The following is a 60948-nucleotide window of genomic DNA, read 5'->3' on the forward strand; positions in this document are numbered from 1 at the left end:
CTCGCTGTGATAATAAATTATTCACCAGAGCTTTAGTGCACATGTTATTGTAATTTTTGTCTTCTTGGAGAGTGAGGATGTTTTTTTGAAAGTTACGGATATTCTGACGAGTCTTCACTTAGTTTAGGGTTGTGTTTACTAATTGGGTTTTGGGCTGAGGTGAGGTTCATGAGTACAGGAATTAATTATGACAAAGAGCAGAGAAAAAATAAAGAAATATAAAAAAAAAAAAAATCAAACAGACCAGATAAACAATTCTCATCTGCTCTGTTTTTATTTGTTTGCTTCAGTGAACAAAATTCGGACTTGTACAATCTAGACACAGAAACTTAACCAACAACTGTGATCATATCGGTTTATAATCTTCTATGCTTCTTACTCTGAAACTGTTCACAACAATAAGGTGCCGTTTATCCAACAACACGACTCTGGTAGGTGTGAGAGTGGTGACAATTTCACAGCTGCTCCGTTGGTTTTTAACAGAGGAAAGTCATTTGCACCAAAAATCACTGGTGTTAACACAACAACGTAAAGCTCCCGTGTGACGAAACAAACACAGCCTGTTGAGATGGTCAACAGCTCGTCACTGAGGCACAGAGCGCCGTAAAAAACAGGCTGTTTTGAGTGAACAGCACTGTAAACCTGAGTGCAAAGTCAATACAGTGAAGTGTAATATGCATGTTAAGTGGACATCTGTGTGTTCACACCATCCTGCAATCTCAGTGCTCTAACAGCTCAGATGTGTGTCACATAAAGGAACTTAACATTTAAGAAAAAAAACATTGGTTATACAGTTGGAGTTGCAGGAAAAATACCTGGTATCAAAGAATCTGAGCAGCAATGAGGATTTTGTTGCAACGACATTAAATCTTAATCAGAAAGTTCCAAAATAACGTTAGCATGAAGGCATCAGCAGGATAAAAAAGCAGCGGTATGTAGTCTTTTTTTAAGGAAACTCAAGTTCTCAAATTCCCAATGCCAAGTTCTTGTCGACAAGTAGAAAAAGAAAGCATCCTTTAAACTTTATGTTTCCCAAGTTTGGGATGTGCATTGCCGCAGCAAGGTCACTAATCAACATCTGAGCTAACCTCTCCATTAGCGTCTGTAACTCAACATCTTTTCATTTTGAAAAGAGAATAACGCATCTTCTTGAAAAGAAATAACCAGTGCTCGAAGTGATTTTAAACAACTTAACGCATGTTTTTTAACTTTTCAGCACAGGAGTCCTCAACTTTGTGTAACTCTGACTGTTGAAAATACATTTCTGAAGTCCACCTCGTGAAAGAAATAATAAAGAAAAAGAAAATCTGAATTCAATATTTTCAACTGAATGTATTCAAGGTCATATTTCCTCACCTCACACTTGTACTGGCACAGGTGTTGTTTCCATTATCACTATTTCACTTCAAAAGCCGATTTCATTTGATGTCTCTGGATCCAAAACACGTTTGTCTCCTCATGATGATTAGTTTGATTGGCGTGGTGATATTCAAACTGAGCTGATACAGTTTAATCAGATGGGTTTTTAGCAAATTTAGCAGGAGTTTCAATGAGGTTTTGCTGCTTCTGATTTTAGTACAGAGCCTGGATGCTCCACTTTTACTTTATGAATATGACTGGATGTTATTAATGAGCTACTAGCTGGCACCTGGTGAACAAACCACTGACTAATTTACATTTTATGTGCAAATAAGACACTGAAGTTAGTGAGGCTGACCAGACTGTGTTTTGAGAGATGTAAACAATTGAAATACATTTGTTTTAGACACAGAAGTCCAAATTGTGTTTTGCTCAACATATGATAATTGTGCGTAAAAAAACTGCCAGCAGCACAAAAACACTTTGCAGTCGTCAGGCGTCTTTTGGTATTAAAATAACTGTCAGAGAGTTCAGAGCTGGAGCAGGCGCTCATTTTTTATTTTGTATATTTGGACCACAGATTGTGCCTTTTTTAGACAAATACTAGAACTGGAGTGTTTCTTAATCTAACTACTGAAATTAGCAACAATGATAACATTACGTGTTATTACTACAATGATAATAATGACTGATAACAGTAAAATGAAGATTCTATATGTATATTTCGCAGATGCACGTTTGAGATTGTGTCTCAGACTTTTATCTGTCCGTCGTTGCATATATTGTCCCCAGCCTGGAAGATCACAGTGTCAGAGGCAGGACGGAAACACATGCAGACACAGTGTGACAGATCAGGAGGGACGGGATAATACAGGGAGGACGTCTTCACCAGGACACAAAAATGAATCGTTCTCAGCCGTCTCTTCTGCTTTTTATCCACTTAGGATGGCAGTGAAGCCTCTCCACCCTCCAACCGCTGGTTTTGTCCTTCCCTCACCTCCGCCGCTCCCTCCTCCACTCTCTCACACTCCACCTTTTAAAATAATATCTCCTTCATTTGCTGTGTCTTCCTCCCTATACTCTCTTCTCCACCTCCTCCCCTCCACTATTATCTTTTGGTCACCTGGTCGTCTTCTCCTCCTCCTCCTCCTCCGTCTGCCTTCCTTCTTTCATTTGTTCTCCACTCTTTCGTTCCCTCTCCTCACTTTGAGCGAAATAGATTTTCAATTACGTGCTGAGTGCCTGGAAGCTTCTATATTTCCCAACCTGACCCCAATACAGCCGAAGTGACACCCCACGCACCAGCAAAACACACACACACACACACACACACACACACACACACACACACATCTGATACACTTCCGCCTCCACTTACAGCCTAATGGAGTGGAGGAGAGGCTGCAGAATGTCTTCAGTGTCCTGGACACACCCGATTAACTACCTGACACACACACACACACACACACACACACACACACACACACACACACACACACACACACACACACACACACACACACACACACACTTCCAACTCTGCGAGACACACACAAAAAAGACACAACGCAGACATGAAGTCCTTATTGACAAGATGAGATAAAGATACAGTGGAATAAGATTATTATTCTTCCTAAAGGACTTTCTGAGAGGGAAATGTCACAAAAGTGCAGCAGATAAGAAATCTCTGGAAGTCCATAAAGCACTTCTGCAGCAGTAGAAAGTAACTGAGTAGATCTACTTAAGTACTCTACTTTGACTTTACTTGAATGTTTTGAATGTCGTGTCCTCATGTGACAGCTCATGTTAGACAGGATCAAAAATTCCAGCTACAGAATTAAAATGCATCTTTGTTGCTTCTCCAACAATAACAAGCTAAAATGATCATGTTAATAATCTAGCAACTAAAACTAAAATTATTTAAATACTTTTTCAGGTAGTGCGCTGCGGTTGAGGCAGTGGTGGACGAAGAATTCCGATTCTTTAGTGAAAGTACTAATACTACAGTGTAACAATACTTTGTTATTAGTTAAAGTGCACATTGAACATGTGACTTACTGTAACGAGAGTCAGGAGGATATACCGACTATAATACTATTACATCATTAGGTTATTATTACTCATGCCTTATTGTAAAAGCAGGAGTAGCTGGTTAAAGTTAACTTTGAGTCATTTAAAAAATAATAATAATTAATTTGTACATAAACACAGATTATGTCCTTTCTACCACCTGGGGTCTGTCAATTAGAGATGTAATATACAGTATTAAGAATATCACAAGACACCAGAGTAACTCCTTACAGCAGCTAACTGCAGCTGCAGTTAGCTAGTTAGCTCAGTTAGCCGTGCAGATAGTGGACTGGACTGGGAGCCCAGGAACTCAGGGAGTATTAATGTTTATACCATGAGTGCACAAGCATCTGAGAGCAACCAAAAATGTTCATCATCCAGCGTCAGGCACAGGCCACAGGAATAAAGTTTGTTTTCATCAGTGAAAGTTAATTTTCTTTTCTTTTCTTAATCATTTCATCTTGTAATGTTTTGAAACAGTTAAACTGTCATTTTGTGCACATCACACATTGCAACTGATCACTTCCTTTGTTGCCTATCCTGTGCCAAAGATCACAGCTCTGCCTGTAATGATCCTGTAATATTTGAACCAAGTCAACGGAGATCTGTGTTTGTTGTAAAGTCTCTAAAGTAAAAATCCATCAAATACCACAGTATCTATGTCTTATAAAAGAGCCACAGAGCTGCGACTTCTGTGTTTAGTGACACGACTGCTGTCAAGTGGTGACAAAACAGCAAGACAGCTGACATTTTTTTCTGTTGTTAAAAAAAAAAAAAAACTTGATTCAATCATCTTCAAACAGCATATTTATTAAAGCTAATTCTGAATGCGAGACAACACTTTAAATACAGCTGCTTTATAACGCCAGCTCAATTACCACACACACACATATACATGCGCACACACACACACACACACAAACCAACTGATTTCATTAAGCAGTCTCTTAAACATGGCCTCTCCTGGGTGTTAGGGGCCGGTTTTCCGTATTAAACAGAGGTAGAGGTCAAAGGTCAACTGCCTAATGCCTTATCTCTGATGCACCATGGCCAACCTTATTACTGAAGGCTTAGAGAACAAATACACACGCACACACACACACACACGGAGCGAGAGGCATGAATGCATATATTGTCTCGCACACACAGCAAGCACTCCACATTAAGAGTGCCGCAGGTGAAACGATGGCCTCAGGGCATGTTCAGCGCGTGGAGCGGCACACGCCGGCCATGTACTGACTCACACACACACACACACACACACACACACACAGAATTTCCCCTCTGCTTCATGCTACCAGAGTTTCAGTGTAAAAGGAGGCAGGATCCATGGGTTAGCACATAAAAAGCTTCTGTTACAGGAGGTAAGAGTCTATTAAAACAGCTTGTTCCCTTTACAGATCTCTGACCTGACCTTTACAACAAAATGGGAAAAAAAAACAAGAAGAATCGGTTGTAGAAAAAGGCTTTTTCTATTTCACCGTTTGTTTTTCAAACAATTCTCACATGGGAGTTGGCAAAAAAACCCACAAAATTAACTGCAATAGTGACATTTTTATTAGTAAAGGGAGTAAAAACACCTCAGCAGTAACAGCAGAGTTATCCTTAAATGCTTTCACAAAAAGTCAATTGAATGAAAAAAGATTTCTGTAACGTTTTGATTGTCTTTCGTGATTTCTAAGCATAAATAAAGGCAGGACATCTATTGTGACGCTCACGCTCGTTGATTAACAACACTTATATACTTAATATAGAAAAGCAAACAACCTCTTTCAAATGAGATCACATAAATGTTCCCCTTGATTTTGGAGGCTGTTTTCAAATGATTCTTGCGTGGAGGATTAATCCACGGAGTCAGCATCGACCCGGGCTGCGCCGTTGTGAAAATGTGTGTGCATGTAATTGTGTGTGTGTGTGGGTAGGCGTGGTGCTGCTTTGTTAAGGCCTGAATGAGTTGTTGATGGGTACAGCAGCTTGGGTCTCTCAGGGGATGAAGGAGGAGGAGGAGGAGGAGGAGGAAGAGGGGGGAGGATGGGTAAGTTGATAATTGCAGGGGAACTTGGACTCAGTCTGTCCATGTGCAACCCACCCAGCCTCCCCCCTGCCCAAACACACACACACACACACACACACACACACACACACCAGCCCTCCTTTTGAAGGGGTGGTCCCTTGATTAGGCCACTTAAACAGTGTCCCCCCTCTCTTTGTCTGTCTGGCTCTCAGTGCGTCTGTCACCCACAACTCTCCCTCTCCATGTCCAGCTCTCTGTCCACTTTCATTTATTTTTTTGTTTAGTTTCTCTCTTTTTCACCTCCTATTCCCTCCTTTCCCCTTCAGACTACTATATGTACGTGTGTGTGTGTGTGTGTGTGTGTGTGTGTGTGTGTGTGTGTGTGTGTGTGTGTGTGTGTGTGTTGGGGGGGTTGGGGTTCCTCTCAGGTCTCAGCTGCCGTAGTGTGTGAGGGTGAATTACACGCTGTAGCGGAGTGTTGACAGGAGCAGCTGGACATCAGTGGGCCGTAGCGCACTGCTTTGTATGTGTGTGTGTGTGTGTGTGTGTGTGTGTGTGTCCGTCGTGTGCATGTGTAGCGTGTGTATATGTGTGTGCGTGTGTGTAGATGTGGACCACTACCCAACACAGAGCTGACACCTTCTGGCCAGTGAGGGCAAAAACAGTCTGCAAACAGACGAGGACAAGTCTCGCTTTGTTGTCTTGGTTTGAATGTTTCTGGTTAAAATGTCACAAAGTTAACGATGAACTAACTTTATTGACTTTCTCTTAAAAGTTCGCAGGTATAGTTAGTGAATGGATACGTGGGATATATAAATTAATCTGATAAGGTATACAAGTCTCATTTTCAGGGATGTATATTACAGGTGTATTCATAAGTTTGTTCTGCTGTGATCATGACAGATTTGGCCTGTTTCTCTCCTGCACAGACATTAAAACATATCAAGACATCTAGTGCAGCTGTTGTCTGTGTGTGTATGAAGACTCAATTTTAATTTTGAATGTTTAGAGGACTGTCTTACCTGTCTCTCGGCTTTAAAAATTAGGAATCTTTACCTTTGTATGTCAGACAAGCTATTTGTTGTTGTTGTTGACATAAGTGCTCCTGTTTCCACATGTGTGATTCACATGTGGGAATTTTCAGTCACATGTACCCAAATCAAATCACATATTGTCAAATCACATGTGACAAAATCATCTTTTTCGTACGTTAAAATTTGAGTTCACATATGAAAATATGTGGAAAGTGTGGAGTTCAAAAGATAAGAAGCAAATTCATAGTGATTTCATGTTCCATGTTTAGTTTCCACATGTGCAAATTCTAATCTGGATGTGAAAATCAGCCAATCACATGTAATTCACAGGAGACATTACTTTCTATTTCCATGTTACAATTTTATTTAACATGCGATAATGTGTACAAAAGTAGAATTCACATGTAAAATAGCCAATTTCACATGTCATTGACTATCTTCAAAGGAGAGTCAACACATTTTAAACAGTGAATTTCACATGTGAACAGGAAAATTTCACTTTTTTTGTAATGGGATACTGTTAAACATGATTGTTGGACAAAATTGTGCCAAACGCAAATGAAATGAAATCTACATACAAACTGTATAATAAGTCTGACCTGATGCCTGATCATGAAAAAAATAAAAATACAATGAAATCACAAAAGAGGGTGTGATGAAAATAAAAGGAGCGAGGAGGAACAGAGGGGGAGGAGAGGAGGTATGAAGTAATGAGTGAGGAGAAGCGTGCTGGTCTCTGGCTGGTCGTGAGGCCAGAGACAGAGTTTTGTCACTGCAATCTCACACTCTGCTTCTGTAATGACTCGCCTGGAGGCACAAATGATTTCCTCCACTGGTGTTGCTATTGCTGGAGTCACCACAAATTCAAGAGAAAAGCTTTTTTCAGGAGGGGAGGGAGTGGGCACGGCGGCTTTTCACTTCATGTTCTGTTTGTCCAGCTGGTCTTGCCGTAGTCGTGGTCCAACTGCGGTTAATGTGCCACAGTTTTCCATCCCTGAACCTTTTTTAAAAAAAAAAAAAAAAAAAAACAACACCTCGTTCCACCTCTCTCCCTTTTCTTTCCTCCCACCTTGGCTCGGCTCGGCTCCCGCTCTTCCTCCCCTCCTCCTGCCCGGGGACGTGTCATAAAGACATCATCATCGCTGTTTGAGGGCAGAGGAAGAAAAGCAGGAGTGACATGATGATCTATCTGCCAGTCACTTCTCTGTGGATCTGGCTGGAGGTGAATCGACACAGCAGACGCAGCTGTAGCGGAGGATGATGAAGCGAAAACCAAACAGTGACCTCACCTCTCAGTTGTTTATGCTTACTTACTTTGTGCTAACACGATGTGATAAAAGACATTTTACCACAGATTTAATACTTATGCTCTGTTTTCTTCTGTCATCCAGAAGCTGTCTCATCACTTTCTTTTCTATTTGTTTACTTTTGCAGCCTTCAGGAGGCTTTTTCTTTCATATTACAGCTACACCGACACATCTGCTAGGTTGATATATTGGTTGATGTTATCCAAGCCAAGTGCAAGTGTCTGAAGCCTGAATTCTGTCTAATGGCACTGGTTTCAAGAAAGAGTCTGTCTGTATGTAAGCCTATGAGAAAATTACCCTACTTCTTACTTGATTTATTACCACAATAAACAGTTTCCTCATCAGTTTATGGCCCCAATCTTTAGTTTCAGGTATTCTTTAACCCAGCCTGATGTTCCTGTTGTACATTGTGGTTCCATTTAGAGAGACTGAGAACTAGAAGACACACTGCATCAGATTCGTGACAACGGAAGTATGAAATGCTGGAGACAGTTCCAGGACTTTCTCAACTCAAAGGCTCTGCAGATCCTCTCAAACTCTGCTCCCTCTTCTAAAAATCATTAATAAAAACCAAAGATGATGGCGGCCATAACGCCAGACTTGAGGCTTCAGACTGGTGGACCACATCATGGTGGGTTTAAATCAGCTAGTATTCTTCTGTCTATTTATTATTGTGATGCATTCAGGTGTCAGTGGAAGTGCAAGTTCACATTATTCTCTTGAGTCTGCAGGAATGTTAATCATGTCAAGCGTCCATGTTTGTACAGAACGAGATCCAAAAACAAAGAGGAGCTGCTTATCCTCCATAAAGCTCCACAGCACCACCATGGTGGAACTTTAAAGGATAGGGCTTGTAAATGTCATCATATCAGACAAAAGGACTAAAATAACAAGAAAAATGATAAACTAAGAGTATATACTTTACTATGTGTGTGTTATTTTGTTTATTTACTGTTAGAGTCAATCCAAATTCTCTATACAGTGGAGTGCCAAAATGTGTATTCACAACTGAAACTAGACCTGAACCAACACTATTTACTCCTCTTTGCAAAAAAGAAAAATAAAAGTTTGATTAAATCTGCAGTGCCGGCTGTTTTAGGAAATTATTACACTCTTTTTATAATTTAAACTATAAATCTGGGACTTCTAAAGATTTACATCTTCAGTAGGAATGAAAGGTTGAGATTCACAGTAAAGGGACAATAGAAAGTCTTCAATCAAAAAATAACAAAAACAATAGAAAGTATTTGAGAGTCTGAAATAAATAATAGTAATAATCATAATAATAACACCAGCCTTATCCTTTAAAATTGCCCAAATATGTCCACTCACAGCCTCTGTTGTCGTTTGAGCTCACTAAAAAACGATCCCTCATATTTAGGATGAGAATCACTCTGCTGAAAAATCACTGAAGCATGCTGTAAACACAACGTGTGCTGCCTCCGTCCACACATTTATTCTGGATATTTACTGTCTATAGCTCCAGCATATGATTTGGCAGGTGGGCAGGGGAGGGAGGGGGGAGAGAGAGAGAGAGACAGGGAGGGGGGAGGACGGGGAGGTGGTGGGGGAGAGAAACAGAGAGAGGGAGGGGGAGCATATACATCACTTCATCCTTAATTAGCTGTCATCAGCTTCTCTCCTCAGAGGAACCAGAGACTAATAATTAATGATCAAACTCTAAAGTAGAGTCACTCTCATCCTCTGCCTCCCTCTCTCTCTTCCTCTATCACAGGAAGAAGAATTAACAAAGAAAAAAGATAACAGTTGATTTGGTTAGAGAGTAATGAAAAATGACTGGAGGAGAAGCGGCATTGGTATCGCGGCGTTAAAGCCAGCAAGGGATCTCGTAGATTAAATAAACGACTCGTGGAAAACCAACAGAAATGAGGTAAAAGGCATTTCTCCACCCTCGCCGCCTGCCCTCCAGATTATTATTGCTTGTTTGGTGTAAAAAGAGCCATGAGCGTCCTCTTTATTAGCCCAGCCAGCGACGCACGAGGCCAGGATTAATGAACCCGCCGCATCGTCTGCTGATGTGAGGAGGATTCATTTTTACACGACGAGGAACATGCCAGGGAAAGGCATAGCAATGTTTTAACAAAGCCTGTGCGCCTGTGTAGACAAGAGCAGCTAATTAGAGAGGAACACAGTGTAAGTGGGCATATGTGCACTGGGGGACCAGTCAGCCAACACACGACAGGAAAGCGCTGCGGGGGGACGCAGGCAGGCAGGCGACTGACCAGCTCCGGAGCCAACGCGGAGCCGCCATGGAGGCATGTTATGGTCTCAGCGCCCCAAGCCCCTGGCACGCTCTCCTGAAGCCCTGTTTGTAGTGGCAGGGAGGGGTGGAGGCTGCAGGCGCTACAGACCCCACCACAACCTGTCCTCTCTCCAAGACTGGACCCTCTCTGAGACGTGTGTGTGTGTGTGTGTGTGTGTGTGTGTGTGGGTGTGTGTGTGTGTATGCTTCGTCTTAAGCTGCTCTTAAGTGCTTTAATTGGATTATCCTTAATGAGTAAACAAACAACTACAGCAGCAAAATAATAAGCAAATGAATAAACGTGTCAGGAAGCACTTTGCTGTCTTCCCTTCCCTTTTTTCTCAGTATCAGCTCTCGCTGTCCTGCCCCCCCCCCCCCCCCCCACCCTTTTTTTTTTTTTAACTCGACACTCCGCTCATTTAGTTCCTCTCATGTGTAATTATCCCGATTAAGAATGATTCAAAAAACAGTGGTGCTGGAGAGGCGTGTGTGTCACACTCGAATGAGACAGGCCTTCTTAAGTGGCTGCTTTGAAGTCCACGACGGGCCTGTGATTAGTCCTGTGATTCATTGACAGGAGAAAAGAAAAGGAGGCGAGGAAGCGACGGAGAGCGGCGGGCGAGCTTCGGGGGGAGATGGAGAGCAAAAATAAACAAATGGAGAGTTTTGAAATGACATCTGTGAATATTATTAGAACATTAATCTGCACTGATGACACAGATGCTTAAGCCATCTCCTTCTGTTATTGCAGGGGAAAAGAGGAGAGGAGGAAAAAAAAATCGAGGAGAGGAAAGGAACATAAAGGGGAGGAAATGAGATAAAGGAAAAGAGCAGAAAAGGAGGAGATGAGAGGAGGACTCAGGGTTGGAAGAGGAGAGGACACAAATGTAGGGATGAAAGAGAGAAGAAGAAAAGGGATTAGAGGAAATGGTGTCAGCAAATGAGAAGACGAGAGGAGGACTAGGAAAAATGAGGAGAGGATATGAGGTAAGGAGACAAACGGAGGAGGCACAGCAAAGGAGAGGAAGGAGATAGGAAACAAGTGGTAAGGTAGAGGAGGAGCGAGAGGAGAAAATGAAAAAGGAGAGGAGACAAAAAATTAGGGTGAAGAGAAGATGAGAGGAGGAGAGGGGACAAAAATCTAAAGGAGGAAGGATATAGAGGAGAAGAGGAATGGAAGACTAACAGAGGAGAGGATATGTTGGGAGCAAATGAGGAGATGAGAGGAGGGACTAGGAAAACGAGAGAGGGAGACGAAGAGGAGGGTAAAGAGGTGATAAGAGGAGAAGGAAGAGGAGAGGAGAGGAGGGTGGGCAAAAATAATGTAATGGAAAAGGAGGAAGGAGGAAAGTGGAACATAGAGGAGAGGAAAGTGTGCGAGCAAAGGAACTAGAGAAATGAGGGGAGCAAATGAGGCAAGGAGACAAGTGGAGGAAGGATGGCAAAAGAGGAAAGGAAAGAAAATGAGGAAAGAGCAAAAGAGGAGAGGAGAGGAGAGGAGAGGAGAGGAGAGGAGAGGCTGAAGCACTTTACTCTTTTAGCTTCAATTTATGGCGCTATAAAAAGGGCCATTTCCTAAAAAATCTATACAGAAAAATCTCCGCCAAATCATTTCATCACTCTCTCTGCCCTAATTGCAGCCATATGTAATTTTAAAGGCTATTCTACCTTCTAATGGTTCCCAGAGGAACAAGGGGTTAATTGCTGCAGCTGGTGATGTAGCTCCTCGGTACTAAGGAGGTGAGGTTTCTCTCTCTCTGTCGATCACTCCCTCTTTCTCCTTTTTCTCCCTCCGCTGGGAATAACTGTCTAACACAGTGTTAACGAGACAGGCTGAGACTTTTAAGGACACGTCGTGGTTTATTACAACTTCATCTCATAGTTTTGTTAACGATTTTTCTGTTGGATGTAATAACACGCCGCTCACCGAGGTATTCACTGAGTTGTGGGAATTTGCTGGAGATACATTTTGATCAGACAGATTTTTTTAAACAAAAACTAAGTTTGGAAAAGAAAAGAAAGTATAATCAAGTGAAATTAATACTGGCACCATCAGCTGTAAACATCGATCCCAGCTTCCTGGTTTTAATTTACCGCTCTCCTTCCAGCTGTGTGTGCAGTTTTCCTGCACAACAGCTGGATTCTTGCCAACATTTTCGGTGAATCCACCTGATAATCAGACTGAGCCGCCATTTGTTTTTACTTAAAACAGCAATCAGCAGTGTTAGGGATAACATTTTGTAATCCAGTAATGAAATTCCACTTGCTAATCCTATTTTTCATTACTTAAATGTTGAAAGAGGTTAAGTGGATCGGTTCTGGGTCAGGTGTTTTATAGCACAGTGTTATTGAGAACTTGTTTGTGTTTGTTCCAGTGTTACAGACCGTCCCACAGTGCTACAGAGGAGTCAAGGTGGCTTGTTTGTTTTTGAGTTTAAGCTCTCGCTGCTCCGGTTAAGTGTTCAGTCAATCATCTCTTATAATAAAGGCCAGGTTCGGGAGTAGCAGATTATTATCCAGTCATTATTTTATACCTGTCAACTCTCTTAATTTTCACGGGACTCTCCCTATATTTCACCCTTACCTCCTGTTGTGTTCCCAATTGGTAATCTCTCAATTTCATAGTGATACAAATCAGTTGAGTGTTTCTCAGTTTCTGTCTGAGATGTGTGTAGTCAGAGGAACAAGCTCACGCACGTTAATGATGCTTCTAATTTGCGTCTCGTCACTATGCTCGCTCAATTTGCTGCTGAAAATGGATGAAACAGGTCCAAAGAAGAAATACGCTTCTAAAATTTCACATCACTTCTTCCTGATCATCTTTAGCCCTGCATCATTTTATCCCTCCTCTTCTTCTTTTTGAAGGACTGCCTTGCAATGACGACTTCTCAACACAGGCACACTTTTGCCGACCGGGCTCCACTCAGTTCGACTCGGCTCGGCAGGGATTTACTTTTTCACCACAACTCAGCTACCTGAAGGTGTGTCTTAAATCAATGACTCTCTTGTTCCAATCTTGTGCTATCTAAGAGAATTACCACAAACAAAGTGGCCCCTAATTTAGTTACACTTTAATTTCTGATAACTCCCAAAGCTCCCCATTATTAAGTCATTTAAAAGCTTTTATTATGAAGCAGTATTACAAGAAACATTGTGTTTTCACCATCAGTTACTAATGATGATGTAACCTGATGAAACAGTAAAAACACATCAGGTGTTTAAAAGTACAAGAGACTAAAGAGATTCAGATAGAAGGTACTAAAGTACTGCGAGCTGAACTTTTAAGAATGTCTTCTTCTGTGACAAGTGTCAATTTGCAAATGGCCTGTTTTGACTCGGCACCGGTGGAAAAACTCCATTTCTCACAATGCTTCCACTTGGAGATATTTTCAGGGATGCAAATTTTAGACAGGTGTTGAGCGTTGAGGGTAAACCACAGCCCAGAAAGTCTCCCTTTTTTTAACAGCCCGATTACCTGCAAAGATACGTCAACCGACTAGCTAGAGTTGCTACAACCTAGCAAAGGAGCTACATAAAGAAACACAAAACTATGTGGTGTAGTGTAGGTGGAGGGGGGCAGAGGGCTGATATGTACAGTATATAGTGAGTGACTAATCGGGGAGAGACTGAAAACAAATCAGAGTTCTGGGAGGTTATTCAGGGGTCAGGAACTGAGCTAATCACCTTCAGTTTAACTGCAAATAAAGTGGTATTGATCATCTGCCTACACTGTTGGCTTGTTCACAACCTGAACCATCTAGCTCTTGTGTCTTCCTTTGTCTGACTCTGTTGTAGCTATTTTCACATGTTTTCAGATCTTAGTGAGTATTGTGTCGTTAGAGCTGATATGAAATGTAAAATGAACTCCCACACTGATCGGTGATTTGACAACATGCAGCAGATTTCACATCTTACACCAAATACAAATAATATCAGTCAGTGAGTTTAACAAATGGTGGTCTGAGTTTGGCTTGATTGATCCAGACAGGTGGGAACTACAGAGGGGGGGGCAGTGAAGACGTAGGAAGCAGGAATAGAGCAAACAGGAGGGGGAAGGAAGGCTTGTGAGGTTTGTGAAGGTCAGTGAAAGTCACCGAGCCGAGCCGAAGACAAGATGAGCCGAGAAGGGAGAAGAGTTTCAATGTGCTGGTCCGGCGTGCTACGAGGCCGCCATTCCTGCGACTGATTACAAGACAAACAGAGACAGATGAAGCTGAGGGGGAGCGGTGGAGAGGAGAGACAGCGGTGAAAATAGAGAGGGATTACGTGGAGAGACGGAGGGAGAACAAAGAGCAGGAAGTACAATGTCAGAGAGAAGGGAGAGCGAGACCAAGGGTTGAACCCGACTCAACTGTGAGGGGCACCTGTTCACGGTTGGACCACCTCCTCCCGCCAGCCTTAATCAAATTTACCACAGAGACAGACTGTGACGACGCCCCCCTCTAACATGAAACCCACTGCGTGTTACATCCAAATAATCCCTACCTCTAGCCAGCCTCACACTGCGTGCCACTTCCAAAGGTGTCCCACCTCTAACTACACACCCACGCCAACATGCACCGAAATAATCCTCTCCCCAAATTTTAATTAACTGGCCAATATTCTCAGGTGTTCTTACCTGGGGAGATTTGAACTGTGGGAACAGGTGGGTGTGCATACTGTATTTATTTCATACCTGCATTTGCAACAGATGACGCTTTTGTAGTTTTTTTTTTCCAGAATTACATTTGTTTTTCGTGTATTGGCAGTATGTGTAGCAGGTGAAGCTAACCATGCTGAAGTCCATGTTTTCTATCACTTTAGTTTTAAATATTTGCCCTGTTCTGCCTACAAAGGTTTTCCATTCACCCCGAGAACGCATGTCAAGGTATGGCTGTATAACATTTGTTTAATTCTAGATAAACATTTTAACAAAGCTGTCTATACTTGCAGTTGTAGCTTTTGTGCTCTGGCTGATCAGATAAATGACTTAATATGAATTTGCTCACCAAGCTGTCGCGTTGGAACCAGGTCCTGTGTGAATCCACCGCCGACAAACTGTTATTTAAGAAGTGAGAATAAGGAGTTATGGTTACAAACTACAGTCCTTTCAGAAATATATGTTTTTAAGTCAAATAAACACATCACAGGACAGCAGTGGATTCGCATTAATTTGTTGACATTGGAAAGAAACTATACTTTTGAGTTCTTATGTACAGCTCAAGTGAACATGTAACTTAACAACTTCCCCTTGTGTTGGAGTAATTATCTGACCAGGAGTAACTTTACTCTGACTCAGGTAATGGAGTTGCGCACCTTGTTCACTAGTGGCCTCACCTCTCAAAGGGCTGCAATAAAACACCAAAGCGTCCACTTTCTGTTTTGCTTCTTGTCTCTTCAACAACAATTATCTGCATCTCTGTGTTCACTTTCCTCCTCTTCCTCATTACCTACAGAACAGACTGACTCTACTCACCGCAGCGAACAACATGTATTAATAGTATTTTTCTTGTACATATGATTAAATACATCATCTCTCTCCCCTCTCGTCTCCTCGCCTATCTCTGCTTCTCATTCAATCTGTCACTGCCTCTCCTCCCACTCTCTCTTAGAAGAGAGAGAGGTGTCAGTTTCAGTGAAACAACTTAATTCTGATGTCAATGAATTAATTAGATGTGTTAATGAGCTAGCGACAGCTAACCCAAATTAAATTAATACCGTAATGGCCTCAGACAGCGAGAATTAGCTCCCATTTCAGTAAACGCTTTCTGGAGTGTACACAGCCGCCAAGGATAGACACACACACACACACAACCACACACACACACACTCACACTCAGACACACATACACACACAGCTCAAACAACATCCATCCCCCCGAGCAGATCATCATCCAGATGTAATTAACTGACTAATTACAGGAGCTCTCACTCGCTCCCCCTCCCCTCGCTGTATCTCTCTTCTCTTTCTAACACTTTGACTGCCAGCCTCTCTGTCGACTCTGTGATTTGACCCTTCTGACACACAAGTTTATCATATTTCCTTACAGTTCAGTTACCTCTCCTCGTGTTTGTTTTGGTCTGCTCATCCATCACCTACATATAGCTCCGGAGCAGCATTAAGTGGTTGTTTAACGGCAAGTTGTCAGTGTGTTCTTCCTTCCTCTTGCTCCTCCTGTCATCATCACACTTAAAGTCTCATTACACCCAACAGGCCTGACTTAAAGGCTGTTTAGTCTGCCATTAGCTCTAATAGTGACTCCTCCACAGTTGCCACGCTCCAGCAGACCTGCTGATAGGAAGCAGTGCCACCAGACTACTAATCTGATCTCAGAGGCACAAAATGGCTGCTGTCTGTGCGAGGTCAGCCAGCCGAGGAGTGAAATGGTGTCACGAGCTGGTGGATTTAAGGTATTTGATGTCATTGTAACTTTCTCTTCCATTCTGCTTGTTTCTTTATTACTTTACTTTGCCTCAACTCTTTGAATGGACACAGAACAAGAGGTTTATAAGTTGTGACGAGCAGTTTTCTCAGTCCAGTTGCCAGCGTACCATTTGGCAATGGAAGTTGTTGTAAATCACAGATATATTGGATCTTTACATTTCTTTATGTTGGAAAACAGTGTGGGTATTATCTGGTTAGGTTTAGGCAAACCAACACTTTGTCAGGGTTAGGAAAAGATTGATCATGTTTTGGCCTACTTGGTTGTGTCACGCTAAACATGGCTGGAAAATATCCTGACATCCAATCAAAAATATCCTGTTTTGTTGCAACAAACACAGCAGGAAAATGTTACAACATCGCATCTAAAATATCCAGTTTTGTTGTTGCAAACACAGCTGGAGAATGTCCAGATGTTGCATCAGAAATATCCAGTGTTTTCATGTTTACAAATGCTGAAACTCCATCTTTAACAGTGGCCTCTCGCTTGGCAGCCGTCTCACCTGGCCACCATCCCCTCTATCTCCTGACATCAAAGTCAGCTCACACAGGCTACGTCCCTCTGAACGTGATATGACACAGTGTAGAAATGTCCAAACAATAAATATTAAACATCTCAAGGTATTTGTAGTTTGTAGAACTCCTGGTTTTACAGAAGGTAAGTGGTCAAAGTTTTAAAAACTGAAGAGGTTTAAATGGTGAATTAAACATCTAAAGACAGTCAGTTATGCTGAAGAAGAACTGATCCTTCTTAATTAGATTTTATAAAAAGTTGTCCCAGTCAGCCCCATGACAAACACGCATCAGTAAACTGCCACATGAGCAGCATTGTTCACATATTTGCCTGTACACTTTGCGTGCACGTTATGGATTAAAAAGTGTGTTTGCTGCTGGCAGAACCGAGCTGAATCACATCTTGCTGATGGGAGAATATCTTTCATACTCATAGAAAAACATTGGTTCCGGATTAGGGATGCCGATCATACACTACTGGTGTGTGTTGCCATTTAATGTTGAGATCATGGTAGAAAAAGTGTTACTGTCATAGATTTCTTTCCCTTCACAGAGGATTACCTCACTTTGCATCCTGATATACTTCTGCCATCGTTCATTGGCTTAATTACATCTTATATATGGATGGTGTCACAATGCACATGTGAAGGTGTAGTTAAAAGCAGCCTGTGTCAGATGTTTCCAGTGGATTATTGCTGAGCATCAATAAATTACAGTTTAGCCACTGATAATGTTGTTGTCCAAAACTTCTAAAGCCCTAATTAAGTATACCTTGTCAGAATAAGGTGCACACGTGGCACTGAGGGTAATTTCTTTATTCTATAAACAGAAATTAGATGATGGTAGAGAATCAACCCACTCGCCGATCCTTTCAGCCCAGACGTCAGAGAAAAAAGTTGTTTTTGCAAACCACAGATACGTTTAAAATGTGTGCATATCACACAAATCATATCTGCATTTCTACACATGTCATATCAGGTTCACATTACATGGATATGAGCTGACTTTCACGTCAGGAGATGGAGAGCATGCCTCACAGCAAGGTGACACGGCTGCCAAGCAAAGAGGCCGCTGTTCGGTGGGTTACAGCATCTGTCATCCTGAAACCACTTGATATTTTTGACGATGCATTGGTATATTTCCAGCCATGTTTGTGGCAACCAAGGTAGATATTTTTGGTGAGACATCGTGAACATTTTCGAGTTGTGTTTGTTGTGACAAAGCCATACATTTTGACGATATATTGGGGCATTTTCCAGCTGAGACGTGATCTTTTCCTGACCCTGTCCAGGTGCCTGAACCTAACCAGACCATAATCAGAGCATGTCAGCAGCAGCAACATTAAAACTGAACGGTGAACCTGCATGTTGCAACATAAAGAATTGTGATGTTTGCAGAAACATTGCCAACATTTATTCTGCCTACTGGGCTTATCATTTCCGCTCTTCACTATCTGTATCTCTTCTTCCCTTTTTATGTCTCACCTGGTTATGCTGTGAACTGGCTGTGAACGACACAATTTGAGCAGGTTATAATACACTCAGAGACCTCGTGCCGGCGTGTTACAGCTCCATGTATGTACCAGTACAGTGCGTGTGTATATGTGTGTGTACAGTGGGCCTGTCTGCGTTAGCATGAGCGTTTTCCTGGGGTGAGACTCTGCAGGGAGCAAGCTTCTCTCACAAACACCATCTGTCAACAACAGGCTCACCTGCTAGCAAACATTTAGCTCAAGAACCATCTCGCCTGCTCGCTCTTTCTGTCTCTCACACACACACACACACACACACACACACACACACACACACACGCTAATACAATTCAGCAATGTCAAAGCAGAAGATAATGTAATTTCCCACTTAGACGACTTGACAATCTCACCTGCTTTGCAGCCACTGCAATCTCTTAAGAATACACACGGGTATGTGTTGTTGTGTGTGTGTGTGTGTCGGATGGATAGAGACACAGAGGCATGGAGACATACTGAAGGGTTGAAAAAAAAAATATATAAAACAGAACATTTGACACCTTGTCTTAACATGAAAATTGTTGGGCTGCAGAGTAAAAAGCAATATGCAGAGTGGGGAATGAATGAGGGAGAGGCAAGGTGAGAAAGAGGCAGATGAAGACAGAAGGGGGGAGACTATTACCTGAGGTGTCTGACTAAATTAACTTCTCATCATCACTAATTAGCCCCTTGTTCCTCTGTTCCCTCCAGGTGAGTGCTACCTATATTATTGTGTTTGTGCCAAAGCAGTGTGTGAATGTGTGTGCGTGTCTCATTGTTTGACTTGGGAATGCAAGAAAGACACTCCTTTTATTCTTTGTCCACTTGTGTGTCTATATAATATAGATAATCAGCACAGAATCATTATTTAGAATTATGTGCAAGTCATCATTCTAAGCATGTTTATGCTGGAGTGAAAGCACTTTAAACTGTTTCATGGATTAAGTGGTGATTTTACCATATTCCAAGTATGAAAGCCTCTCAGTCTGTTAAGCTTGTCTTCGTGTTTCATTTAATTAAAGCCAACTGTCTTGTGAATTAATCCAGTTTACTCTCAAGGCTTTGAAAATATTGAATGAGGGTTTCTTTTTTTTTCCTTTCTTTTAAACTTAATTGATGTCTTGCTCCATATTGATATAACACAGAAAAGCTTGTTTCACTAAAATATGTAGACCTTTCTACATCTTTACTAGTTGTTATAAAAATATACGCACCTGAATCCTAAAGAAAAGTTAAAGCCAGATAAAGGGAAAACTTAAATTCTCCCCAAATTCACTTTTTAAATTATACACAAAGCTGGTGTGTGACTTTTAATGATATTAGAACATCTATAACACATCAGTGCAAATACAGTAGAGCGCATACCTTCGCCAAGGCCCAACGGTCCCTGTTAAGTTAATCAAGACCAATCTCAAATAAAGTGAATTTAAATCCACCAGATCCAGATGGTTTGGTTTGGATTAACCGATTGACCGACATTTGAGTTAGTCAAAGAACAATGAAAATATACATCAATAAAATAGAAAAGCATATGGGAAGATTTTAAACGTGTATCAGCCACATCCTCTTAGGAAACCCATCCAGCAATAAACCCCTTAATTAGCTTGCTACATCTCTCTGTAAAAAAAAAAGGTTTAACGTTTAGTATTTCTCATATTACCTTCGGTGTATTAGCACGATGACAAAAGAATATACTCACGCTATACATTCCAGCACATTTTTAAGAATGTCGAGTAATCTGATTATTCAAATAGATGTTAATTAGAGCTGTTTCTTCAAAAGGCGCCATTATTCAGTTGGATAAAAAGTGAGTCATCTCTGAAGATTCCCTTAACGCCACAAAAGAACCTGTGTGGACATAAAAAGAACAGCTCTGTCGTTTTCTCTTTTTTTTTGTTTCTGTTACATTTTTATTTGCCCAAATTTGTCTTTTGTCTTCCCCCAGTGTTCCTCTGGTGGGACATAATTTGAGGTGGAACAATGGCGGCGGATGAATAACCTGATATAATACATATTCATGGCATCTGAGAGGCAGTTGAGTTGATCCACTTGTTTGAGACACAACAAAGGTAGCTTCCGCTCCTCTGTTATCCTCTCTGCTCCCAATCCCTCCTCCATGCCTCCTTCAATAGTTTGCCTGTTCGTTCCTCCTTAATTATCTTTTGAAATCCCCCCTCTGTTTAAACCTTTGTCCTTTTCCCATGTGGAGCCTATAAACAGACAGCAGCAGCTTTCAGAGGGGAAATAAACGGAGGAGGGAGAAAGAAGACAACATGTCTCAGGTTAATCTTCCTCCTGCTGAAGTGAAGGAAGAATCTGCAGCTGTATTACTCTGCCTTGATAGTGTGGGTATTTCTGTTCACTAACTTTTTTCCCATTAACAATCTTAGCGTAGCTTCTTTAACCCAACAAGGTCTTCTGGTCATGTAAAACCTGATACCGTGACTAGCAGAGCAAATATGCAAACACTAGCCCGCTAAATATAAAAAAAACAATGGACAAGAATAGCTTCAACAGTCTCATTGGTAGAACAATTGTAATTACAATAACATTGTCTGGTAATCCTTCTAAATAGGAGCCAGGAACTAAATCGGTTTGATGACGGTGGTGCTCAGCTTAGTTGCTTTTCACCGGTTTGTACGGTAATCCTCATTAACAAAACACTAATCCCTCCTCCGTGTTGCCATGTTCAGTCCCATCCTCCCGTCCCTGACATATTAAAACTTCACCAAACTTCTCGGCCCACTTTAAAAGAGGCACAACTCTAATCAAGCCAGTCGAATCAAAATCCTGTTAACTCTTCGTATGGTGCCTTCAGCCTTTTTGCAGTGGTATGAGGAGGATTCGTACATTTCCGAACATTTGTTTACAACCGGCTAATGGATGTAAAAATCCTATCAGCTTCTCACAAAGACGGTTCTGCAAATGTTCATACGTTCATGGTAAATTATGAATCATGGCTGTTACGCTGTTATGTTCAGTCTATGAAACATGAGTATCTGTGTTGGACAAAGGACTGACGAAGCTCTCAACATGGAACTTGGCTCCGAGCAGGTTGATGCACTTGAGAAACAAGTTGAATTTAAGTATACTGTACAGAAGTTTGGAGGCCAGCCATTTTTTTCTATCGGTTAAAATAAATAGTGCTAGACGTAAACTATAAAAGTTAAATTACAACAAAGAGTTGGATTACAGATTGTTCCGATGCCCCAGTATTCTGAAACCCAAATAGTCAGAAAACCAATTTGTCCAACCGTAAAATGCCATAAAATATACCATCAGAAACTACTGCTAAACTTCCACGCCTTGGTGTTGATGGCTTTTGGCTTACAGTAGTGATTATCAGTGAAGAAGAGGAATAATTCTCTAGCATGGGCCTAAAGGACATGATGGACAGATACATATGTTTACATAACCTATTCCTGCTGTAGTCACCTTGAACTTTGTGTGGTTTTTCTGCACTGAATCTCTTCTCAGTGCTCCCCTTCACTTCTTCAATAGGATACAGATTTTAAATTAAACTGGGTAATTGGCATGCAAAGTAGTCTGTCGACATTTTATAATCAAAACAGCGTCTTTACAATGTTCTTCAGTTACAACATTGTAAACAAGAATACACAAAGATACTGTGTTTACCAAGAGGAAGCCATTTATATCAATAGAAACAAAAATATTTACTCTAAAATGTATTTTTGCATGCACGCATGTGGAATTGTCCGAAATATTATGAATTTTGAGGTACATTTTCTGTCTTTGTATTAATGTTAATTATCTTAATTAAACATAAAGGAAATACTTCTTGTATTATGTTCTTCTTCTAAAGTTCCTGCCTTTGTTCTGCCCACAACACTCCATATGAATCTCCTCTAATACATTTCCAGGCTACACAAAGTGCTTCTGACCCACCTACAGCTGGAGGCTCCTCGCCCACAATCCTTTGCTCTCTAATTATTCAAATAACAGACAGGACCGAGAGCTGTGATTCGCCAGCCCTCTTCAATTAGTGTTGTGTTAATTAAAGAGCATCATCAGGTTCTCGTTAGTGATTAAACACCCGAGTGTGATTACTTAACTCAGCGGGACTCCTGACGAATCATCTGCCCCCTGATCCCTGCGATGAGTGTACGTGAGTGTGTCTGTCTGTGTGTATGTGTGAGCGTGGCTGAACGTGTTTGTGTATGTGCATTTGAAATTTAGCAATGCTAAGGCGCTAGCAATGGGAACAGATTCTCCCGCTCACGCTGCATATCAATGCTTCAATGAACACTGCATATGCAAAGCTGCGAGGACGTGTGTGTGCGTGTTTGTGTGTCCGATTAGAGGGGGATTTTTGTTCACTTGCTGATGAGGTGTCTGAAGTAAGTTAATTGCCTATCAAGAGAGCAAGCCAGCTCTGCCTCTTGTGTGTGTGGATGTGTACTTGTATTTGTGTATTTTTCGGAGGCTCTGCAAGCACGTCTATGTCACTTCACGAGCTAATTACCTATCAGAGGACTGCTCAGGTCCCTGTCCTTTGCTTGGATCAAGGCTGTGTTTAAGTGCGTGTGCAGGCATATGTATGAGCCCATGTGTATAAATATGAACATATACTTAATCAGCGGTGGAGAGTAACAAAGTAGATTTACTCAAATACGACGTAACAACTTTTGTCTGTATCAAAAAGTTTCTCTGAAGAAACCAAAACTATGAATTTATCCTACTAACAAATTTCTGTAGCCACAACTGATATAACTCATGTCTCTGTACCACTGTGGCCCAAAAGCTATTGAAAAACATAAAGAAGACATAGAGTTTTGCACAGACGTTATTCAACTCAACTTTGTTTATATACGACCTTTCACGCAGATAAGCCGCCAAGTATATAACAGCATTAAATATGAACTGCTAAGTAAACAAAGGAAAAACAAAAGTAGATTAAACATCATTACAAAAATAAAGTGGAGCGCATCACCACGCCCCCCTATGTTTGATGTAGGCGATGGCTTTTTCATCTTCAAGGTGTGAGGATGAGACTGACTGAATGTGAAGTCGCTGGTGTTAAATTTGTAGGAGTTCATTAAAGTATGCAGCATTGAAATGTTTCAAAATGGTGGCCAAAATCAAAATGGCTGACTTACTATTGATGCGAATATTCCAAGTTTGGTGAATTTGGGGTATGTTCGGGCCTCCAAAACTGCAATCAATGTTGCGAAAAAGAGGAATAATCCTAGCAGATTCAATAGGTCCTTGCACTGGTCGGTCAATCAAATATGTATGAAACCATGATAAGGTGCCCTAACTAAACTGAAAGCCAGGCAAACACATGAGCTCTATCAGAATGTAGCTACAACATTTTATGTATCAAATAAAATCTAATGCGTTGTTAGACCACCAAAGTATAATGATGAATATGATGTACTTGCAAGATTCTTGGAAGTTTGGGGTTGTATCCATGACTGTCCTCATCAGAAATCAGATCGTATAGGTCGAGCTTTTTACGACCAATACTTGCGTTTACTTTTAGATGGCGACCTCTAGTGGTCATAGTAATAATTACAGCAAAGGTGGAAGTCGGGATTTGGTATAAAGCGCAGCAAATCCTTCATGAGGGTTGAGTATCACCAATGAAACTAAACCTAACCAAAATATACCCATACGATGACATTGTGCATACTTTAATATTTAAACTATATTAATAAAACCTCTGCTTCAATATAATTTTGAATAGAGTACTTGTTCAAGTAATAGTATTTCTTGTACTACTGAACTGCTACTTTTACCTGAGTAAACAGTCCTAACCTAATACCTCCTAATACCTCTGCCTTGGTGGGTGTGTCTGTGTGTGTGTGTGTGTGTGTGTGTGTGTTCCCAGCAGAGTAATTTACCTCCAGAGGAACGAGATGCTAATTAAGATGAATCCACCTCCAGCCGCTCCTGGCCCCGCCCCCACCCCTCTCTCACATTCATCAGAGTTATGCAAATGTGTGTGTGTGTGTGTGTGTGTGTGTGTGTGTGTAAAAATCACATCTCAGGCCACACAGATCACAGCTACCACCACCCCATCTGACTCATAGTAATATATAGCATTTAATAACATCGCGCGCACACACACACACACACACACACACACAGACACACCCACAGAGAGAGAGAGAGAAAGAGAGAGAGAGAGAGAGAGAGAGAGAATCAATATCCATGATTTAATAATGCAATGTACTGATCCAACTGCTTTCACAGGCCTTCCTGGCCACAAGAGCATCGCCACGACAACAGGCACCAGAATAACAGATCTACTGCAAGTGTGCTAATTGAATGCGTGTGTGTATGTGTGTGTGTGTGTGTATGTGTGTGAGGATGTACAATGAAGAAACGGGCAGGACATTCTTCATCTCTGGAATGATGAAGTAGGATTTAATAAACTAAAAAGCACACACACACATAAACACACACGCAGATACCCTCAGCAGGTGAGCGTAGCTGAGTTGACACTTTGTCAGCACAGTGTAATTTGACATAATGAATGCAAGCATCGTTACTGCTGTTAATTGGCCAGACTAATTATACTCCGAGGACGTCATTAGAGGGAACCTGCCGCTCCAACTGTGTGTGTGCGTGTGTTTGTGTGTGTCTGTGTGTGTGTGTGTGTGTGTCTGTGTGTGTGTCTGTGTGTGCGTGAGTGTGTTTACGAGTCAGGTCGGGGCAGACGGTGGGAAAAGTGCAGGAGACTGGAAAAGAGACCTGGAGGTGTGTTGAGCTCAGGAAGGCAGCTTGGATGAGGAGGAGCAGTGCAGGTGGTCAGGGCTGACGGAGGGGGGAGGAGACAGGGACGGAGGGGTGAGGAAGGGTCTAGTTTAAGCACCGCGGGAGGGGTGAGTTTAGATTTTAGGAGGGCATGAAGGTTTGAGGAGCGACAGCAGGGCGAGGACAGGGGAGGTTTAAAAGTTTGCACTGTCGGGTCAGAACAGGAAAAGTTTGTCTCCTGTTGCGAACACACTGCACAGCCAGTCTATTTAAAATTAATTACTTTTTGTTGTGGAGGTGTAGAAATAAAAGGTTGAGTGAGCACGAGCACTTATAAGTTATGATTACTTTGTTCCAAGGATGCATAACATTAAAATCTTTACCGCTAAACAATAATGTTCATGTGTGTTTTGACCCATAAAAAAACAACCACTTCATTCATTGTAATATACTTTTATGGTCGGTTTCAGTCATTATACTGGAATGGTGATGTTTGGTGCAGACACAAAATGTCTTAACTGCTTCATTACTGTAGTGCTCAACACTGTTTTCAAATGTGTGCAGCCACTGAAGCAGATGAGCAAAAATTACTTAAAGCTACTACAAAGAAATGCGACCCCGTGGACAAAAGATTCAATGGTGGAACAAAGACAACTTTGATGCCACCAAACTACAGAGCAGCTTCTTCCCTCAGGCTGAGACTCCTCAATTCATCCTCAGCACTCCACCACAATCATAGTTTTAATCTTATGACTTACCCAACCCTGATGAGTACAAATCCTACCTGGTAACATGCATTAATAATGACTCTAAAAATAGCCTATCTTCTCACTGATGATCTTATTTGCTTATATGAGTCATACAGAGGTCATTCAGAGGCATCAGTATTGAATTGAGGTTGTTTCATAGCCGTTAAAAGTTCATTTAGTATCTTCAAATTTAGAAAAAACATGTAACATCTATTTTGTTTGTTCTTGCACATTAAGTAGTCTAGAGCTAGCTTTTAGACTTAGCCTCCTCGTGTCAATTGTTTTCTTTTTAAATCAATTATATCTGAGATAAGGGAATGCAATGTAAAGTGTTGGCCTTTCAGTCAGTCTGACAGGCCGTAATATCAAGTACAGTTCACTGTTTGTGGGTTAATAACAGCAGCAGCTTATCAAGAGTTCAGACTAGTCTGTCCTATTGTTTCCCAACAACTGGGAATGTGAAAGTGGTTACCCCAAAGTCAGGCTTTGAGTACTGCAAAAGAAATGCAATGTAGATCAGATGATTAGGGACAGTTTCTACGACTTATCGAAGTAATGCAGTGGAAACTCAGCTCATGTGTTATTTCTTTATGTCAGAAGAGATCGAGCAGAACCATAGCGCACTAAATGGACCAGCCCCCACTGCTGTATGGAGAGGAGGAACGATTACAGCGATCTTTAATGTTTTCAATCCTTACATGCCTATGTCCTCTTGTGAGTTGAGGCAAGAAAAATAAAGTTATTCCAATAAGAAGTAATAAATAATGGATTACTTTTCTTAAGGTGGACTCATTGTATTCCCTATATACCATATTGTTTAATTCAAATTAAAAAAAAAAAACCCTCACTTCTAAAAGCTTTAATACTATTTATGAATGAAACTACACTGACCAAACAACAAGCATCAGCGGAGGATTCACTTAGTTGGCCATTACTGCCGAGCAGTTTGAGCAAATTCTGAGAAACAATCTCATCTCGCAGTCCACAGACAGAGAGGGGAGGGGGGTGTGAGTCTGCAACGGGTAAAGCATGCAATTTCCTAATTCTGATCTTGCAAGACAATCCGTCCTTATCAGTGTCTGATTCCCACATTGGAGGAAAAGTAGACGGAGAAGCTGCAGGCCATCACACACACACACACACACACACACACACACACACTACACAGAAGACAGAGGCATGAAATTACATAAAGGAAAGGGATACAGATAGAAAGACTGAGAGACTAGTGAGAGAACAAACAGGCCTATCAAACGACCACAGACCCAGATAACAAGATAAGGCCTAATCAATCAATCCTTGCACATGGAGAGAGATTGCGCTAAGTGGCTCATGAGTCCTGCTGTAAATTAAATCTGCACACTCCTTCAAGTAAGACAGAAAGGAGAGAGTGAGAGTTGGAGAGAGAAAGAGAAAGAGAGAGGGGGGATAATAGAGGGTAATTTCATCAGCATGGCCCGTGATGAAGCTTTTACACGGTGGTTTGAGAGGCCAAACTAAAAGGCTGGAGGTTTGGTGATATTGAATATGAGTGGTGTGTCATGATTCGATTTGTAAAACGATAGCCAGGAATTGGATTGTAGCGTCTAATGCGGATATCTGAAAGGGTGTCAGACCTTAAGGGTTTGGTGTGTGAGTGTGTGTGTGTGTGTGTGTGTGTGTGTGTGTGTGCGTGTGTGTGTGCGCGTGTGTGTGTGCGTGTATGTGTGTGTCTTGAAATTTTCCTCCTGTGCAGGGGAAGCCTAACACTCTGTGATTCACTTTAATTCACTCACTCCGGCATCATCCATCCTCATCACGGCTGTGCGTCCTCTGTGTCTGTGTGTTGTTTTAGCTTACAGAGATTAACCATCAGCAGGCTGCTAAAACAAAAAAATACTTGGGGGGGAATAAAGCAAAACAGCAGAACCAGAAAAAAAGGGGGAGGTGGAAGCCAAAAAAAGAAATGAATGCAGATCTGCGTTTCGGTGAAACAGCGGTGCCAGTGTTCCTCTGAATGATGAATCACTTTCTTGGTTTTCTGTCTTCAGGCCACAGTGCCAAAGTATGTGTTTCATTTGGCGGAGCCTCATATTTTGGTTAATGGAAAACTGTCTTCTGAAGGCAATAATTAAGACTATTCAAATGTTTACTCTAACATCTACTCTATTTGCGTGAGCCAGCTCTCAGTATTTATCCAGAGAAAATAGCGAGTCAGCGAAACGCAGTACCAAACATTAGAGACTGATGGTCCTGATGATGGACACATTGAGCCCAAGTGTTAGTTGACTCTGTCTCGACTTGTGCAGGTGACTCACACTGCAAGTGGAGAAACTGTTTCTAAAGGCAGCTCTGCAGGGTTTCAAAGCATCTCTACCAGCTCACTGTTTTGGTTTTACAACCCAGAACTTTACTGTTTTGCTTCAGTCTCACTCCTCGCAGGCAACTCTTTCAACAATAAAGCTCTGATAGACCCACTGAATGTGTGTTTTGGAGACCATCATTGCTAAATGTACCATAATGATCATATTTGTACGATAATGTACAATCGATGAACAATAATGCCAAAAACACCATGATGATAATTGAACCATTTTGTGACACCTCCATTGGTAGGTGGTTTAAATTGATGCCATCTTCTTTTCATTCACTTCCTGTCATGATCAGCAAAATATTGATTCATGGCCTCACATCAACTCCTTCTAGCCTATCATGATTGGTGTAGGCTATAATCATGAACGAGATTCACCAGCAGGGCTGTCGTTCTCCTCTCCTGAACTTTCTCAAGGTCTACCGGGTTCAAGTCAAGCTACTTTGAATGCATCAGTAAGTAAAATTACACAATTATGCATATTTGTTCCGAGGTTATGACTCACAGACAATCAGTCTCCACAAAATATGATAATTTTAAGCCTCTGGTACGATAGTTTAACATTACCCATCTGATAAATGCTGGTGGAGACCAAAACAGAGCTGAGCTACAACCCTGTGGCCAGAAACATAATAACAACAACACATCAAAATTAGGTATATCACCAAGTAGGTTCATTTGTTTACATGCAAGTCCTGCAAAAGTCAAAAATCCAAAATAGAAAATAGAAATCCACAGTAAGAATATGTAAAATATATCAAATAAAATAGATTTAGTGTTTATATTGAAAAAGAAACTTCTAATGTGCAAAATAAGGACCTTTTAATCATACAATATAGTTAATCAGTACTAATCTCTGCTGTGTTTATTTAGTACAACAGTACTTTTGGAAATCACTCCTGAGAAAATGCTCTGGCTTTTGTTGGAGAAGGATCTCAGTCCTGCAGGTCGTGTTATATCGTATGCCTTGTTTGAAAGCACAGAGTTTAAACCTGCAACTCCCGTTCACTTATTAATAACTAAAGAAGCCTCTTGGATGAGAGGTGGAACGTCTTCAGGAACACTTAAAGTCCAGTTGCCTACGATACAGCACTAAAGTTCTGTTTACTGTCCCCCCCAACAGTGAAATAAAATATCTGCCTTTTCTCCAACAGTGAAAACAAGTCATGTCAAAGTCTTCCCTCTGCCCAACATGACCTCACAGACACCCACACAACAGACACAAACACACACAAACGCAGCATGAACGCATAAGGCATACGTATGACCAACAAATCTTAATTATAAAAAGGGAACAGTGACGCAAAGACCTCACACAAACACACACACACACACACACACACACACACCAATAAAGTTGTCTGAGTGTTGTTTGGCAGGGACGGCGGGTGGGAGATTCATGATTTTTAATATGCAGAGCAACTGAAAAGTGGAAAACCAGACACTCGCACACACACACACACACACACACAACTTACACACCTACATCGCAGTGAGACATCAGTTTCAGAGCTCCACACAGTCGCATGAACTATATGAAGATGTTTTTCTCTTCGTATGGTGACAGACAGCAGCCGCTAACACACAACAGATCGCTCCCAGCAGAGAACACAGAGCCCTCACATCATTAACACCTCCTGCTGCGTACCGCTGGGCTTCAACCGTCTGGGGACGCCGAGCCAAGAGAGGGAAGGAACAAGAGACGAACACTTAGGACACAGACGAGAAGGTGCTATAAATGTGTGTACTGACGTCTCCCTATGTGTGTGTGTGTGTGTGTGTGTGCGCTCTGTCTATCTCCCAAATGCCTCGACTCATCTGCTAATTAGTCAGGAGCAATTAAGTACGCTTAAACTAACCGCACACAGAGGCAGCCCCGAACACACATCCAGGTAAACAAATAATCACAAACACGGCGAATGACTCTTTAACTGTATCGGTTAATAAAAGCAAAAAAATAAAGGAGTCATCAAACAGAAATGGAGGACAGGAATAATTGGCTGTGAGGAGAGGCAGACAGAGAGGAAGAAAAAAAAGAGTAATAAGGAGTGAAGAAAAAAGGAGGAGAAAGAGATAATCATAAGTCCCAGTGGACAGATTGAAGCAGAATGGATTCTATCACATGCTATCTCTCATTTATATGCTAATTCACACTATTAACAGAGTGACAGAGAGAGAGCAAGAGAGAGTCTAATGAATACATACTGATTGCTGTTTGTTCATTCATTAGTTTGTGTTTTTTAAAGAAATATTGTAGAGAGCGACCAGCCAGCTGCTACCAGAGACAAACTGTGTCTCATATTGTCTTGAGGACGGCCGAGGAACCAAATGAGAAAAGTGGGAAAGTGGATGTTTGAAATGAAATGGAAAAAAATATGTGAAATAAAGCCAGAAAGGGAGATGTTATCGATGTAATTCAATTTGGATTAACGCTGCAAATCATCTCCTTTCATCCCTCCTCCCTCGCTCCCCTCCTTCACTTTTGTTCCTTTATGATACTGATAGCCACTTGAGTGCTTCTCTCATTTTCTGCGTTAAGCTTTTGCTTCTGGTCTCAATTCAGCTCAATTAACAATAAATATGAGCTCACATGTGCGTACATACACAGTGTCAGTGTACTTCACTGACCTTCAAATGCACATAAGATAAAAAAGCTTGTGCTGAGGTGCCACAGTGAACACACACGGGTACCGGGAGAGTTTCATTACTCACAGTCAAACTGTTATTATGGTAATCTGAATTTTTTTTTTCTATTTTTTTTTTTTTACTCATTCAAACAAAATGGTTTTGTGTCAGTTTTGGATCTGCATAACTTTATTTTATTTTTATTTCAAATTTTAATTGGAGGATAAACCTCTTGAGGCGTGCCATCTCATTTTTCGAGGGGGTCCTCAGGCACAAGACATAAAAGTTAATAAGTATTTAAACAAACCAAAAATCAACAAAAAAACAACACTAAACAAAGAACATAACATCCACAAGGAGGTTCACAAAAGGCTCAGCCACCATCCCTAACACCCACATCAGTTACCTGTTATGTTCCAGCCCTTTTAACCAGAGAAAAGCCAGTTTACATAGTCAAGAGATGAGAATTCACAGAATTTATTTCACTCGTAAAAGATCAGGATCCAGTGTAGGATTTGGTGACATCTAGTGGTGAGGTTGCAGACTGCAACCAACTAAACAACCTTCTTCTCACCTTCGTCTTTGGAGGCAGCTAAAAATGTCCCTCTCCAGAGCCGGTGTTTGGTTTGTCCATTCGGGGCTACTGTAGGGACTTGGTGGAGCTACATGGTGGACTCTGTAGAAGAGGGCCAACTCCCTCTGTAGATATAAAAGACTCATTCTAAGGTAACAATAATACATAACAGTTTTAATTTGTGATTAAATACTAATGAAAACATAATTGTGAATATTACATTTCCCCTACTAAATGATCCTAAATCCTTCACAGTGGACCTTCTAGAAAAATACAGTACAGTTTCTATTGGCTCTCCATCAGGTTTGGGCAAAAGCAGAAATTTATCACAGGTCCTGAAAACATACTTTTCTCATGATTCGACTTAACACCAATTTGGTCCTCATCAACCCAACATTTCTGCCAAAGCAGGAACCAATTTTTTGTTCTTTAGTATCACTTTTCTGTGAATTTGATACATTTGATTTGGGTTGTTTATGACATATTTGTTTTATTAACAAAAAAAAGATATTTAGTTGACATTTTGCTGACTTCTTTCCGTCACTCTGATATCTCATCATCTCATATTTTGGAAGTTATCTTGACAGATGACCAAATTATATTAAATTTAAAATTATGGATTTCTTTGGGTATGGACATTGTTGGAAACATTTCTGATAACATAGGTACAGGTTTTCAGACATACTGATGCAGAAATGTCACTGTTAGAGCAAGAAAACCTGTGCTTCTCATCACTTCTTAAGGGCCGGTCGCTTTTCTGCATAAAGCAAATCATTTAAAAGGAACTTTATTTGATCCTTCAGTGTTGGCACTGAAAATGTGAGGGGAAAATAAAAAATGTGATAGATGGTGTTTGTGACTCATTGACCACAAATCCTCACTGTCTGTTACTCTACATTACTCATACAGAGGAACATACACACACACACACACACACACACACACACACACACACACACACACACACACACACCGATCATTACTCTCCTGTCTTGTCACAGACACTTTAAGAAACACAAAGAGGGAGACCTCAACCAAAATCCTGGGATGATTTTCCCGCCTGTCACCGCCACTAAGGTGTGTGTAGGCTCTACAGTGTGTGTGTGTGTGTGTGTGTGTGTGTGTGTGTGTGTGTGTGTGTGTGTTTGTGCAAGCAGAGAGACCACATGCAAAGGGTTTCCACGGGCGACATCCAAAGGTTCTTGAGGGGGTCCCCGGGGCCATGATCACTTTTCCAGTGCTGTCAACACAAAGACGCACTATCCAAACTGCACTCTTTGTCAAAACACAGCGACGGGGCTCAAAGAATTCACAAAAACAAAACCAGTAAGCTCACTGTCAACCGTTTTGTTCCACTCTCTGTATGTATGCGTGCAGCGACGCATCATACGAACATCAAAAATCACTTTGCTATGGACTCCGCACACATCAACCCTCTCATCTTTCATGCTAATTCTGTCCTCGCTCTGAAATCTGTCATCACTTCTACACCTTATTTCTCACTGTTTTGCCTGAGCAGAACATATTGTGCTGCAAAGAATTCTTATCCGAGTACAGAATAAATATTTGCAAGTTGTGTTTATTTATTTGTTTATTTTTTATTAAAGCTGCAGACAGAATAAGGTTACATCGCTTTAAACTTCCTCATGTGGTTCATTTTATGACCTCTCACTGGGTTATAAGAACCTCATGAAATCCATCAAAACAGACCGAGGGTGAGGAAGTCACACTCCGTCTTAATCATACAAAAACAACATTAGAGGGCATATTTCTACAGAAGCCGAGTGGCAATTATTTTTTTTAATAACATTATCTCCAGATCATGAGTGAATTATTTATCTCGAGATAACAAAGCTTGTTTTCTCTGCAAAAATTGATTAATTTCTTGTTATCTTGAGAAAACAAAAGGCGGATTTTTCACGATAACGTTTTGGTTTTCTCAAGATCACATGGACAATTTGAGAAATGAGCGTCGGGCTCATTTAATCACACCTGATTTCTGCCTAGAAGATAACTATCATGACAATAACGCGTACGCCTTGATCTGACATTTTCAGCTTAAATCAGTCGCTGCAGTTGTCAAGGCGCCATCTATCCATGCTGGCATGGCGCTCCTGATCTGGGAGTAACAGTCATAGAAGTTATAAGTTTATTTATTATAACTTTTTGTTTTCTTCTGATAACGGGTCTTTATCTCTCTCCCTCTTGTTGTACAAGATAATTAAATAATTAAACTAAAAATCTAAAGATTCTCAGCTTCCATACATTTCACATCCACAGATATATCGAAAGAGATCATTACCTCTAGCAATATCTAGACCGTAAAATTAAATATTCCTCTTTCTGCCAGGAGAGCATCAGTGAGGTCTAACATTGATGATGGGTGATGAGGGCCGACTCAGTGTTAATATCAGGACACTGTGCAGGCTGGTCAAGTTGTTCCACAACAAACCGGGAAAATCTTTTATGAATGGACTTCAGTTGGTACTCTGTGGAGCTTTGTCATGTTGAAACAGGAGAGGAACCTTCTCAAATTGCTTGAACAGGGGTACAATATAATATCACAGCATTCCAGGGAATTTCTGCAATAATTATGCTCTTGATGTTGTGACAAAATAGTTCAAAATAATTCTGGTCAAACTCAAAGTAGCTGTTGAGTTCTCCTTGTATCCAACAGAGTGCTTCTGCTTGAAGTGATAAATTAAGTTTGTTGTCTTGCTCCCTTCTGTTGTTACAGTGTTTATGCACTCCTGAACATATTACAGTTGTTTTAACGTACATCTGATCTTCTGTAACTAAACCACTACCGCCTCTTTTACCGTTAAATGCCATTATTATGAACGATACTATATGGCACACCCAGCCACACATTAAGAATGCAGAGGCCCCTGGGCACAAAATCTAGGGAGGCCCCTGGCTCACCATACACACAAAGAATCAATCTAGAGACTACTATCTTATGGAAACAACTGTAACCTAAACAGGATTTACACTGACAGGTGACAGCCTCTGATCACAACCTGCAGCACAGCACCACCTGTAGATACCTTCTATCATACAGGATTTACATCACTTGACAGCAATGACACAGTCCTGGGCCAGCGACATTAACATCAACACATTAGCCTACAGTGTGTAGCTCAATAAGCTCATACTCCTCTGACATTTACAGCTAATGCGCAGTTAGATTTTGTTTCTTATGAACTCAATGTTTTTGTGTCTAAGTGACTAATGGAGACAATACATTTGTAAAATTGGCCTAAACTGGCCACAATGAAATACAGCACCATCAAATTACGCAATTTAATTATACATTACTATGACTACTATTAATTATCTTGATAAAATAATCAAAAGCATCCCTGAAGATACAGACTTTCAATGGGGAAAAGCAGCCAACACATAACAGCCAAATGCACCAGGCACCACACTGACACCCACTTCATTCACACCAGACAAAAACAAAAAAACAAAAAAAAACTCAACCTAGTTTGTTTTCACTGTTCCAACAATCTGTAATTGAGTCTGATTTGGTCGAACTAAACTCTTAATTCACCATGTTAGGTGTGAAATTTCAGGAGAGAGGCTATAATTTCTTTAACTGGCCATGTCAATTGACTTTCTCTGATTAACTAAAACGAGCAATTAGCCGTGCCATTGGTCTAAGAGGTTGAAAATAGCTAGCTAAAAGTGTGTTTGAAATAAAGGGTCAAAAGTAAATAACATAAACAGATAGCCTACCAGCCACAGGGTCTCCTTCATCCCTTGGCCTGTGGGTTGGGACCTCCTCCAAGGTGCCAGGCTCAAGGGCTCCTCATCCTGGTGGACTGCTTTGGCTCTTCGACAGAAAGACGACGTTTGGAAATCGTGAAATGGCGGACATGAGCCCATAGTTCGTTGTTTTGCTCCCTCTGCTGTCCTTTTCTCTTTTAACGCTCCGTTTTGCTGCCCCAACACTTTTAGTCTATATGTTACGTGTTTGTATGTTTCTGCTAATGTAACGTTTTTCTTTTTGGCTAATTAAGTTAATTTCGCATGTCAATTTAAAAAACAAACAAACAAACGTTACAATGTCCGTTGGGTTTCGGAATCTGGAGTCGGGGCTGCTCGAGAGCGCCACGCTTTTAATATATATATTCCATAGTGGCCAAACGGTGTAATTACATCGTCGCGGGACGCACTGGCGCCGAAAATATTTTTTCACATTATTATTATTTTTTTTAAAGCGCCTCGTTTAACTCTCATTATTTGAGCTATTTGGTAATAAATAATATGATCTAGATTTAAGTTAGCCGGGCGCTACACCGGAAGTTAGCCGGCTCGGTTGGCGGAAGTGCCCACAACACGGAAGTGCCTGTGCATATTTCATCGTTCTGAATAGGGGTCCCTCCCCAGCACTGTGTCCAGGCTCTTGTGTAACATCCTCGGCTGAACACGGTCCCTCCACATCGGCGGTGTGAGGAGAGGGAGAAGGAGAACGATCTGCCTCCATTTTGTGACTTCGAGACGGCTGAGTGAGGAAGAAGAAGATGAGTTCTCCAAAGGTAACCGCTTGAAGTCTGTTTAACTAAAAACCGCGGTGAAGTTAGTTTTGTGTTGGCTATAGAGCGGCGTGTCCATGACGTATTGTTGCAGGCCAGCCCGGAAGTTAGCATCGCCCTGGTTCCCTCCTGTGAGATTCCTCCAATGCATTTTAGAATATCGCCGAAAATAATCTCTGTGGCTTAAGCAGGTTAATGCTACTTACACGTTTTGTTCAGCAAGACAATCTTCAGAGATGAACACCACGTTTGTGATGTTTGAAGCTTAAATTAAATCGCTAGAAGCAAAAAGCTATTGAGAGACTATAAACAGACTACATTGCAGTCGCATGATTTGAACGTCATCACCACCAAGCCTCTCACAGCACAATGCTATACACGTTTCCAGAAACTGATCAGAAATGTCTTATAGATAATATGCGGTGATGACATTTCAGAGGCAATTGTACGTTTTTTGGTGCTCTCTGAAATAACAAAGTATTTTCAGTGCCAACCTGTTGAGTAATTTACTTCTAGAGACAATATATCATGAGTCACATGTCCAGTAACACAAGCCACTACTTACTTTGCAAATTCAGATTATTTAGTGTTTATAGGCTATTAATTGTGACATTTTACCAGTGAGATAATGCTGTGTGTGAAGCTTTTGACAGTTTGAGTTTATTTTATCGCCATTCTGACATAAAAATGACTAAGAAAAATATCGGCACTGATGATAGTAGGTAGGTGTTGAAGCAACTTTTCAGAAAGGCGCTGCTGATATCACCGTCACTCTTTGTCTTTTTCCTGGCGATAAAAGACCTTATTTTTCATGTCATGCCCCCACATCCTCCATGTTCTGATGCCCCAGTGTCAAATAAAAAACAAACAGATAGTAAACCACATCGGAGCTGTGCTGATCATACGGAGACGGTTGTCGAGATATAGCTGTCATAGAGCTCCTGAGCGCACAGCCAGAGATTTTCTGTCTAGAAAAAATGCTGTGTGGAAACGATTCACATTATGTTCCATATATATGCTTTAAATGTAATTTTTGGTTACATAGATTGATAGTTCACTCACTCTCTTTCTCTGTGTGTGTCTGTCTTCTGTCAAGAAACAGAGAATAAGCCCGGAGCCTAAACTCCACAGCTGTCAGTTCTGTGACAAACTCCTCGCATCATCGGGATCTTTAAAGATCCATCTGAGAATTCACACTGGAGAGAGGCCGTACAGCTGTGATCTTTGTGAGAAAGCCTTCACTTCACCAGGAGAACTAGCAAACCACAGACGTGTTCACACTGGAGAGAAACCGTATCGGTGTGAGCTGTGTGGGAAAACGTTCACTACTTCAACTCGTTTATGCAGTCATCGACGCATTCACACTGGGGAGAAACCGCACTTGTGTGAACTATGTGACAGAGCCTTTACAACATCAAGTGAACTGAAAGTCCACCGACGCACTCACACAGGAGAGAAACCATACATTTGTGAGTTTTGTGAGAAAGCTTTCACGACATCAGGCATACTGAAAGTCCACCGCCGTGTCCACACTGGAGAGAAACCGTACAGCTGTGACCGCTGTGACAAAGTTTTCTCACAGTTATCTTCATTAATCTGCCATCGACGCAGTCACACTGGAGAGAAACCATACTGGTGCGATCAGTGTGGGAAAGCCTTCGCTAACGGGGACGCTCTAACTGTTCACCAACGTATCCATACTGGAGAGAGACCGTTCTGTTGTGACTACTGTCAGAAAACTTTCACATCCTCAGGTGATCTAAAAAAGCACCGGCGTATTCACACGGGAGAGAGACCTTACCGATGTGACCTGTGTGAGAGAAGTTTTGTACATCTTTATTCGCTTAAAGTTCACAAATGCACCCACACTAAATTGCTGTAAAAATATTTCAGAACTCAGCAAGCTGTTTCCTGCTGCCTCTTTCCCATGCTCCGATAGCTGTTGTCATAATGTTAGCTTCATTATAAAAATTGAAAGATGGTCTACCGGAACGTTATGTATGTTAAGGTGCAGTATGTAAGAATCTAAGTAAAAAAAATAAAAATTAAAGAGTAACTAAAATTAATAACACAATGTGAAGAGACAAGTAATATCACAGAGAACTGTATGTACTGTATTGTAGATACAGTATTTCTACTGAAGTTAGCATGCTAACCCACTAGCCCCGGCCCACCTACCCCAAATCCTGAAACACACGGCGCCAACCGTTGGCCATCTGAGGCGTTTGGGGAGACTCAGACGAGTTCGGGAACAAATCTGTTCGGTGTGTTCAGCTGCATTGGAAGCTTTTGGAACTGCGTGAACAGCATCTGCTCTGATTCAACATGCAAAGTCTGAGAACGTTGGCTGTTGGCCGTCTGAGCCATTGGATGCTCTGATTGGTTGTGTGCTAGCTGTATGAGCATTCTGATTTGCGGTGTGCTAGCGAATCAGCGCGGTGTGTGGGAGGGGCTGAATTCTGTGTGCGCCGCTGAACTCTATGGTGTGCGCTTTGTTTTTGTCTAATATTCTATGGTCTGCACTCTGCTACATCATTTCCTGTTTTCATGTTTTGGATTACTGGCACAAGACCAGCGCCACCCGATGTTAAGGAGATCGCTTTGTATCTGTAAACACAAACTCTAAATAATGTCCCACCTCATCAGGAATTTAAAAAGTAACTGAATACCTTCAGAGACAGGAAGAATATGAGGACATTAGAAGACATGAAACTGAATTAAGAAAACAACCCACTGAGGAGCAGCTACTTTGTTTGTTATAATCTGGACGGCTTGTCCTCCATTCTTTTGCTAGCATCCTCTCACATTTTGGCCTCCCTGCTTTTATACTTTTATTGTTGGAAATTCTCAGAATTGTCGACTAAAATGTGGATATTTGATCGGACAGATCTAATGAGTTTTAGTTTTTTAAAAATGTACACAATGATGAAAGAAAATGTCAGTTAAATACAAATGTGTTTGTTATTAACTAGCAGAAGTATTCAATTATGTTCTGACAGATATGATCATGTATTATTTGAGATGTGCTCCACTTTGTTGTTCTTAGCAACAGACAAAGAAAGTTTTCCTTATGTGTTATTTGATATAACGGTGTGAATCTTTGTAAGGCCATGCTGAAGATCATGCAATTGGAATATATAGCTCATGTCCCTTCACTGGGCCACAAGATCACCAGTATGAATCCTCTTTGTTGGCAAGAAGGTGTGAGTTAGTCAAGTCTATTAGCTTCCACTGGTTCTCAGAGTATGTCACATATATTCTCAACAGAATGAGGATCTGATTTGTGAGCACATTATTTTACATCAGTCATCTGAAGCCAAACTATTTCCCTTTTAAGTTAGATGCCACAAAGCGCAATGAACCAGCAGTCAATACACTTTTAGGACTTTTTGGCTTTCACGAAAGCTAAACATGTGGTCAATTTCTTTTACTCTGAAGACTTTTTGCCTCCATGTAGCAACTAAAAACACAACAAGACCAAAGAACACATGCTGTGTGTTTCCTCTGTGGCCTCAGATAGTCGGAGCCTGGATTCATCATCCAGCTGCTGTTATGATTTTACAGTCGACCATTATTGATTTGAGTTGGTTGATTCCACTTTTTTGAATTGTTCTTGAGAGCGCAAAGTTTTTAATTCACTCAGCTGTAACTAATTTACAATTTGATTATGCCTTCATTCAGTCATCCATTCTCATATGTGTGTATATACTTGGTGGTGCTTATTCATCCATGTCCCTTAGTAGTTTAATAAATATCTTGAAGTAAGTTGTTGTATGTGTGTTTTCCTTTATAACAAAGATGGAGGTTCAATGTAATTGGAATTTGCAACTATCAGATACATCACTGATTGGTTAGATGGGATTTATTTTTTAAAAAATATCAGGTTGCTGATAACACTGGTGTGATTTCTCAATAGATTTTCTTTGAATCTGCTGATGTAGAAATTTATTGGATATGTTCTTATTTCTTATTTTCTTTTGATTACTGAAAGTGCTGCGGAACAATCAGAAGTATCTTAGTGATTCACATCTCAGACACGAGGATAAAATGTTAAAAGGGATATTCTGGTGTAAATTTAATCCATGGTCTAACACACCGTGACACAGAGTAAGACCCCCCCATCGAGAGATCAAGTTTGCAGACCATTAGCTTATGTAGTTTTAACAACCTCAGAAATGACTGCATGATAACAATATACTGCAGTATACGTTACTTACATATATATGATAAATGTAAGTAGCCAAAAACGAAACATCTCTCATGTAACTGTTGCTGTGTCTCAGTTCAGGGTTTGCATCCTTCAGAGGAGCATTTGAAGGACCTCATGAAGGCTGTCCCAATTCAAATGCTCCTTCTTTTCCCTCTTCTTTGAGGATGCACCACTATTATCCTTCGTGGCCAGAAATCATGACATAAGGGTAAAACATCCAGTGATGCAACCAGGAAACGCTCCAAAGACTAAACCGTCCCAATTAACAACGGCTGATAGGTTAACAAGGTCTCTCTGAAGGTCTCGCCTTCAAAGACTGCAAAGGCCGGGTCCTGCGAAGGATGCAGACCCTGAATTGAGACACAGCAAGTGTGTCCTCATGATGTAAATGGTGAACTTTAGATATTGGCTCAAGATTGCGATGTAGTAGATATTAGATTGATAATGGTTTTTTGGCCAACTCACCCATCCTTCACAGGAAGGAGAAACAGTCAGCCATCTGAATTCATCAAAAAAAAGGAGGAAGTTCACTTGAGTCGACTTAAAGACACCATAAAATCTGGGCGGTGTGAAGAGACCGAGCTGAACAGAGCAGCTAAAGGGATGAAGAGACACGGCGAGAAGTGTGCAGCGTGTAAAATTATGAACACGGCTTCCTTTTTAAACCTTAAAAAGCAACACCAAGGCGTGTGAAACAACAATACCAACAGGTCGAGTGTATGCTAATGTCGAGTTTACACTGTTTTGACATGCACTAAACAGATACGAGCCGTGAATGGTTGTCAGAACAGAGTCGAGCCTCGCCGAAAAACTCCCTGAAACTGTTTAAAAAGTCAGTGTGAAGAAGGTGTGAGGGCCCACTGTGTTATGTAAATGAACCACCTCAAAGGTATATTTACAGTCCGCACTGAAACCCCGAGTGTCCCACACTATAAATGTTCCTTATTGAGTCGATGTAAAGGCCCATTTTCACCCCCCAAAGATAAACATGTTCCGAAGTCAAGCGGAGACGTGATTGATTCAGACACACAGCGGCGCGGCGATGGAACATTTTATCATGGTTTAAAGAAGGAATCAACAAACACTTTCACACATAACAACAGGAACAAATGTCGACTTTAGAGGGGGAAAGATTACACTTTTGTATTTTCACACCAACAGATATAAAAAATAAAAAAAAAACAGCTTTGAGCTAAAAGTCAATTTCTCGTCCCTGATTGTATTATTTTCTTTCTTCTCGTCTTAACTGGATATTTTAACGGTAGCAGGGAGAAGCTGTTCTCGTGTTCGCACAAACGTGTGTCTGACCTCGTCTCTCGGAGGTTTTGTTGCAATAAATGAAGCTGTTTCAGCAGCCAAACTGTCTTTTTCTGCACACGTACTGGTCCAAAATATTAACCTGAAATATTCCATGTGAACTTCTCTTTTGATACATGACGACGTTCAGAGGAAAGAAAAAGATTCAGATAAAATCCTGTTATTTTTCTCAAAGCAACAACATGTGACCTTTTCCTGTAAGGACACAGTTGACCGTCTCTCCTCATCTCCAGGTTGTTAATCACATCTGACCCATGACGTCTGCATGAGACTCCAAAATAATCAGGCCTATAATTTTATTCTCCATTAAATGACCAATCTACAGTACATTTCATTAGTAAGGTGAAGGGTTGGGATGGCTGGAGCTGCAGCAGAAGAAGAAGAAATTAAGAAGCTCTAAAACAATAAAAGGTGAGAAAACAAACATACTGAAAAGACAACAATGCTTCTTGTCAGTGTCCGAGCACAACTCTTTCTCTTCTAAGAGCAATTAGCATCATCACCTCTTTAGTCTTCTAACAAATTAAAGCTGCAGCAGTTAGTCAATAATCGATTAGTCAATCAAAAGAAAATTAATCAACAACTGTTTTGATAATCAGTCCATCATTAATGTGTTGGTTCCAGTTTCGTAAATATAAGAATATCATGTTTTTCTTTGTCATTTATGACGATAAATAAAGAGTCTTTGTGTTTTGGGCTTTGGGCCGACACAAGAAACAATTTGAGGACGTGTTCACTTGTGATGACAATTTATAGACTAAAAGATTACTTGATTAATCGAGACAAATATCTGCAGATTAACTGACAATTTAAATAATTGTGAGTTCAATCTCTGAGGTGAATATTAACCTTTTTCTTGTCACTTTGCAGACGTGTCGTTATAGTTTAACTTGAGGGACTAAGTAATATCACAGGTTTTGTACGCTGCACAGACTCTGAAGTACTTTGTGGCAATTTTGTGATTCGTAATTTGCAGCTTTACAGATAAAGAAATTAAAAAATGTTCCTGTGAAACCTGGCTGTGAAATAGTCATAATTGTTCTCACTTTGTTGAAGGAAGAGTTTAATGTACTTAAAAAACAAAAAACAGCATCTGCAGCCACAAAAATGCAGAATCAGAAGGAGACATTAAGTTTGTTACCGACCTTTAACCTCAAATGGATTCTGTGCTTTATTTAGGTTTTTAGGTTCAAACTGATCTCTTACTAGAGTAAAGAATTATACACAACAACACTATGTCATAGTTTCACTAGAGAAGTCTAAACAGACGTAGCAGGAGGGAAGACTGTGTCGTCTGTCTGCAGTTTTGAGAATAGAAGAACAATCAGAGCATGAAAACTTAAACTTAAGAATAGAATCGAAATGTTAAACTTATATTAAAAATAATCTGCGTCTTTCGTTCTGCCGCTGGGTTTGGACCTTTTAGTGTATTTGTCCTCTCCACAGATCAAACATACTGAACCAGATTATTATGTTCGCCTGTGTACATGTGGGCTCTCAGTGACATGGAAAGTCTCATGCTGCCTCCTAGTGGTGGCAAAGAGAAAATACATCATCCCTGTTTTGTTGCAAGATAAATCCTGCTGGGACTAAATATCATCAAATCATTGCTGAGCCCGGATAAAAACCATCACAATACAAGTTTATTTCATTTAAGTTTCTGGAAGAAGCACTAACTCTGCTCCTGAGAGACTGTCCAGAGCACCATGAGCAATTAAGGATGTCAACTTCTTAACATTTGAGTACATTTATTAGTCATTTGGTTAAAATCCAGTCCTATTTCTCCATTTAATAATCACACTGTTGTAAACTTTATACAATATATACAGCTGAGATATCAGGGAACAAAGGGGACAATCACATTAACATATATACAATGTTAAATTATGTGTGGTAACAATCTGGTTGCAATGACATTAAGCAGTTTGGTCCCAACACAAGATATTTTAAAGTTTGCTTCAGTGCCTGTGAAAAATGACTTAAAATAATAGACTGGTGCCTCACAAGTTAAACAGGAAGCATTTAAAACATAATGTAGGAATACAGATCCAATATGGACCAGCCGAAGACACCAACAAGATTCATCCTTTTCCTCTAGTCAATGGACAAATGCAGCAAAAAAGAAAAACAAAAAGATTCTTCCAATGATGTTGGAGCATCGAATATGCATCAATTCATGAGTGTCTAATGTTAAAAACAACTTACTAATGATTTGGAGCTTTTCACTAAAGGATCATCTTCTCTGAATGACCTCAATGTGCTGTTCAAAGCTCTAAATTATTAATTAGTGAACATTTGAGAGTACTCTGCTGTTCGCAACGGTCTAAGATGCTCTAAACACACACGAGTGTGTGTCTAGAACTGTGTTTCCCAAATCTTGCTCGACTCACAGCACTCTTGCTACAAAGCTTCGCCTACAGTACTTACGACACTCATCGCAGGTTGTATTTACCTGCAGGCTGTGACAAGTTCGGCTTAGGAGGGATTATTCCCTCTCAGACTCTTAATTTGAGGCCCTGAAGATATTAAATTATCCCGTAATTCATGAGGAGCAAAGAAATTGAGACACAAGAGGAAATGCTCATGAACTGCAGGTTTGAAGCCACTGGTCTAAAAAGTGTTTAAAAAAAAACAAAAACAGTACATGTCACCTTATCGAAGGGCAGCGCTCTCAGTAAACTTGCCGTTGTCTGAGAAAAATGAGGCCCGTGTTTGACAGAAAACTACAGAGAGAGACCTTTAAGACTAAAAGAGAAACTCATTCAACATGTAATCCACGACAGCCGGGTCAGAGAGGGACCCTCAGAGTCACCAGCAGCATGTAGACTGCACCTCAACACAGCACAGAGCAGAAAACCGCTGTCTGACCTGTGAACTTTAACTCGTATTAGCATCTTAGCATCGCTGTGTATAAGGAGAGGAAGTGTGTGTGTGTGTGTGTGTGTGTGTTTGACAGCATTAAGTAGACAGATTAAGACTAGAAGGGTATTAAAACTAACAACTGGAGCACTGAACCCAATCACATCACGGCTGGTGAGTCATTAACCCCTCAGCAGCATCGTGTGTGTGTGTGTGTGTGTGTGTGTGTGTGTGTGTGTGTGTGTGTGTGTGTCTCACTGGCAGGCAGGGGTAACGTCAGATCTTGAGTGATGCAGTCGACAGAGGGAAGGGCATTTTTCTATAAGCGCTCAAAATGACAGCTCACACACTCACTCACACATATTGTATACACACAAACACACACATACACACGCACACATCCATGTTATCCCATGAATCACAGGCTGAGTACACTGACATTAAGACTACAGCAAGAGCAGCAGAAATCATCAAAGCGAGCGACGGCGCTGTGTTTCCGCGAGCATCATCCCTCCTTCTTGTTCCCCCAGCCGAACAGTTTGGACATCGGAGACTTTTTCTTCGGTTTGTCTTTCTTTATGTCTGAGAGATGGAAAGACAGACGGAGAGAGAGGGAGAAGGAGGAGAGGTTAGCAAAAGTTGAAACACAGGTAAACATAACAGGCATGTTTTGTTCATTTTTGAATATTTAAAAAAAATGTTCCAATCAATTTAAAACCACTGTTTGCAGCTCTACAAACGCCATACGTTTGTTCTGATCTTGCGGTAGATTTTTATTTGTTTGTATCACAGCTCAGCGTGAACCGAGTCGGTGGAGACCAAAAAAGAGCTTAAAGTTTGTGAATATTGCACTTACATTTCTCAGAAACATTACTCCAAACAAATGCTAACGTTGCTCCGTGTCTAGCAGGTGGTTGCTTAAAAATGTTAGCAACAAACATGAATGATTTATAGTTTGTAGAGGAGTTCTGCCCCAAAATGACCCCCAAAAAAATAATGAAAGCAGTTTTAAATATGAGGCACTGACATCCCTGCAGCAGCGCTACACATTGGAGCCACAGTCTTTTCTTAAAAAAGTCACTTGTGCAGAGAATTTAGCGCTTCATGAACAGTTGAAATGTCAGTTCAAGCCAAATGTAGCAACTGTGGACTGATTTGTGAACAACCAAAAAAAAATTCCAACACACGTGAGCAGAGAAGAGCGAGATGTTTGTCGGTATAACGTTAGCTAACTGCTAGCTGGTAGCCTGCGTTTCTAAACTGCATATATGACACTAACATAAGGAGAAGGGGTGTTTTCTCTTAAAATGACCATCTTCTACATCAGTAGTACAGTACTGCACATATTATTGTATTTATATGAAATTTATCACAAGCAAAAAGAAAATCCTGCACAAAAGTTTGTTTTTAGCCGGTTTAGCTATCAAGCTAGGTCTGTTTCACCTGTGGGAGTTCACAAAGCTGAAGCTCGTCTGCTGTGATAGTTTAATGTGGTTTAATGTATTTAGTGGACTGATTCAGAGTCAGTTTATCCAGGGAATGGAGCTCCGGTTGAGTTATGAGATTTTTCACAAACAGCTGCCAGTGAATCCCAAAGTTGTGTCGTGCGTATGATGTGATACAACATGTGTGTGGAAACTGTCGCATCACTCAGAGCGGGAATGAACTGTGAAACTTTGGCATTAACTTTATGAATACATTAAATTGAAATGGCTAGTCTTTAGCCCACGGTCGGCATTCGTTCGCTGTAGCATAACGACCTTTTCCGCTGAAGTTCAATAAATCTCCTCAATTTCAGCCCTGCTTTCCCGGTCATGAATTGCAAATGAAGCCGGCTTTAACTCTATTCTATCAGAGGGTCAAATTAACCAGCTACATTATCCATTTGTCTAATAGGAAACGCTGCCGACGAAAAGAAGGGGGAGCATTTTGTTTGATGCTTTTTCCATTAGCAGTCATTAGATCAAATGAGATGAAAACATCGCCCAGTGGCACCCTTAAAAATGCAGCACATTCACACACACACACACACACACACACAAACACATTCGCATAAACCACAATGAGAATTCTATCTACTTCAATTAGAGGCGTCCATGATGGAAATCCTCAATTGGATAATTTATAAGCCAACTAAGTTGCAGTGACACCGGGGTTGAGATAACTAATGAGCAGAGCGGCGGGAGGGTCAGACGGCCTGTGGAGGTGGTGGAGACACTCACTGAAAGTCTTCATCATCTTGTTTAGCTCCTCGTCCTCCTCTTCCTCCCTGAGAACACACAGAAAAGTGATTAACAGCAGTTGGTACATTTACTGTATTCACACAGACGGCAGATGAGTCTGCGAGCACGAGGGGCAGCGACACATTTCGGAGGTTGGCTCTTCACTCTGACGCGAGTAATTTCACCGACACCGAAGGCGTTACGTTTTCAAGTGGTTTGTTTTGTCTGTTTGTCAGCAGGATTACAGATGAAACTAATGCCCCGATTTTCACGAAAGCTACGCAGAAGGGCGGATCACGGCCCGAGGAAAATCACATTACATTTGCCAAATCCAACTGAGAGAATAATATTTATATTCTTGACATGCGGTCGAGCTCGTGTGAGCAGAATCTGGTTATCAGTAACAAAACACACCTGAGTCTGTCCTCGTCCAGACCCTCCACGATGGCGTTCCTGTCATTGACGATCTCCACCAGTTTGGCCATCAGCTCCTCTTCTCTCTTGCGGTCCCGGCTTGTTTTCAGATGATCTGCTCAAACACGAAACACATTGTTAAGCCCCCGTTGATCGATCCGTTTCAGGTTTTGTTGAATCTGCTCTCACCCACAAATCCTCACCTGGTTTGTCCATCAGTCTCCTGAGCTCCTGCTCCACACTGGGCTGCTGTTCCTCCAGGTCCTGGGTCCTCCCACTACACAATAATAACGATAAACAAATGTGAATTGAAATAAAGTGTTGTATTGTTACTATCACCTAAAACTGTTCAAAGCTCTGGCAAAATTAGGTGAATCAAACATTTAACAGATGTTCAACCTTCAGTGAATTGCAACATGTTTTGACGGCCGTCCGAAAACATTTTCTTGAGACACTTTGTAACATTTACAAGTAACTTAATTCCCATAATGAAAATGCTGCAGAGATGACTTATTGTATCGGGTATTAGGAGGTTAAAAGAAAAGAAAAAAGGAAAAAAGCCAGTTGGATTTTTCCTTTGGCAGCACTGTAATAATGCTCAACTCATCTCCAGGCTGTAGGACTCATTCCTCATTCCTGCGAATCCAAAACAATAAGCTGAAAGTCGCTAAAACAATTTAAAATGCAGTGGATGATAATAATTTGTGGATCTGATTCATTGTTAACATAAAAAATATTAATTAAAGCAGCTTTTAAATGCCTGTAACTCAGTGGAGGGAGCTCAGTGTCTGAACCACTTGTACAAAATCCTTCTACACTTTATTGTCAACTTTTTCTCCATAAATCCCACAATGTGTGTATTTTAAATGTAGATCTGGATTCAAATTATTATTATTAAAAGAGATTTTTCTTCTTTTGCCTCGGTTGAGGTTGATAACGACATGTTGTTGGACGATACATATATCAGCAACTGCGATTAACAGTATTATTGTCATTTGAAAGACTGTTTTATGAGATGCTGGCACTATAAAAAGTGTAATAACTCATGTTCATCCTTTTAAAGAGCAGAGGATGTTTGATTCATAATATTCAGACATTAGAGATGTAACGTCAAATCTTTATTTCAAAATTCTAAATAAATAAAATAAGCCTTACAACCAAATCAATAAATCAAATGTAAAATGAGCTGTTCTTATAGTGAACAGTCTTGTAATTGTGGGTAAAACCCTGCGAGGTATTCTGGCATCATGTCGGCCAAAATGTTGGCGAACACAACAAGGACACAACGGGCGATATCGAGGTCAGCAGAACAAAAATGTTCAAAGTCACGTAGACACACTGATAAGTCGATAGTGTAATTAACGTGACAGGCCTAGCTGAAGGACTTCAACATTTAATTTGGTAAAAGAATAATTGCGTTTGTGGTGTTAAGCAGCATCCTGCTTCACACTTCTCTGTCCACGGCAGCCTGCGGGGGGGCGAGTCTGTCTCGTTCCAGGACGTCCTGCTGTGGGACGGAGGTGGGAGGACACTGGGAATTCAAACTGTCAACCTTCTGGCCACAAGTCTGTTTCACTAATCGCTAAATAGTGGCATGCCCCTTCTCTAAGTATGTGTGTGTGTGTGTGTGTGTACTCACATGTAGACCAGTTCAGACTCCCGGCGCATGGCCACCTGCTTGTTCCTGATCAAGCTGAACCACTCGACCATGAGCTCGTCCATGAGAGAGTCATCTTCACCCTCTGACACACAAAACACACACACACACACGGTCAATCCTACGTACACGCCATCTTCTAAATCTGCCGGTTTTTAAATCACTGCTTATTAAAAGAGGAGGCTCATTTAGTGCTCGTGTGTTTGTCATCGCACCTTCCTCGCAGCCGCGGAGCCTCATCTCCAGCTCCACTCCTCTCTTCTCCAGCTCGTTCAGATTGTCTTCGATGTCCTGCAGCTCCTTCATGATATCGTCTTTGTGAATGTAGTCTGGTTTAGTCTAAACGTGAAACACAAACAGATCAAGAACACGGATGCAGGTTGTGGATACTCAAATATGATGGATAAAAAATATATGTGATTATATTATTGAATGAATGCTTTAGTAAAAAGGTCCAGTTAGTAGGATTTAGGGGCAGAAATGGAAAAATCTTATTGGAAGAAATGTAATACAAAATATTAATCATGTTCTAATTAGTGTTTACTTGGTGAATGTGTTGGTTTTAGTGTTTCTAACTCCACTCCCAAAACGACATGACTGCGCCACCGACAGGCGTTACCAGAACTCATGCTGTCCCAGTTAAACCTAAAGAAGTAGTTTTACTTTGAGGAGAGAAAAAGTAGTTGGCCATGTTTCTACAGAAGCCCAGAATGGACAAATTAAACACAGACAGCAGAGAGGCACATTCACATGTTTGTATTTTGCAACCTTTTTTGCTTGATATGACTAAATCCGTCACACTGGAGCTTCTTGATGGTTAAAATGCTTTATATAGTTTATTCTCAAACTATTCTATATTCTATATACTATATTATGTACTTATATTAACTCTCAAAATGATGCGAAATGAGCAAAAGCAAACTTATTATCCATCTGCGGTTCATTACCTTGGAAACTTTTGATTCTGTTGAGTCTCCCTGACCATTCAGGAATCCTGAAACAGAAAGAGATTAAATAAATAAATAGTGTTAAAAACAAAGACAAAGGATGGAAGAAACCCTGAGAGGTGTTGTTCATATATTTAAACCGTTTCTTGTAGAAACATATTTATGTTAGAATAAAAGAGGATTAAAGAACAAAATAAGCGGGTGTAGGTATAATTGTTTAATTCATATTCAAACACAGACCAGTATTACAACACAGGTGATCATTTTTACCCTTTGGTGCTGGTGGAGTGACAGAAATGCTGGAGCTGTGGAGACCCGGGGAGGGAGAAGGTCCCACAGACAGCTCTGAGGTCTGTGACTTTCCAGCTCCGTTAGCCCAGGGTTTAGGAGAGGACAGTGCAGGAGCAGCCGGTCTGTGGATGGATGGAGGAAAAAAATAACAGAGACAGAATTTAATTAATGGCAATTTATCTGCTCCTACAAGTCGTTCCTTCTCTGTCTCGCTACAGTTCTGATTCATGAGAGCGGGAGGGGAAGGTCATCTGGGGGAAAGGAACTCTGAGCACGGAGCATATGTTGCACCACGGAGGACTCTACTCCGTCTTGACACCATTTGGGGCTCACATGCATGTGGCGGAAGAGGAGCGACCGAACGCTCCGACTACAAATGATGGCCGAGCCATTTGGAGGAGCAGCAGGTTCAGGCTTCCTGCGGGACGAGTGGTTGGATAGATGGATGAAGGATCAAAGGATGGATGGATGGACAGGACAGAATTTAAAAAAAAACAAAAAAAAACGGCCATACAGTTAACGCTTGACGATGCTGATGCGCTGTGAGCTCGCCCACGTGCAGATTATCCCTGCTGGAGGTTTGAAATCAGGACGTGAGCCAGTAAAGGAAGAAATTAAAGTCCAGTGTGAAGGATTGAGTGACATCTAGTGGAGCGGTGGCAGACTGAAACTAGCTGAACACCCCTCATCTCACACTCCATGCTAAAAAAAAACCCACAAAAAATGCTCTTCTCAAGTTTGTCCGCTCTAGGCTGACACAGCAGACTCCATGAATATAAAAAGACTTATTCTAAGGTAACGCAAACTCAAGGAGTCATAGTTTCATCTGATAATAGATTATTTCTGCCCCTGAATCCTACACACTGGACCTTCAGCAGGAAGCACAGAATATTAGACAAAACTCAAGAAGTCGAAGACAATAAAACCTAAATAAATCAGGTCTTACTTGGCGTCTTTGGAGACAGGCTTGAGTTTCAACCTCCAGTCTGCAGGAGACTCCTTTTCTGATGCTGCTGAGAAAAAAAACAAATCAAACTAAACTTCAATTCCTTCTTCACACACGAGTCCCAGAGGAACAAGGAGCTCCCTTACACATACGTTACTTCTGTTGAATTAAATTCAGCTCAATTTAGTTCAATTAAATACAACTTTATTGATCTATAGAGGCTGTGCAAAGTGCTGCTGGGCTTCCATTGATCGCACTTGTTCCAGGATGTTGTGATCTGAGATGTTTGGAGGCCATGTCGTGTTTCTCAGGCTGCAGTTTTTGCAGCGTGGCAGGACGTGATTTCCTGCTTCTGGGGAGAGCAGGTGACATGGTGGTACATGTGCCAGGACCCAAGATCTCCCATCATAACACTGCATTCTAATGAGACAATCAGTGCTGTTCACTGTAGCCATTTTAATGTAATGTAGAGTATGAACTGTGTGAGTTCCACCTGTGGTGCTGGGTGATGCGGCGCCGGGCTTCGAGGCTCCTCTCTCTGGGGTTCTGGCTCTCGGTCCACTCCCGCTGGCCGGGCTCAGAGAGGATGTCCTGGTGTCGGGAGTGTGCAGGTCGGCGAGGAGCGACGAGTCGACTCTCAGCTTCACTCTCCCTCTGACTGCCTCCGGCTCCCTCTTTGGGGTCTCGACCACTGAAGGTCTGATTGGAGGAGAAGTCGTATTAATTCTTTATTAAAATCTCCATCAGCACCATTAAAGACGCTGATTATTCAAGACCTTCACACACACGACAGCCACATAAACACAAACAACACAACTGAATTAAATATCAAGTTCATGATTTCAGAAGAAAAGCTAAATTCTCAACTAAGTACACTTACTAAAGTAAGAACGATGTAAAGGTAGTTTTACTTTACTTTAACATTTCTATCATCTGTTACTTTATATTTCTACCAAACTACAATTCAGAGGCAAATTGGTATTTTTTTTACTCCACTACGTTAATTATTTATAACTTACGTAACTTGTTACTTTGCACACTCACTCAGTTTAATATTAAAACACGTTATTCTAAAACATGCAGTTCCACATAATGAGCATCTTCTGCCAAGTAGGATTTGCACTTTCACCCAGATTTACATTTTTAGTTCTCACATACTTCTTGTAATTTAAGGAACATATTTGAAATTATGGCTCCCTGAATATTTGAAGAACATGTTTTTACTAATAATACTAATCTTTATTATTCTCTTGAACAATGTGCAGCAGCAATGAATTCCAGCAGACTAATAACCTTCCCTGTGTTGTATATTGAAGTACTGCTGATGACCAGCAGAGGTCAGTCCACAGCAGCTCTTTGTCTGTCTGTCTGTCTGTGTGGCCTTCCATTACTCACTTGTCAGTTTTCTTCAGCACCACATTTGTCCACGATGGTTTACTGCTGTTGTTGTTGTTCTCCTCCGTCAGCTTCTTGGAGATGAAGGCTGCTGCTGATGCTTTCGACTTGCCGCCGTCGCCCACCTTTCCTGGATCTCCGCCTGCACCGCCGGTGTTCGAGCTCACACTTGTTTCCTTTCTGCCGCCAACGTTCACCAGCACAGTCACAGCCTGACCTGCTGTGGCCTGCTGGACTTTGCCGCTCACGTTCGACCCTTTATTTATGTCGATGCTGGCCGTTGTGGTCTTTTTCTCTTCATTGTTGGCGGTGTTGTCCGATTGGAAGAAATTGAGCTTGGACTGCAGAGTCTTCGCCGCTGTGGTGGAGGTGCGAGGAGCAGGGGTGGGCCTGGGCGTGACAGTAGTGGTGGTGGTGAAGGTGGACTCAGCTGCGGTCCGTGAAGGTGTCGGTTTAGAGACCAAAGATGTCTGAGTGTCTTTAGCAGCAGAAAAGAGACTGGAAGCAGGCCGGGAGGGAGACGGAGTAGAAAAGGTGCTGGAGAAGCTCGGGGTGGTGCTGGGTTTCTCCGTAAGCCACGTGGGTCCCAGTCTGGAGGGAGTATTGGTGGAAGTACCTGTGTTGGTTTTTGTGGCGTCTGGTGCAGGAGTGAATTTGGGAGCTGGGGTGTTTGTGGGTAAATCTCTGAAAGGTGCAGATGTGTTTGTAGGCGACAGCAACCTGAAAAGACGGAATCACAAGTTAGTGCTGATTTTTTTCAGATTGATCAATCCATTAACTGATTTTAATCAAAAACAGCTATGATCCCTCTGGTGGCACGATTTCTGTGGATCAGCTGCGATCTCGTTCATTTCATGGGTTCTTACTTGGCGCAGCTCCTGTGATAGAGCTTCCCGTCCAGCAGGTGTCGCTGCACCAGGTGAACGTGCTTGTTGCAGGACGCACATTTGCTACTTAAGGTGCCCGTCTGATTGGACTTCTCAACCAGAACGTCCTAGAAGAGGAGAGGGAGAGGAGGAGAAAGGTTTTAATAAGGTGCAAATGACTACAGCTACTTGCTTTGTGATATTTGTTGGTTTTGTAAAAGCAGTTTGGGACAGAAACAACCGACCTTCACAGCTTTAATGTGTTCGAGTCTTGTCTACACTTCCTGGACTCTTAAATGTGATTCATGATGTTTGTGTGTGAAGTATTCAGGCGGTAAAGGTTACCTGCTTGACATTTCTGCTTTGTTTTGGGGAAGGAGCGGGCCTGGTGATGTTGGAGGAGGGGGGAGGGCTGTTCTCTCTGGCAGGTTTGGACGAGGGGAACACTTTGGCCGTCACCGGCTGGTTCTTCTTCCCGGACGGTTCCCCTGTCGGCTCTTCAGCCGGGCGCTTTATACCTGCCATACCACCAACTGCAGCAAACGCACAGATAGAAGTTTGGACAAGATGTTACAGGGGAGAAGGGAACAAAAGGCAGAGACGCCGGCAGACACACTGATACTCACTCGGGTTGCGTCCGTGGAAGTAGTTGTAATACTGCGAGACATACGTCAGGATACTGAGGCGGTCAGGAATCCTAAGAGCCACCATGTCTTCTGCATCCAGCAGAGCTGGAATTCCCAACTCCTCCTCTGCAACCTTGAAGGCCTGCAAACAAAACAACATCGACTTTATCCAACAGAATGGGAGAAATGCGGGGTGGATTTTTTATTTTTTTTTTATTTTTTTTTAGAATCCAGGCCGTGCGGCCAAAAGACGGAAATGGGCCGATGAAATCACATAAAAAGCACCGTCTGACTTTGTGAGGCCCAAAAGAAAAATAACACTCTGCGTTCAAACGCACTTCATATGACAATTTTGCTGCTTGATGTTAGTGTTCAAGAGCATGTTTGAAACAGTGAGAGTCCCACAGAAAGATTTCCTTTTGCAGCTTTATTTTACTAGACTCTTCTTCCAAGACCGAGGAAACATTTCTCAAGAGAGTTTAAGCCAAAATCAGCATGTTTAGACTCTGAGGAAAACAAGACTGTTGATAGATGCTGATCCTTTTTTTTTTTGAAACACTTCATTTATATTAACTTTCTGTCTCACTGAGGGCCTCTCTATTAGATTACAGATGATCATCTCACCCGTGTTTTCTATTGTGCATCTCTTGCTTTTGTTCAGACATCATATTTCTGACCACAGATTGAATCTACGCCTCGTGTGTTTAAAGAGCCGCTTGGGTGTCAGGAATTTCCAAACTGGATCCCCCATTCAGCGATTCCATGGAAGCAGAAAGAAAACAACAAGCAGAGACAGGCCAGCGAGCAGCAGAGGCCGAACTTAATGAGTAATCAGACGATGAGCGGAGCCATAAAAACACTGTTTACTCTGCTGTGCCCTATGGCCCCTTTAATCTCTTACAGATTATCGATTTATTTACCAGCCCGTGGTTTCAGCTTTGTTTCAGTTCAGAACGTGAATCGTGTCACATAATCACGGTTTAATGTAGGTTTTTCATTCTACTTGGGAAAAAAAAAAGTCTGTGATGTTGAGTTTGTGTGAGTCCCGGAGCTCAGAGTCCAAATAACGAAGCTCCGGGAAGAAAATGAAAAGTAAAGAATGCAACAAACCAGCCAACGTCAAAGTGCCCAGATTTAAACACTCCATCATTGGCAGTGACTTCTCCTCTTAACTATGTTCAAACTCTGACGCTTCAGGATGTTGAAAGTTCGCTGTTACCCAACATGAGCTGCTGAAGCAACATCCAGAGCCAACAGACACGCTGAAGCCACTGCAAGCTGCTGCAGGTAACAGCTGCTTTCACCATCCATCACATCTGCTCAGCTGCACGTTTGGATTGATTTATAAATCATTTGGTGTTTAAAACGTCAGGACAGCTCAACACGTCTGAAGTCTGAGCTGTTAGGAGGATCTTGATTTTAGAAAAGCTCATTAAAATTCTTCCAAAGGTCGAGAATGAACGTTGATGCTTTCTGATATTTAATCAGCAAATATATAAACAGCATCATGTCAAGTATGAAAAGAGTTGTGTTTATTTAGTCTATGATCAGATATTTTATAATATAAACCAGCAAACTTAACGTGAAACTTAAGTGCTGTATAAGATCTAATATAACCATAAATTCAGATTATCTACACTTCTATAGTCATGCTGGCGGCACAGTGGTGCTTTCAGCTAAACGCACACGCATTATCTGTTTTCTTCAGGTCTGACAGATGTGTTGAATGCATTTCTTTCCTCATAAAATATTTGAAACGGTCTTTAGAGTCAGCATGGTTGACTTCAATCACTGTGTCCCAATTCAGGGTCTGCATCCTTCGAAGGACCCGACCTTTGTGGTCTTCGAAGGCTGTGTCAACCGTTGTTAAATGGGACGGTCTCGCCTTTGGAGTGTTTCCTTACATCATGATTTTTGGGCTGTGAAAGTGACGATCTACACCACGCGATGTCTCCATTTTCTCTCTTTCTTTCTTCTTTTTCGGGCACGCAAAGAATCTTGGGATATGTGAGGCCACATATGTGAAGGACAGTAGCCGTGCATCCTCCAAAAAGAGGGAAAAGAAGGCTGCATTTGGAAGAGCCTTCAGACTGAGACAGCTTTTGCGTGGCGTTGTGACATAAGTGGCCTTCAAATGCTCCTCTGAAGGATGCAGACCCTGAATTGAGACACAACAAGTGTTTGCTAGCTTGTAGTTTTCTTCTTCCCTTCCTACGCTGGTGCACTGTAGCATGTGACTGCCACCTGCTGATCAGTGAGGATGGCAAGGTCTAGAACGGCACGAGGAACTTTTAAGTCATGAGGATTCATCCTGTGGTTGTTGAAATATTTCAGTCTTGAACAAGTTTGTTAACTGGAAGATTAATGATCGGTATTAAGAAATCTTTTATACTGATATCCTTTGTGTGAACAGGAAACATGAGTTTGTCACGACAAAAAAATTCAAAGTGTTCAGAGGTCAAAATGCAGAATGTAAACATGTTTTACCAGTTTGTTGTTGTCGTAAACATTTTCCTTCTTCAGTGAGTCGAAGTCGCTGCAACAGATGAGATAAGAAAATGAGTGACTAAACACCAGAACATCCAACTTCCCTTCCTCATCTGTTTGTTTACAGACAGTCGAGGCACGTCGTTATTTAGTCATGCACAACAACGTATGTGGTGACACTGACAGCATGACTTTTCAATTCATTACACATAGTGTCACATGTCTGCAGCCAGCGTGTCATGACACTGACACTTCTGCAGAAAGCTCAGCCTGCGTTCATCGCAGGCCTCCAAGTGTTTATATTTAGTGACCTGAGGCCTTTAACTTTAACTTTTATTAGTGCTTCAGCCCATGCAAACGTGAAATATGGCTGCAGGTAAAAACAGTGATGGAGACGACTGGAACAGCTGCGTCTCCTCTTAAACTGAAACTATCTGCCACAATGGCCTCACTGGAACAAAACCAGGCGTCTCTGTGTGAAACTGGCCAATGTTCAACTACAGACGATGAGTCAGTTCTTTGGAATATTTTGAAAAAATTAAACCAAAGTCTGACGCTGACAGGTCTTATTCAGACCATCTTGCGCCACTTTGCAGCTGTCAAGTACAAAATATTAACCATTATTCCCTGCTGGAAATTCCCCAGGAGTTATCACAAAGTCCTGGCAAGAGAAAAAACAAACAAAGGGCATGTCCTCTTTAGTTTCCTGTAAAAAATGAGTAACAAGCATTTGATATAAGCAGCGGAGACGAACTGTACGAGATCCCATTCAACTTGGATTTTCAGCTCCGACTGCACTAACAGGGGGCACAGAGGTTGGAAGAGCTGAGACAATTAGTCGATTCATTGATTTGTCATTAAACAGAAAATCAAACGACAGTATTTGGATCATTAACAACTCCTTTTAGATGTTTATCAAGCAAAGATTACAAACATATACCAGGTCCTGCTTCTTAAATGTGAGGAGTTGGTGCAGTTCTCCTTTTCATATTGTTGTAAATCAAATTTCTTTCGGTCTTGTAAGACAAAACAAGCGATGCTGAGACATCACCATGGACTGATGCAACATGTGTTGAGTATTTTTCCTTCAGTGATGATAAACATCGCTAGGCGCAGCCCTGAACAGGATGAGATCTGAGGATCAGCTATGGTTTGTGCAACTTTGATTTATAACAACGAGCGTTTCTTTAAAGAGGTAGAGCAAAGTGCTCTTTCTTTGCCTGAGGCCGATCTCTTTCAGTGTAGTGGCCTATTATTGAAGTATGCACGATATGTGGCTGTTCTGGAAGCAAAACAAATTGATTGATTCCATTCAGGCTCAAGCACTTAGCCACGTATCCAGATTAACAGATGTACAACTTGTAACCTCCTATCTTCAATTTTAGTGTGACGGAGCAGGTCGGATCACATACAGGCAGACAGATGGTCACACCTGGACATATAAGTGGTGTCTAAATTTTATCATTGAGTTCTCAGAAGTGGTTTCTTTTATTCTTCAATTAGGTATACAATATTTGTACGTTTAACATAACTAAACATTAATCAAAGAGCCCGACTGATACGTGATTGTTGGGGTCAATGCTGATACAGATATATCAATAATACACATTTTTCTTTTTTTTGTCAACAATCCCTCAAATGTGTCCTTTAAACACAGATATGTAAAAGGTGTGAGGTAATATTTTACAGATTGGATGAATTAACCTTTTCTGGTCCAAAATGATTTTTTTCTATCTCTGCGCAAGAACTCTGGTTGGTTCGAGCTTCTAACAAAGTTTGTGGGTCATAAGTAAAAGTATAGGTTTCAGTGTTTCGTCAGCGATCAAGAATCGTGGAAAAGACTTGAAGATGTCTCATTTCTATTTACAGTATGTGACCAGGATGCTGCACTGCTCTCCAGGACTAGCTAGCTAGCATTAGCAATGTTAGCATTACAAGCCTTCACATTAGCATTGTTAAGTTTGCCGAACAAGTCATGGTACACTTTACAGCAGAAAAAGGTAATGTCTAATTTTACATTAATCTACAAAAGAGCATCCATTACGATGTCCTGGAAGCTTTTATTGATGGGCCATAACGTCTAAGTGTGCTAGCTAGCTTTAGCTATAGCATTGGAAATGTTAAATTTGCCGCACTAGTCCCTGAAAGCTTTTTATCAGCAGCTCACAGCCTGTACCGTTGCATATTAATGACATTTTCAACCTACAAATTAAAAAAATATCAAAAGATATTAGGCTGACATTGTAACCGCATTTAATACAGTTGAAAAGACGTTCAAGTTTGCTAGCTAGCTCTGGCATTAGCAAGTCTGTTGTACAAATGACAGAAGCTTTTTTATTGGCTGCTCACAGCCTGTGTCGTTCCATATTAATGGCATTTTATATTAGATTATATTATTACATTATTATAAAAATGTGTTTTGTGACAGGCTGACGTTGTAACCACATTTTAAACAGTTGAGAAGATGTTAAAGTTTGCTAGCTAGCTTTGACATTAGCATTACCAATGTTACACTTTCCGGCAAAGTCCCCTGAAAGCTTTTTCTTGGCAACTCAGAGCCTGTATAATTCAATGACAGTGAATCTCAACCTACTAATTAACAAATGATCAAAATAATTTTTTTGGCAAGAAGAAAATAAGGTAGTGTTGATGTAGACTAGCTGGCGTTAGCAACATTAGCTAGCGCACCAACTGACAACAGCTCGAGGAGGCGGATGATTCGATGATTTTTCTGCATTTTGTTCAATTCAAATAAAAGTTTTCATGACGGTAACACATCTGCCAATACATTATATCTGTCATAGGACAATATCAGCCAATAATTATGTCCAACTGATATATTATCAGCTCTAATTATTCCTTGTTCGCTTATATTTGTTTTAACTGATCTGGCATTTCACAAGAACCTGAGACCTGAGAGTTGCTGAAGTCTCAGGTCCACTTCATGATATAAATATTTAGCAACAGTGTTGACAGACGTTATAAAAACATCACATGTTGTCAGGTAAACTGTGTTTCCGGCCCCCCTTCAGTCTCTGGGCTCCTCAGATCCTCAGCTCAGCTCCTGCTCCTGGTTTTCCTGCAGACCCGCGAATCTAAAGTTTGTCCCGCTTTTCATCAAACAACTGCTGAAACCTACAACCGAGCTCAGCGGTCAAACCACCAGACTGCTTCTTCCCTGAACAGCCAGGAAGCAGTCAGGCAACATGCACACACACACACACACACACAGTTCATTCACTCGGTCTCTCCGTGTGGTCTGGTCCTGGTACTCACATCAGATCGGGTCTGTGTTTGTGTATGAGGGCGCAGAACGCCATGCCGTCCCTGAAGGACGTGGTCATGTTGGTGATGGACACGTCCCGGTATCCCTCACACCGGAGCCGGCACCACTGCTGCAGCGCCTTCACGGCCGCCATCCCGGAGCTCAGGTCCCGGACTGATCCGATCCGACTGTGAGAGCAGCTGAGCGGCTGTAGGCTGACGGAGCTCCCCCCTCTTCTTCCTCCTCCTCCTCTTCCTCCTCCTCTTCCTCCAACAGCAACAAAACACTTGTGAAAAAGTTTCCACAGCAGCAGCAGCCTGGACACACGGTGTATCCAGGAAGTGACAGCCTGCAGGAGTGTGTGTGTGTGTGTGTGTGTGTGTGTGGGAATCACCCTTTTCTTGAGTGAGAAGTGGATGTGACACCTGTGAAAGGTGAACAGTGACGTTGCTGCTAGGTGGGCGGAGCTTCGTTTGCCTTTGTGTTTTCTGTCAACCCTCTGTGTGTGTGTGCGTGTGTGTGTGTGTATGTGATAATCTGTGTGATCCAAGTCCAAGTATTTATTATAGATTACAGCTTTTACTCCTCCTGGCATTGTACTGTAGTTTTCCTTTCGTTCAGCTGCCTCAAAAAAAAAGAAAAAACCAGCATGTGTAATGTGTTTGCAGCCATGTCATCGAAACTTCCCCCTAAAATCCCCACAAAGTGAAACTGAGGGTATGTCCTCTCAGCTGAGTCACGTCTATAGCTGCTGCTGCTGTGTGAAATGTAACGTCGTGGATCTATTTCAGGAGCTAATGGAGGACAAACTGTGGAACCAGTTCACCAGGTGTAAGTCGGCCCGTCCTGTCCCGTCCTGTCCTGACGGCAGGGTGTGTTGAAGTGGGCGGGGTGGTGTGTGTTCACAGAGCTACCTGACACCTGCACACATGTTCGGGTGGAGGGCCTCATTCGATCCACACTTCACTGCAGTTGTGCAAGGCTTGTTTCTGCTGCTCTTTCATGGCAGTGTGTTGGCAGAATCAGCTGCAGATTTAAAGTAAGTTAGGTGGAAAATGAGGCCACGTGGGAACAAGAATGGAGCTTTAAGTCACTGGTGCTTCTAACGCCACCGTGTGATCTTTTATAGAACGCCACAGACGTGTTTCTGTCATCAGACGTCACCGATATTAAAACAAAAACACAATATTTAAATTCTTGGTAAACAGTTTATCCACCATCTCTCAAACTCTGGACAAAAACCTTCAATTTCCATTTTCCTTTAAGGAGTTTTTCCTCTTTGTTTTTAAAAGTCTTTGTCTGGCCTTTCATGACTTTATTCATAGGACGGTTTGCAGAGACGGCAAAGGATCATGGGTCGGACTAGAACCCCGATGCTGCTTCTCCACCAACTATCATT

The 60948-nt window shown here is 41.5% G+C and overlaps 2 protein-coding genes across 4 annotated transcripts; one reads left to right on the plus strand and one right to left on the minus strand.

The window, feature by feature from the left end:
* The first annotated feature begins 35909 nt into the window (after positions 1 to 35909).
* Positions 35910 to 39812, plus strand: LOC119017361 (zinc finger protein 525-like). Of its 2 annotated transcripts, none has more exons than XM_037094021.1 (2): positions 35910 to 36050; positions 37144 to 39812. In XM_037094021.1, exons 1-2 carry the CDS (start codon positions 36036 to 36038, stop codon positions 37927 to 37929), a joined length of 801 nt encoding a protein of 266 aa, XP_036949916.1. In that variant the 5' UTR covers positions 35910 to 36035; the 3' UTR covers positions 37930 to 39812. The 2 variants fall into 2 exon arrangements, with proteins under 2 accessions (XP_036949916.1, XP_036949925.1); XM_037094030.1 differs by having other exon boundaries at positions 35917 to 36050; positions 37150 to 39812.
* A 3383-nt stretch (positions 39813 to 43195) lies between these two features.
* micall2b (mical-like 2b) lies at positions 43196 to 59946 on the minus strand. Of its 2 annotated transcripts, none has more exons than XM_037093401.1 (16): positions 59561 to 59946; positions 56285 to 56333; positions 53798 to 53939; positions 53517 to 53704; positions 53172 to 53299; positions 52306 to 53025; positions 51404 to 51609; positions 50911 to 50977; positions 49944 to 50086; positions 49674 to 49720; positions 48942 to 49065; positions 48709 to 48811; positions 47273 to 47346; positions 47070 to 47184; positions 46656 to 46702; positions 43196 to 45015 (listed from the first exon to the last, which is right to left on the minus strand). In XM_037093401.1, exons 1-16 carry the CDS (start codon positions 59701 to 59703, stop codon positions 44939 to 44941), a joined length of 2373 nt encoding a protein of 790 aa, XP_036949296.1. In that variant the 5' UTR covers positions 59704 to 59946; the 3' UTR covers positions 43196 to 44938. The 2 variants fall into 2 exon arrangements, with proteins under 2 accessions (XP_036949296.1, XP_036949298.1); XM_037093403.1 differs by having other exon boundaries at positions 50911 to 50974; positions 59561 to 59945.
* Between the last annotated feature and the right edge of the window lie 1002 nt (positions 59947 to 60948).

This window comes from Acanthopagrus latus, chromosome 1 (genome assembly GCF_904848185.1).
Source record: "Acanthopagrus latus isolate v.2019 chromosome 1, fAcaLat1.1, whole genome shotgun sequence".
Taxonomy (NCBI): Eukaryota; Metazoa; Chordata; class Actinopteri; order Spariformes; family Sparidae; genus Acanthopagrus; species Acanthopagrus latus.

Coding starts and splice junctions, on each gene's coding strand:
- micall2b (XM_037093401.1), bottom strand. CDS start 59,703: ATGGCGGCCGTGAAGGCGCTGCAGCAGTGGTGCCGGCTCCGGTGTGAG. Junction 53,940..56,284: donor TTTACGACAACAACAAACTG/GTAAAACATGTT, acceptor TTTTGTTTGCAG/GCCTTCAAGGTTGCAGAGGA. Junction 47,185..47,272: donor GAGACTGATGGACAAACCAG/GTGAGGATTTGT, acceptor GTGTTTGAGCAG/ATCATCTGAAAACAAGCCGG.